The sequence below is a fragment of the Coenobita brevimanus genome, chromosome 48 (genome assembly GCF_032717465.1).
Source record: "Coenobita brevimanus isolate Jiangsu-jjx chromosome 48, ASM3271746v2, whole genome shotgun sequence".
NCBI lineage: Eukaryota > Metazoa > Arthropoda > Malacostraca > Decapoda > Coenobitidae > Coenobita > Coenobita brevimanus.
The window spans coordinates 2,150,593-2,222,681 of record NC_137001.1 but is presented as its reverse complement, the minus strand read 5'-3'; the positions used below and the strand labels follow the sequence as shown (position 1 = coordinate 2,222,681).

Sequence of the window (72,089 nt, the reverse complement as noted above, 5' to 3'; positions counted from 1 at the left end):
CTTTTATCCCTTTTCTTTTCCAAATTTGTTTTACTAAAGTATGTATCCATTTTGCAATACTAAAAGAACAGAGTATGTACTTACAGAGTATGTACACTTTCCCCGTGTTGCTGTAGTCTAAACAAACCCAGCTGACTCAGCACATTTTTAACTCTTGGTTCTTCTTTCTTTTGTTTGAACAAGTCTTGTTTAAACTTATTATTTTTTTCCTTTTAATAATGAAAAATCATTTAGTCTAACCTGGTACAGAGCTTGACTCATACAAAGATACTAATTTAGGTAATGCCACTGGCCGTGTTGGTTCGGTTCGGAGAGCCGATGTCGGACGTCTGCCTTGGATGACTCCCTCTGTGTGTGTGAATGGAGTAGTGAATATAAATAAAATAAAAAAAATCATGAATGTACTGTGATCCCTATTTTAACATATGGCAGTAAAACTTGGATTCTGTTGGAATGACAAGCCAACAGTGTGAGCAGCAGTGGACACGAGTTATATGTGGAGTTGCATGCATGAACTTGTAGACATAATTATAAAGAAATAAAGAAGCGTTGCGGTATCGATGTGTGTGTGTGTGTGTGTGTGTGTGTTAGAAGTATCCTGAGATGATTGGGCTATGTGGAGAGAAGGGAAAATGACAGCATGTATGTGAGTGAGCTGGGGGAGGGGGAGGCCAAGAATGAGATGGAGATCAAGGATGAAACAATGACTATGGCAGTGAAAGGTTTAGAACAGCCTGCCATGCTGAGTAAAATATCTAATACAGTCAGTTTGCTTTCACCTGACACAGATCCCTAACCCCTTATAGCTCAGTTGATGGCCAAATGTGGTTAGATAGCAGGGTGGATTTGACTGGTAACCAAGGAGACTTATTCCTACTTCATTACCAAGGTTTATCATGCAATATTTAGCACGCTGGATATGAATGTGATAGAAAGCGTTAGGAAAAAATACACTGAGGTGGTTTGGCCATGTGGAGAGGATGGAGAGTGAGAGACTGACGAGGAGAGTGCATGTGAGTGAGGTGGAGGGCAGGGGGGAGGGAGGGGGAGGCTGAGGATGAGATGGAAGGATGGAGTGTACAGGTATATAAAATCCTGGTTCTATCTGATATGCCAAAAACTTTCACCACATTCTGTAGCTTCACATAAACTTTTCCTTATATTAAAACACTCTTGTATTAAAACATCCTTGTCTTAAAACATCCTTGTATTAAAACTTCCTTGTATTAAAACATCCTTGTATTAAAACATTCTTGTATTAAAACTAAAATGCCCGCCGTGCCCGCCACAGGAACTCCCACCTCACCACCCCCCACACCACCACCGAGCCACCACCCCACCACCACCCCAGGAGGACACACCAGTGAGGTTAGTGACCCCGGGCAAGAGGGTCATCAGGGCATCACGGCCCTGGGTCCCTATTCCCCGCAAGTGCCCCAACCCCAGGTGATCAGGGGAAGTGAACTTCTGTGCGGGCGGAGCAGTGATCGACAGAATAGGGGTGGGACTGAAATAAAATCAGTCCCAGGTAACACCGTATTGACGGCTTTGTTACACCCTCTAGGGCAGGAAGCCCAAGGGCAAGAGGCCCAAGGCTACAGCCTAACAAAAAGTAAAGAGAGAAAGACGAACCTAGGCTACGGCCTAATAGAGTGTGTAAAGGGGAAGGCGACCCCAGGCTCCGGCCTTAACACATCAGGGAGAGAGAGTTGCCTTAGTGCATCCCTCTCCTGCTGTTCTCCCCTTCAGGAGCAACATCCCGTGGACGGTCCCAAGCCGCAGCGAGCGGGCGACCCCGGTTGCCTGGCAGATGTTCCTGTGGGAGGTGATCGGCTCTCGGCTACGGCCAGAATATGGATCAGGGTAAAGAGCCCCTGCTACTGTAAGTGTAGCACTTCCCTATTAAGGAAGTGACACCCCGTGGACGGTCCCCAGCCGCAGCGTGCGGGTGAACCAGTTCGCCCGGTAGTTGTCTTTCATACGGGTAGACACTCGGCTCCGGCCGGGGCACATACCAGGGTAGAGAATTCCCTGAAGGTAGATTCAATCCGTATTGGAGAGAGTGTGGCCTCTGTGCCCCTCCCTCCGGCTTGTCTCCTACTACGGGAGCAACACCACGCCAGCGGTCCTGAGCCGCGGCGAAAGGGCGGCCCCGATCACCCTATAGGTGTCCCCCGTATGCCAGGCAAGTTCACGGCTACAGCCAAAGTGTGTAATAAGGGAAAGAGACCCCCGGCTCCGGCCTCCAGACACACCCGAGAGACCACGGGCAACGTGAGTCCTCCTCCAGCCTCTTTCCCTTCGGGGAGCCCTTCGTCGCCATCCGGGAATATAGCCCCAGAGGAGACACTAGAGTGGTGGCAAGGCCCGATATCGGGCTTACCGCCCACACCCGGGAGTTCCTTGCTCCTGCCGGAGCCCCGTAGGAGACGCTGCCGCAGTCCAGTCCTGACGGCGCCTCTCCCTCTTGGTACCAGCAGCCCCAGGACGCCCAGGCTCGACTCCACAACCCACGACGAAGGTGATCCGGGCTCCCTCACTCCCCGGAGTCGGAGGAAACAGGCCCAATTGCTCCGGCTGTTCGGCCCCAGTCCTGAGGGCCACCTATCAGGTCGAGGCCCCCAGACCAAACGGCCTCCCTGCACCCCACCGGCGCGGCCCTAAGACGTCTCAGGTCGAGGCCCCCGGACGGGAGAGCCTCCTTGTACCCTAAAGTGTAACTAACAGTGACTATACCCAGGAAACAAAGGAAAACAGTGACAGTGACTACCCAAGAAAACATAGTAAACAGTGGCCCATCAGAACTTAGTGCTACCAGGGCAGAAAGTGAACTTTGTGAATTATCTTAGTCCCTCCCCGTATTAAGGAACCCAGGAGTTCTCTGTGAATCTCGAGGTAAGGGCGCGGGCGAGTCAAAAGCTAAGTGTACGTGTCTCCATGACAAGGTGACAGTGTCGAGTGTCGCTATCTGCACCCTACCTCTTTTATAGTAATATCCCTAAACCAGACTCCCAACCTTGTGTATTCTTAAAGTTAACAACCCCATTTATATATTGCCTCCAAGTGACATAAGAACCCTATTAAAGAATACTCGCAATCTCCCTGTGTGATCATTGTAGTGCATATGATTGTTCTGTGAAGCCAAGTGTTAACTCTGTATCTCTGTGTCCCTGTATCTTAAATATCAATCTATGTGTACTGTTACAAGTAGGACCTAGGTAATAGATGTGTTAAGGTATACTGCCTGGTTTTTATGTCCTGTTCCTTTGTTAGTGCTTTACTTCCGGTCTAGAAAGAGGACCCCGCTTTAGTAGCTAGTGTTTTTACGACGAGAAGTCGCCTTAAAAACACAGCATTACAAAAACATCCTTGTATTAAAACATCCTTGTATTAAAACATCCTTGTATTAAAACTTCCTTGTATTAAAACATCCTTGTATTAAAACATCCTTGTATTAAAACACACACACAAACGGAAAAACAAAATGCTACACTTTTATACTGGCCAAACATGATACCAATCCGTTTGTAATTATTGCTTCATCATAGAAAGCTATCTATCAGTCTATCTATTGCTCTATCACACAAAGCTATCTATCAGTCTATCTATTGCACTATCACACAAAGCTATCTATCAGTCTATCTATTGCTCTATCACACAAAGCTATCTATCAGTCTATCTATTGCTCTATCACACAAAGCTATCTATCAGTCTATCTATTGCTCTATCACACAAAGCTATCTATCAGTCTATCTATTGCTCTATCACACAAAGCTATCTATCAGTCTATCTATTGCTCTATCACACAAAGCTATCTATCAGTCTATCTATTGCTCTATCACACAAAGCTATCTATCAGTCTATCTATTGCTCTATCACACAAAGCTATCTATCAGTCTATCTATCTCTGCCAGACACATTCATCTGGGAAGGGGTGGCCACGAACAAAATCATCATGTCACTCTGTCCTCTGCCATCACGCTGCCCTCCCCCTTACTCACACCATCCATACTCCTATACCTCCACCCCGTCCCTCCACCTCATCCTTGGTCTCCTTCCCCTATATCTCATGAACGTACCCCGTCCCTCTTACTCACACCATCCATACTCCTATACCTCTACCCCGTCCCTCCACCTCATCCTTGGTCTCCTTCCCCTATATCTCATCAACATACTCTCATTATGTCTCATCAACATACTCTTATTATGTCTACCCCATCCCTCCACCACATCCTTGGTCTCCTTCCCCTGTATCTCATGGACATACTCTCATTTACTCTGTTCATTTATCTTGTCCTAAAACTGTCACCTCTCCATCAGGAATGCCCAGGTGTAATAACTTATAGTTCCCCACTAGAGTATGATGCTAGTCACGAAGAAGTGCTACGAAGGGGATGTAGAGCCACAGCAGTCTTTCTCTGCCACTGAGCTACGTGAAATAAGCTACAAGATAACTAAAATGCCCGCCGTGCCCGCCGCCGGACCTCCCACCTCACCACCCCCCACCCCATCACCGGGCCGCCAACGCACCACCACCCCAGGAGGACACAACGGTGGGGTTAGTAACCCCAATCAAGAGGGTCATCAGGACACTACGGTCCTGGGCCCTTGTTCCCCGCAACTGCCCCAACACCAGGTGACCGGGGAAAGGCAACTACCTTGTGGGCGGAACAACCGTCGTCAGAAAAGGGGTGGGACTGAACTAGCTCCGGTCCGAAGTAACACCGTATTGACGGCAATTGTTACACCCTCTAGGGCAGGAGTCCCAAGGGCAGGAGGCCCAAGGGCAGGAGGCCAAAGGCTATGGCCTAATAAAGTGTACCAGGGTAAGGCGACCCAAGGCTCCAGCCTTAATACACCCCAGAGAGAGAGTTGCCCCAGTGCATCCCTCTCCTGCTGTTCTCTCCTACAGGAGCAACACCGTGCCAACGGTCTCTATAAATGGCAGGGAAGGAGCGGCCTTGTACGCCCTTCAGTTGCTTCTGGTCGGAAAGATCAGCTCCCAGCTATGGCCAGAGTACATACCAGGGTAAAGAGTCCCTGCTATCGTATGTGTAGCTTTTACCTACTACGGGAGCAACACCGTGCCAACGGTCTCTATACGTGACGGGGAAGGAACGGCCTAGTACGCCCTTCAGTTGCTCTCTGTAAGACGGGTAGGCATCCGGCTCTGGCTGTGGCACGTACCAGGGTAGAGAAGCCCCTGAAGGTAGCCTCAGTACGTACTGGAGAGAGTGTGGCCTCTGTGCCCCTCACTCCGGCTTGTCCCCTACTACGGGAGCAACACCGCACCGACGGTTTCTATACGTGACGGGGAAGGAGTGGCCTTGTACGCCCTTCAGTTGCTCCTTGTACGCCGGGTAAGCTCACAGCCACAGCCAACGTATGTACCAGGGTAAGGCGACCCAAGGCTCCGGCCTCAGGACGTACCAGAGAGGACATGAGTGACGTGAGTCCTTCTCCAGCCTCTTAACCCTGTGGGAGCCCTTTGTCACCACCCGGGAATATAGCCCCGGAGGTGACACTAGAGTGGTGGCAAGGCCCGATATCGGACCTAACTCCCACGCCCGGGAGATCCTCGTTCCTGCCCGAGTCCTGAAGGAGAAGCTGCTGCAGCCCAGCCCTGTCGGCGCCTCTCCCCCTAGGCGCCCGCAGTCCCAGGACACCCAGGCCAGACCCACCGGCTCCCGACGAAGGTGATCCCGGCTCCCTCACTCCACGGAGCCAGAGACGACAGGCCCGACTACTCAGGCTGTTCGGCCCCAGTCCCGAGGGCCACCTCTCAGGTCGAGGCCCCCAGACAGGAGGGCCTCCCTGCACCACACCGACGAGGCCCCAACTCGAGGGCCACCTCTCGGGTCGAGGCCCCCAGACGGGAGGGCCTCCCTGCACCCCACCGACGAGTGTGACCCGGGCAGTGACTCCCCTGCGGGTAATCCCTTGCCCTCTGCAGGCCGGGTCCCCCTAGGGCTCTACCCTTACGCCCTTGTCACGGAGTGAACATTACCCAGAAGATACAGGTAATTAGTGACTCTCCTTGTGTCGAGAACAAATCAGGGAAAAAGAACAGTGAACAGTGACTAAGTGAAGAACAGTGCAGTTACCAATAGTCCAGAAGAACTCAGTGTCGGCAGGACAGAGAATGAACCTTAGAGTAATTATCCAAGTCCCCCCAATAAAAGAACTTTCTGTGAACGCATAAGGCTAGGGTGCACGGGCTGGTCAAAAGCCTGAGTGTGAGTGTCGCCATGACCAGGTGACTGTGTCAAGTGTTGCTATCCGCACCCTATCTTATAGTAATATTTCCCCTGCAGACTCCCAATCTTGTTTATCCCCTTTGTGATCAGTTCAGTGTATATCCTGCCTAAAAGTGACACATAGACAATACCATATATAATTCAAGATATCCCTGTATGAGCATTGTAGTGCGTACTGAGTGTAACTATATTTTGTGGTGCTGAATGTTAACTCTGTGTCCCTGTTCCCCTGTATCTCAAATATCACTCTGTGTTGTATTGTAATGGTTAGAATTAAGGTAATAGATGTGTTAAGGTGTACTGCCTGGTTTTTATGTCCTGTTCCTTTGTTGGTGCTTTACTTCAGATCTAGAAAGAGGACCCCACTTCAGTCGCTAGTGTTTTTAGGACGAGAAGTCGCCTTAACCCTTTAACCGCGGGCATTGTTTTGCCCCGACTGTCCTCTCCCGCGGGGGTTTTGACCAAAATGTAAACAACCTTTAAACCTTTATAACTCTGCACAGAATAAATCTAGAGTGAAACATAAGGTACCATTAGAAAGTACTAACCTTCGGCTTTGCAATGATGTAGGTTTCATGGTTTCGTTGACTATCACTGGATGGGCAGTGCCATTAGAAGTGAGCGATCTAAAATCACTATTTTTCGCTCACACACCATTACCTTCGCTCATACACCTTTACCAAATGCCAACCTCATTCTGATAATAATACTATAAACATATATGAACACTGCATATACGATAAACACCCACTCTGTGTTCACTGAGGCAGGTAAAAGGCACTGTAATTACCCGCACTTCACTGCCACATCAGCGGAGTTGTAATCACTATTTTTCGCTCACACACCATTACCAAATGCCAACCTCATTCTGATAATAATACTATAAACATATATGAACACTGCACATACGATAAACACCCACTCTGTGTTCACTGAGGCAGGTAAAAGGCACTGTAATTGCCTGCACTTCACTGCCATATCAGCGGTGTTGTAATCACTATTTTTCGCTCACACACCATTACCAAATGCCAATCTCATTCTGATAATAATACTATAAACATATATGAACACTGCACATACGATAAACACCCACTCTGTGTTCACTGAGGCAGGTAAAAGGCACTGTAATTGCCTGCACTTCACTTCCACATCAGCAGTGTTGTCACTCACACAGCTGGACAGATACTGATGCGTGTTTGGTCCGGGGTGGGGTGGGGGGCCCAGGGGGTGGGAGGTGGGGCCCCAGGGGGGGAGGAGGGAGGTGGGGGTCGGCTGGAGTGAAAGAACTTAATAGCTACTCTCCCTTGAAACAATTGGCGCACGGAAAAAACGCGGGGTACTCAAAATATTCACAAACATTCGAGAATGACACCCGCGGTTTGGTCCAGTTATTGCAATGTCATTCTGGAATGACACCCGCAGTTAAAGGGTTAAAAACACCAGCATAACAGTATTCAACACCTGGGCTAAGTTAAGGTGAAACAAAGTCATGAAGCTAGTTACGAAGAAGTGCTATGAGTGATGTACAGCCACAGCACTGTCTTTTTCTGCCAATCAGCTGTGTGAAATAAGCTGTAAAATGACAACAATTTGGGCCATGTTAAGGTGAAAGAACTATAGGCAATGTGTGTGTGTGTGTGTATGTCTGTGTGTATGTATGTATGTATATGTGTATGTATGTATACCGGTATATGTATAGTCAATATTCTCTGCACAAGGCCAACCCATCTCAGTGTACTATGAACATAACAGTATTGGCACAGGAGACAAACTGATTGCATTGCTGCTGAACCATGTATGTATGTATGTATATACGATGAATTATGTGTATGTATGAATGTTCAGTACGTTTGTGTATGTACAATACGTATGTATGTATGTATATGTGTATGTATGTATGTATGTATGTATTTGTGTATGTATATATGTGTGTGTGTATGTATGTATACATGTATGATGTATGTATGTGTGTGTGTATGTATATATGTATGATGTATGTACATACTGTATGTAGATGTCCACTACAAGCACTACACCTTGTCTTCTTTATCTTTGTATTATGGTAGTCACACACACACTTTTTCAGCCATTTGATACGTGAAATTTATGTATGTATGTGTGCATGTATGTGTGTATATATGTATGATGCATGTATTTACCTATTTGTATTTACCTATTTGTAGTATACAGGAATTGAGCAATGCTCGTGTTGTCCTGTCTCCATATCCACATTTATCAAGTCTACCTTTACACACATGAATGTTTTTCTCATGCACCACCTCTTTGTCTAAGTCGTTCCAAATATTTAAGAATATACCTAATTGTGATATACACGGAATGTACTATGCTCGTGGGTTTCCGTCGCTGTTTCTCAATAAGTCGAATTTAACTTTAAACTCGTTTATGTTTTTAGACTGGACGATCTCTTTGTCCAGGCTATTCCATAAGTCTATACTTCTGTAAGGAAAGCTATATTTCTTGATATCCTTCAAGCAGCTTGACTTTTTCAATTTCATTCCATGTCCTCTTGTTGCTCTCTTATCCCATACAAACAGATCTTCTTTGTCAATTTTATCTACTCCCACCATGGTCCTGAACACCGCAATCATGTCTCCCCTCTTTCTCCTTTCCTCTAACGAAGGCAAATCCAGTTTTTCCAGCCTCTCTCTGTATGACAGGTCTGTCAGACTGGGGACCATCTTGGTTGCTGTTCTTTGTATTCTCTCAATCTTGTTTATATCTTTCTTTTTGTGTGGGGACCACACTACCGCTGCATATTCTAACCTGGGGCGTATCATGGCCACTATCAATTTTTTCATCATTTCCTCATCCATATAATGAAATGCTACTCTTATGTTAGTCAAGAGCTTATAAGTCTCTCCAACTATCTTGTTAATGTGCTTTTCTGGTGACAAACTATCTTGGACCAGCACTCCCAAATCTTTCTCTTCTCTCCTTTTTGTGATTAATTCATTACCCAAAAATAATTCAGTGATGGTCTCCTGGTACTTTTACCCGTTTCCAATATTTTACATTTCTTTACATTAAATTTCACTTCCCATGTCCGGCTCCAACTGTGAATCCTATCCAAATCCTCCTGCAGTATTTTACAATCCTCCTCAACCTCTATCTTCCTCAAGATCTTTACATCATCAGCAAACAGACTCGCATAATTGTTCACTCCATCTACCATATCATTTACATGAATCAGGAACATTACTGGCGCCAACACTGAGCCTTGAGGGACTCCACTTGTTACTTCCCTCCATCCAGACATCTTTTCCTTTATATATTACTGTCCTCATCCGTCTGTCTCTCAAAAAGTCTCTCATCCATTCCAGAAGTTTCCCCTTTAGTCCTCCTATATATTCTAGTTTCCACATTAGTCTCCTATGAGGTACCTTGTCAAAGGCCTTCTCTAAGTCTAAGTACACACAATCCACCCAACCATCTCTCTCCTGTACCACATCAATCGCTCTTGAGTAAAAGCTCAACAAGTTAGAAACACATGACCTTCCACTTCTGAATCCAAACTGACATTCAGCCAAAATATTCATCTCTTCCAGATATTTTATCCATCTGTCTTTCAGGATTCTCTCACACAATTTTGCGACCATGCTGGTTAGAGACACTGGTCTATAATTCAGGGGTTCTTCCCTGTTTCCTCCCTTGTAAATTGGTACCACATTTGCCCTCTTCCATTCTTGTTTCACTTTCCCCTCTTCCAGTGAGCATACAATTAAGCTGTGAATTTTATCCGCCAGTTGTTCTCTGCATTCCTTCAGTACCCAATTAGAAATTCCATCAGGTCCTGGGGCTTTCCTTACATCTTGAGTTTCTAATAATTTATACACTTCCTGCACCTCCACTTTTATATCTTTCATCACCGGAACATTTCTAATCACTCCCTCCCCTTCCACAAGCTCCTTTTCTTTAGTGAAAACTGACTGGAAACGTTTGTTCATTATTTCTGCTTGCATTGCCGCATCGTTAAAGACCTCTCCATCTACTTTCAGCTTGGTGATTCCTTCCTTTTGTTTCAGTTTGCCATTAACAAATCTATAAAACAGTTTGGGTTCATCCTTGCATTTGTCAATTATACCTTTTTCAAAATTCCTTTCTTCTTCCCTACGTATTCTTGTGTATTCGTTTCTTGTTCTTTTATATTCTTCCTTTTGTTCTGTCGTTACCTCTCTTTCTCCAATTGTTCCACGCCTTATCTCTCTCTTTTTTGGCTATCATACACCTTCTATTAAACCACTCCTTTTTCCTGTTTTCTTTCCCTCTTACTCTTGGTACAAATTTTTCCACTCCCAAATTATAGAGGTCTAGAAAGATATCCCACTTCCTCTGTATCTCTCTTGTTTCTCTGAATTTTCTCCAATCCGCATTTTCAAAAAAGTTTCTCAATCCTGTAAAATTTGCTTTGCCAAAGTTGTATCTTCCCTGTCTATGAAGCTCCGTCTCTTGGCTCGACGTTTCCTATTAACATCTGGAACTCAATGACCACGTGATCACTTTTTCCCAAAGGACAGAGATATTCCAATGATTCTATTACATCAGGTTCTTTGGTGAACAGTAAATCTAACCTTGCTGGTGTGTCCTCACCTCGAAACCGTGTCTCTTCTTTGACCCACTGCGTCATCACATTATTCATTATTATATTTAATAACATAGTACCCCACGAATCCTCGCCGCCTCCCGAGTACCATTCCTCCCAGTTCACCTCTTTACAATTAAAGTCACCCACCAAAATTATATTATTGCTTTTCTCAATTATTTTTTGCAAGTAGCTAGCCATATCTGACAACATCTCATGGTATTCGTCATCCTTCCATGCTCTCGTCTTTGGGGGAACATACACTACCGCCATATCTCTCTTAACATTCTCTCCAGTTTCTAATTTCATATATATCACTTCAGCCCTGCCTTCTCCCATTTCCACAGTATCTACATTTATGTTGTTCTTCACTGCTATCATCACTCCTCCTCCCTTTTTTTCTTTTCTGTCTTTTCTCCACAGTTTGTATTTACCATCTCCCAAATGAACATCAATATCTTCTCTTAATTTGGTCTCTACAAAGGACATGACATCAGGTTCATGTTCTCTCAAGAAATCATTAATTTCGATCCTTGTCGATATGAAACCATCAACATTAGTATATATCACCTTCAAATTATTTTTGACATTATTAATACCCTCTTCTCCTACTCTCTGTCCGTACCACTTCCTCAACTTCTGATCTTTCACAACCATCCCATAATTTCCTTCACTTCTATTTCCTTAAATACCATTTCCTTACTTTCATATCCAATACTCTCCAAAAAAAAGTATTACTTTCTTCCTCTGTCCTCTTATCATTTTTTCCTTTACTTCTTCCTTTAATGATTTTAAAGCTTCTCTTTCTTCTTCATTCAGATCTTTTCTTATTATAATATTTTCCATCCCCGCCTCTTTGCTTAATTTCCAGGTCACTTTAAGTATCTCATTTATTACACTTTCTGATGTAAACTTGACTCTCATTGGTCTTGTTTCCCCTTTCTTATAAGGCCCTATCCTCCTTACTTCCTCAATTTCTTTTACCCACTTGTTTCCTTCGGGGTCAATCTTGCCTAATATTCCTCTCACCATGTTCGTGTCTCTCTCGAGTCTTGCGAACCTAACCTTTTCTTCCTCTTCCCTGTTTCCAAATACTACCACACATCTGTTCCTTTCTACAGTTTCTCTCACTATTTTCTCTTTTTTCTTCAGTATTTTCACTACATTTTCTTCCATTTCTTTCTTGTTCATTTCCCTTTCTTCCTGGATGATCTCTCTTAAGCTGACCACTTCTTTCTGTTCTTCCTCTACGTGTGCCCACTTTGCCTTGTGTTCTTCTAGTACATTACTCACCTTCTCCGCTTTATTAGTACTCTCTTCAAGTTTCCTCCTCAGTTCAACATTTTCCCGCTTCAAATTCTTAATCTCTTCATTGGCTGTTTCGTTGGACTGGATTAGACTCTGGATGGTGGTTTCCGTATTTCCTGACACATCCTTTATCACTAGATTCTCTACTTTTTTTTCGAGTTCACTAATCCTCATAATTAATGTTTTCACTAGGTCCATGACATTAGTATTAGCATCAAATCCTTGAAATTCCATTCCCTCATTGTTTACATTTTCGGCCATCTTTAACGTACCGATCAAGTACCTAAACAGCTGTTACCAATAAGCCACAAACATTCATGTATACTATTGCCAACAAATCTTTACATTTTTGGTAGTCTACCAACTTTCATTATTTTAAATTTAAAGAAAGACCCTAGGAGACAGGACAGACAAAATTCCTGAAACTACTCAAGGTCAGGAGCGATGCCTGGGGACGTCCTCTCTCTCCGGCTGTTCGTGTGTATGTATGTATGTATGGTAGTCACACACACACTTTTTCAGCCACCTGCTACGTGAAATAAGCTGCCAAAGGATGACATTTTGGACCAAGTTAAGGTGAACCAACTACAGTCATCTTTCACAGGGATTATTTAGGGCAGCTTTCTCTTTGCCTGTCACCTGAGATATTGGTGTGCATGTGGATGTGATAGAAAGTGTTAGAAAATAGTACATTGAGGTGGTTTGGTCAGAGTTGCCAGGTTGGCGGATTTTCTGCCAAATTGGGTGGTATTAATATGAGGCTGGCGGGTAAAATTTAACATTGGTGCTTGGGCGAGTTTTGGGGCGAGTTAATATCTTAACTGGCGGGTTTTCGGCGGCTTCAGCTCGAGAGGGTATTTGCTAAATTAATCTTACTGTAACTCTCGTCTCTTAGCAAAAACAAGGGTGACCGGAGAGAGCAAGATCGAGGGCAGGTGGTGGTGGGTGAAACTGACGAAACCATTAGCACCCGGCCCAGCCCTCCCTCGGGATATGACTCCCCTAATCCACACTCAAACACAGGTCACGGGGCCTGGCAGCCATGTATGCCGTGGTGGTAAAATAAGAGAGGCAGCATTTCAATTTTAGTCAGGGAGTAGTGAAGGGAGGTTTGCTGGATAGTGGAACTGGGAAGACAATGTGTATGCGAAGTACAGTACTCCCGCATTTTTTGTGGATTTTTTGTCTACGGTTTTGCTCTCTCGTGGATTTTCTTAGCATTAATAAGTTCAACTAAAATATCCTTGAATATACAGACAACAAAAAATTTGAAATTCCCGCAGCTTCCAATTGTAGCGCGGTAAACTCACGCCACCCTCTGTAGTCTGTCCCTTTCCCGCGGCCCCTCTGCCAGTGTTACCATATCTAGCATAATTTTATTCTTTTAGCATAATTTTGATCAAATTTTCGAGTCTGGAATATTTTTTAGCATATTAGAAGTTTTAGAATCATTCTAGCATAATATAGAATGGAATGGAATATTTTTGGAATAATTTTATAAAAGCTACAAATCAGAGAGAGAGAGAGAGAGAGAGAGAGAGAGAGAGAGAGAGAGAGATGAATAAGGTAAGATGTTTGAATAGTTGGTTACTTTCAGTTTGGGCTTGGTTGGGTTGGATTAGGTTAGGTTAGGTTAGGTTAGGTTGGATTAGGTTAGGTTAGGTTGGATTAGGTTAGGTTAGGTTTTAGGTTAGGTTCGGTTTGGTTAGGTTAGGATAAGTTTGAGCTTTGTACTTTACCCATGAAACCTAGGTTTTTCCGATGGATTTTGGTATGATTCATTCGATTTTCAGCTTCATTTCAGTCGGAAATGACCATTTTCTGTGTTTCCCCCCCTCCCTATAACCTCCGATTCCCCAAAGATCCCCCATTATTGCAGGGGGATGGGGGGGGGTCATATCTCAAAATCTGGTTATTTCTGACAGAAATGATGCTCAAAATCGAATGAATCACATCAAAATCCATCAGAAAAACGTAAGTTTCGTGGGAAAAAGCAGTATGGGCAGAAAACCGATATTTATCCTCTTTCTGTATGTAGGTTCATTTTAATATTTTCATAGTAAACAATACATAATTGATATGTTGCACGAATATGTATAGAATTTTATCATTTAGCTTCAAGTTAGCATAATTCATTTTTTACTTGGAACAAATTTGCTCAATCTAGCATAATTTTTTCATTGCCCTAGCATAAATTCATTGTTTGGATATGGCAACACTGCTCTCTGCCCCGCTTTCCTCAGTCCACGCCTGACTGCCTCACGTGTCTGTTGTACTTGTAACCGCAGTATGATATGAGCCTCTTGCCTCCCACTTGCTTTCCACATGGCCCCAGGACGTAAGCCAGCCTCACCAAAGGCTAATAATACAATTAGTAAGAACTCCAAAGTGACAAAACGATCAAGAAAAGTTATGACCTTAGCAGAGAAAATTGTGTTACTGGACAAGCTAAGAAACGACCGTGGGAGTGTTTGCTATCACCAGTTAATGCATCTTTTTATTTTGTACTGTTTTGTGAATAAATGTGTAGATAATTGTGTATTACAGTACGGTGTTTACGTTTTTCCTTCATAATGGAGTATGTGCTTTCAATCTTGTAAGAAGGTATTTTGGGATGAGTATGGAGGTTTCGGGACAATTCGCAGTCACAACAAACACAAAACAATTCGCCTTCATTAATGAAGATAGATATGGGTGACGCTAGAATATAATTCAAAGGCAACTACAGCGAGGAAGAAACAAGTTCATTATTGACTAAAGGAGCAACTAATAAATAATATCCAGAACCTACGCTACTGAACATAGACTTTGCTGGATCCCCATGAAATATAGTTATTGAAGTATTGATTAATTAATAAGTATATTGATAAAAGTATTGATTAGTATATTTATAGAATGGCGGGGAATCGTCCAGGGTGCGAATTGTTCTGAAGGGGAATCGTCCATGTTTTGACGGGGAATTGTCTGACGGCGAATTGTCTCGCAATCAGTATGGACATGGACTGTGTGATGGGCAGCATGGTGGACACAAGTGTAAGATTCAATTGTTAATAGAGTATTCGCGGAATTGAATTTTCGCGGGGGTTACAAGAACGTAACTACCGCGAAATATGCGGGATTACTGTATAACAGAAAATACAATAAAAGCTGTGAAAAAGAAAATGGATTGCGATAATGGATGGTCTGTCCCAGGCGATGAAACAAGTGCATTTTGCAAATTTAATATATGACTAATTCTCCCATCTTTCCTGTCACTTCTTGTTGCTTTTCTTTCCTTCACAGGTGGCTTTACATTGAGTGACAAGCCAAATGGTTTCCTGTAAGCCAAGAAACCATTTACAATGCTGAGTGGCTACCATATAACCAACCCACACGTGCTCCCTACGTGTCAACAAGTGGGTTGGTGGAGGGTTAGTGCCCCTCCCTGTAAAATAGGTAACTCAAAGTCAAGTGGCCACCCCTTACGGGATTATGGCGTCTGGCAATAGATAGATAGATAGTGAGGCTAATGTATGAAGTTTGTATAAGATAGAACTATTTTTCACGTCATTTGTTGCTCGCCTGTAAACCTAATATTATTAGTCTGTGATTACTGATAAGGCAGTTTTTGGGTGGGTGAGAAGGCTGACATTTTGGCGGGATTGGGCGGGTTTGGGAGAGGAACTCAGCGGGTTGGCAGTTTCTGACCTGGCAACCCTGGGTTTGGCCATGTGGAGAGGATGGAAAGCGAGGGACTGATGAGGAGAGTGTGTGAGTGAGATGAAGGCCGAGGATGAGATGGAGGGATGGAGTGGAGAGGCATATGAGAGGGTGGGGTGTAAGCTGGGAAGGAAGGCAGTGAAATGGCGAGGGACAGGGCGACATGAAGGAGACTTGTTTGTGGTCACCCCTTACGGGAATAAGGCGTCTGGTAATAGATAGATAGATAGACAGACATGTATTCTAATCTGATAATGATCGCTATCCCATTTCAGCTGGGTTGATAGCCAAGTGTAGTCAGTTTGGAGGGTTGATCTGACTAGTAACCAAGGAGACTCACATTACCCCATAACTAAGGCTCATTGAATTTCACGCAACCATGACCTAATATTCAGGTGGTGGGGCTGATCTGTGAATAAATAAGTGATGACGCAGCCCTGAGGGGATATTCTCCCGCATTTGGTCTGATCAGTTAGTCAGGTCAGGTGCGGGTAAGGGGATGGATATGTTATGATGTGGCAGGGGTAAACCAGTTCTGCTGTCGGGCCCTGCTGCGGATGTCACTGATTGCATTGCACAGTTGACCCTTGTGCGGTGTGGTGCGGTGAGGATCTGTCCGTTCTCCCCTTTGGGGCTAAGATGTGAATGAATGTGTTTAAATGGATGAGTAAATGGAGAGTGTGTCGTCCTGTCTCGGCTACCTCCCTTTCCTTGGGGGAAGCAGCCTAGGTATATAAAAAAAAAAAAAATAACAACTAAATATTCAGGCTGTGAGTGACCCTGTTCCCCAGATGAAAAAAAAAAAAAAAACAGACTAATGATGATGATGATGATGATGATGATGATAATAATAATAATAATAATAATAGTAATAAAAATAATAAGAGTAAGAACAATAATAATAATGATAATAATAATAATAATGAGTAATAATAAAAATAATAGAGTAAGAATAAGAATAATAATGATGATGATAATAATAATAATAATAATAATAATAATAAGAATAATAATGATGATGATAATAATAATAATAATAATAATAATAATAATAATAATGAGTAAGAATAATGATAATACTAATAATAATACTAATAATAATAATAATAATGATAATGAGTAAGAATAATAATAATAATAATAATAATAATAATAATAATACTAAATACTGCAGGACACATTAACAGTATGCCAAGCAGCTTCTACACTACTACTACCATCATGCCAACTATCCTACTTAGCGATAGGATGAGGCAGCATCCACAAACGGTTATGTCAGATTCAAATAGTCAGGAGGAGCATGGCGTCGTGGATGATGATGATGATGATGATGACGACGATGGAGGAGGAGGCAGAAGGGGTGAGGATGATGATGATGATGACGACGATGGAGGAGGAGGCAGAAGGGGTGAGGATGATGATGATGATGACGACGATGGAGGAGGAGGCAGAAGGGGTGAGGATGATGATGATGATGATGATGATGATGATGATAATGATGATGATGGTGGTGTTGGTGCAGGAGGAGGAAGAGGAGGTGATGATGATAATGGTAGTGACGGTAATGATGATGATGATGGTATTTAAACAGAAATTAACCCATCTGTATATGGATGAGGTTATAAAAGAGATACAAGGTAGGGTAGTGGATGTTGGATGGCCCTAATGAGAGAGGGTAATGTTTGGAAACTTCCTGTACTGTTGTTTGCAGATGATACTGTGTTGTTAAATGAAGGTGAAGGGGTGCTGCAAGGCTTGGTGGATGAGTTTGGGAGAGTGTGTAAGAAATGGAATCTAAAGGTGAATGTAAGGAAGAGGAAAGTTATGGTCTTTGAGAGAAGTGAGGTCAGTGGATTTACAGTGGGGATGGATAATGAAATGGAAAGTGTGAGTGCGTGTAAGTACTTGGGTAGTGTGATGAGTAAGAATGGAAGTTTAGAGGGTGAAGTGCTTGAAAGGGTACAACAATGAAGAAAGGTTGCTGGTTCCTTGAAAGCAGTGATAGGAAACAAGGAAGTGAGCATGGAAGTAAAAAAGTTACTACATGACAGTATTGTGATACCAACTCTAACGTATAGAAGTGGAGCTTGGACCTTGTTGTAAGGACAAAGCTCAAGAGTGAGAGCAGTGGAAATAAGTTACTTGAGAGGAGCATGTGGAGTTACATGGAGAGAACGACAAATGAGGAAGTGAAGGAGTGTTGTGATGTGGATGTGATAGAAAGCGTTAGGAGAAATACACTGAGGTGGTTTGGCCATGTGGTGAGGATGGAGAGCGAGAGATTAACGAAGAGAGTGAATGGCAGTGAGATGCAGGGGGAGGAAAGGAAGGGGGAGGCTGAGGATGAGATAAAGGGATGGAGCGGTGAGGTGTACGAGAGAGGGGGATGTGAGCTGAGGTGCAGTGAGGGCAGTGAAATGGTGAGGGACAGAGCAACATGGAGTCAGTTTGTTTGTGGCCACCCTTTACAGGATTAAGGCGTCTGGCAACAGACTGACTGGACTGATAGACAGTGTTGTCCGACATGGATGGCTGAAGAGTGTAACTGTAAATGTGTACATGGGGAAGGGTGATGCCCTGGAAAGAGGAAATTATAAAGGTATAAGGCTTTTGGACCAGATAATGACGGTAATGGAGAGAGTTCTAGAAGGTATGATTAGTGAAAGAGTGAATATTCATGAGATGCAGTTTGGGTTAATGCCAGGCAAAGGGACCACTGATGCCATAATATGCCATAGCCATTGTTCGATAGCTTCAGGAAAAATATACTGGGAAGAAAAGGGATCTGTACTTTGTTTTTGTTGATTTGGAGAAGGCCTTTGACAGAGTCCCTAGAGAGGTGGTGAGGTGGGAATGAGAAAGCATGGGATTGAGGAGTGGCTGGTTAGGGTGGTTATGGCCATGTATGTGCATGCTTGCACCCAGGTAATGGTGAATGGAGACAAGGGATGAGTATTCCGTGAATGTTAGTGTGCACCAGGGGTCAGTCTTGACTCCTTTGTTTTTGCCATGGTGCTTGAAGCCCTCTCACGTGACTTCAGACTGAACTCCCATGGGAGATGTTGTATGCCAATGATTTGGTGTTGACTGCAGAGAACGAAAGGGAGGCAGGGGAATGATTTAGAAAGTGGAGTGATGGTACGGGGCACAAGGGCTTAAGAGTAAAAGCAGATTAAAAAAAAAAAAAGTGATGGTATCCAATGGTACTGATGATGGCGGTACTGTCAAAGAGGAAGAGTCGCCATGTGTGGTTTGACAATGGTGTGGGAAGTAATTCCATCTTGTGCGGTGTGTGTGATCGTGGGTACATTAGAGATGTAGTGGTATCAGAGGCGGACTGTGAGATAATAATGATTTTGTGTGCAGTGTGCCAGGGACAGCAGGTGCAATTTGTTATGTGTGAAAGGACTGCTGATGAATCTCTGAAGTGATAGGAGGAGGTCTGTTATTTCAGAGACATGTTATGTGCTGTAAGTGGGGCTGGAGCAGCTCTGTAGCCACAGGGAGGAGTGGTTGGAAGAAGATCAGGGAGCTGGTGCCACTCCTGACATTGAGAGAGCTCTTCCCCTGTACGAAGGGACCTATGTATCCAGCATGTGTTAGGAGTATAATGCTGTATGGAAGAGAAACCTGGGCAGTAAAGGAAGAGGATATTCACAGGCTCCAATATCCAGATATGGCAACAGTTCAGTGGATGTACAATGTGTCCTTGAATGTGAGGCCTGGGGGGGCTATGTTTATGATGGATGAGTTAAGAGGAAGGATGGGACTAGAGTGTGTGGTTGTGATGAAGAAAGATAGATTGGAATGGGTTGGGCTTGAGAGGATGGGATGCAAAAAGTGAGAAATGTTAACACTGTGGGTAGGGTTGTGAGAGGCAGACCGAAAAACACCTGGGATGTCATAAAGTGTGACCTCACGGATAAGGGACTGAATAGGGAGGCTGCTAGAGATCAAGCAGCATGGTTGGCCACTTTAAACCAACGGTTTAAACCAAATGGTTAAAAACATGGTTTAAACCAAGGAAAAAGTTTGTTTTTATTTTTTTATAAACCACTTGATTCTTCTTGGGTTGTATATATTTTTTTGTTATTTATATCAACTGTGGTTTTTCATTGTGAAGAGTTGTATTCCTAATATCAGGATTAAAAACAGTAAGGTGAACTGAAAACTTTAAGTAAATGTTCGAACCAAAAACATATTTATGGTACATAAGAGTATGTAAATGGACACATTTATTAATCCTTTCAGTACACTAATGATATTTTTGTTAAAGAATTCTTTTCTAGTCTTGTTAACAGAAAAAAATACCAGTATACATTATAATGGCATGCAAAACATTTAATTAATAGAGTAAATTTGTAGTATAGCTACTGAGAACAATCACTGATAATATACAGGGAGTAGCCAGGGCAACTGGCTCTCTCTTCTACAACTAAAATGTTTAAACTTTCCATTGTAAAAGTCAAAGAGGTGTTCCATGTTTTACTGCACTATAACTTAGTGATTAGAGCGCCTGTGAGACAAGTGTACCTGGCTGGTAAAAGCTGGCTTTCTAAATCAGCTACAGTATTGTCATTATTACATGTATTTTTTTTTTTAATGCAAAGAAGAAAGAACCAAAGGCCAGGAGCCCACAAACTGTTCCTTCCAAGAAAAAAACAAACAATACAAAAGAGAGCCAAATTCAAGATCCATTCATTTCAAGATGTCTGAACACACTTCATTTGAAAGACTGGAGATCATAGGAAGTAGGAAATACAGACAGAGGGAGACAGTTCCAGAGTTGACATGTTGCATAAATGAAGACTGGGAGTAATGGTTAACTCTTGCATTAAAGAGTTGGACAGAAAAGGATGAGTTTGTTGCTAACACACCCGTCATAGAGGTGGAGGGATGCAAGCAGATAGTTCAGGGGAGCAGTGACCATTGAAGCAGCGATAGAAAAGAGATAAAGATGCAACAGTGTGGCGAAGAGACAGAGGTTGAAGGGAGCCAGTAAGAGAGGGAGAGTAGATGAGATGAAAAGCCTTTGACTCCACCCTATTGAGAAGAGCTGTATATGGTGAGCCTCCCCACACAAGAGTTGTACTCTACACAGGGGCAAATAAAACCCATGTATAAAGTCAACAACTGTGCAGGGGTAAAGAAGGTATGGAGTCAGCTTAGCACACCTAATCTCTTGGAAGCAGATTTTACAAGAGATGTCATATGATCTTTCCAGGATAAGTCCCGAGTGAATGAAACCTGAAGTATGTTTAAGGATGGAAATAAAAGCTTGCTAAATCCTTCTTTATATCATATCTATGAGTAATTGCATGTCAGACTGATATACACAGGGGTAGAATTGCTGGAATACAAAACAATAACATTAAATATACTGTAATTGGATTTTTTTTCCTATCCAATGATTTTTGCCAACCCTGTTCAGCATGGAAAGCTGCCATCAGATGACCAAGGCCAATGCATACAAGCATGTTTGAGCCTTTATGAATGAAACAAAACGATCTATAGCCAGATGCGATGATCCCGCAAGGGGTAGCCGTTTGTCTTTTAGTTGTTTTAAGGGAAGGGGCACTAACCCTCCACCAACCCACTTATTAACACATAGGGAACACATATGGGTTGGTCATACAGTTACCACCCAGCACTGTAAATGGTTTCCTGGCTTACAGGAAACCATTAGACTTGTCACTCAGTGTAAAGCCAACTGAAAAGGAAAAAAGAATAATAAAAAGTAAAAAGAAAGATGGGAGAAATAGGAAGAGAGGAGGACTGACACAGAAAAAGAATGATAAAGGTGAAGGAAGAAGTAGGCAGCACTACATCACGTGAGTGGATGATGGTCACCACCACTTACCACCAAGAAATATTAAGAAGAATCTAAAAAATAAAAAATAAAAATATCAAGCACAGCAAAAAGAAAAAAAAAAGAAATTAAGAATAAAATAAATATCTAAGAGCACAGCAATAAGAACACAGTAAATATCTAGAACAAAGAAAATTATCAAGAACAAAAGAATTATCAAGAAGAGCAGAAAGAAGCTCAAGCACAACACTATGTAAAATTAGAGCAACCGGTGAGTGGGCAGACAGCACCTTCACCAGCTGTATGAGGAGATGAGTGGGCAGACAGCACCTTCACCAGCTGTGTGAGGAGATGAGTGGGCAGACAGCACCTTCACCAGCTGTGTGAGGAGATAAGTGGGCAGACAGCACCTTCACCAGCTGTATGAGGAGATGAGTGGGCAGACAGCACCTTCACCAGCTGTGTGAGGAGATAAGTGGGCAGACAGCACCTTCACCAGCTGTGTGAGGAGATAAGTGGGCAGACAGCACCTTCACCAGCTGTGTGAGATGAGTGAGCAGACAGCACCTTCACCAGCTGTGTGAGATGAGTGAGCAGACAGCACCTTCACCAGCTGTGTGAGGAGATGAGTGGGCAGACAGCACCTTCACCAGCTGTGTGTGGAGATAAGTGAGCAGACAGCACCTTCACCAGCTGTGTGAGATGAGTGAGCAGACAGCACCTTCACCAGCTGTGTGTGGAGATAAGTGAGCAGACAGCACCTTCACCAGCTGTGTGTGGAGATAAGTGGGCTGACAGCACCTTCACCAGCTGTGTGAGGAGATGAGGAAACTGAAGCAACAACAGGTGGCAAACAGTAAGGTAGAAAGAATAAGTGGCCAGGTAAGAGAGGTGAGGCAAGAGGTGTCCTGTATAGTGGAGGATAAAGTCAGGACGTGTGTAACAGGGTTGAAGGTCTTTGTTCTTCATGATGTTCTCTCAACACTGCAAGTATATGTTTCTTTTGTTCTTCTTGCTGCCCCTAACCCTGCAAGTATTTCTTTTGTTCTTGTTGCTGCCCCTAACACTGCAAGTATTTCTTTTGTTCTTCTTGCTGCCCCTAACCCTGCAAGTATTTCTTTTGTTCTTCTTGCTGTGCTCCTAACCCTGCAAGTATTTCTTTTGTTCTTCTTGCTGTGCTCCTAACCCTGCAAGTATTTCTTTTGTTCTTGTTGCTGCCCCTAACACTGCAAGTATTTCTTTTGTTCTTCTTGCTGCCCCTAACCCTGCAAGTATTTCTTTTGTTCTTCTTGCTGCCCCTAACCCTGCAAGTATTTCTTTTGTTCTTCTTGCTGCTCCTAACCCTGCAAGTATTTCTTTTGTTCTTCTTGCTGCCCCTAACCCTGCAAGTATTTCTTTTGTTCTTCTTGCTGCCCCTAACACTGCAAGTATTTCTTTTGTTCTTGCTGCCCCTAACACTGCAAGTATTTCTTTTGTTCTTGCTGTGCTCCTAACCCTGCAAGTATTTCTTTTGTTCTTGCTGTGCTCCTAACCCAGCAAGTATTTCTTTTGTTCTTGCTGCCCCTAACACTGCAAGCATATCTGCCAGAGATATATCCACTGTTTTGGCTACCTGTCCATGCGTCTCCATCTCTCAAAACATATCCCACTCCTGATGCCAATTTGTAGCACTGCAGAGTTTGTTGATGTGTCAAGAACAATAAGTACACAAGCCAGGACTTTAATCAAAGGCCACTGAACATTGTAGGGTTCTACTTCTTCCAGGCACAGCTGAGGTACACTTGCAAAACATGGTGGCACATTTCCCTCTCACACTACCTTCGTCATCACTCCCTAATATTCAGTGTCCGTTAACTGGCTGACTACTCTGTCTTTCACTGATTAACAGTCATTGTCTGACTGACTACTCTCCACTCTGTACTGGTCTCTGTCGGCTACCGTGAACACACTAAACTATGGTAGGAGGCACAATGATCCATCTCCACAACACAGGATATTCTACAGCCTGGGAGGGAACTCACATTTTCCCACGTAATAATGCACTCATATCAACATTACATAATAACAATAATGACAAAAACAAATTCCTAAGATAAGATATGTCCATGTTTCTTGAATGTTCCTGCTATCACCAGACATAAAACTTTAGCCTAATCCTATGGCATAACAGTTTCAAGAATGCTCCTCACAACTCCACATACAAAGCACTCATCTAATCCTATGGCACAACATATAATTTCTAAAATGTTCCTCATCTCCAGATATAAACCATTAACTTAATCTTACAGCATAACACTTAATTTCTAGAATGTGTTCTTCACATCTCCAAACCTACATTAGCCTAATCCTAAAGCAAAACACTTATTTTCTAGAATGTTCCACACACCTGCACATATAAACCACTAAGCTAATCCCACCCACACAACAGGGGAACAAATGGACCAGCCTCCTGTGCTGCATTATAAGGGCGTCACAATTTTATACATGCCACAACCAGCAGGTTAGGATTATTAAGGTTAGATTACGGAACTTTGTTAGGATAAGATAAATGTTGTAACATTCAGCTGAGTCAACTTATAATAGGTTAAGTTAGGTAGGACAGGTAAAATTAGGTTAGGTATGGTCAAAGGTTAGGTTACAATAGGTTTGGTCTGGCTAAATTAAGTAAGGTTACAAAAACTTAGGTTGGGTAGGGTATGGGCAGGCTAGAATTAACAAGGTTATGTTCAAATCACCAGGCTCGGTTTGGGCAAATCACCAAAGATGAGCGGAAAATTTGTGAAAAAATCATATTCTAAGCTGGTGTCCATCTGTTTTGTGCACAAGATGGTGTCCGTTTAAAAAAAAAAAAAGAAAAAAAAAGAGAGAGAAGGGGAGGGGGGGCAAAATAAGGTGATATTGTGTCTCCTTGATGATTACCCCTCCAAGCTTCCACACAGACATACACACTATACATGGCATTTATCTCATATCTGCCATAAAATTGTACACAGCAAAAATATTAGTCATGCAGTTTAATTCATCATCATCATCATCCATGGCAACAGGGCCATGCAGAACTATGGAAAACCATCACAGGTAAAATCAGCCTTACAACCAGCTATTGTTCTGTTATCACAAACCAGAGGAGCAAAATCTGGATTCAAATCTGAACCAGATCAGGATCTGCCCCACGATCTATCAATGAGTACAAACATAAGAGGCCTTAATTAGTCAAATGTGCTAATTTGCTAATATTCTATTCATTACATAAATTGTAATGCTCATTTTTGTGTTGAATCATCACATAATATAACAATATTATTATGGATGAAATGACAAATAATTTGAAAAGCATGACGGGATTATACACTGGAAGTTCATTTGACCAGCTATTGCTTACATCCAAGCCTGCTGCTCACTCACGGACACAGACTTCCCCACTTTGGTATCTTACTTGTCAATCATACCAAAAACAAGACAACACATGAAGCTGTTGGGATTTACTAAGTCATATCCACAGCCTCATGGTTTCTGGCTCATCCAAATTAAGTTCTCTGACCATTTTATAACTAATGCTCTCACTTCTCTTTCTGATAAGCTACTTACATATCCACAAATATTTTCTAGTCATACTCCACTTCTTTAATCAATAACATAGCCAGACTTGCAGCATCCTGGTTGGTGGTCATCACTTCTTTTTTTTCTTTTTCCACACTCATGCCTGTATTAGTAAAACTTAAGAGAACGGCCATCATTCATCTGGCACTCACAGGGAAATATATATTTTTTCTTTTCTTGTTTGGACAGAACTACCCACGTGACCATCTTCTGAAATTTCATTCTCTTGCTATTGCTCCTGTGATTGTTATTAACCCTTTGAGATTCCAAAGACGCAATTTCGAGTCATCGTAAATCCAACCATTGAGATTCTGATGACTCGAATTCGAGTCATATGAAACAACATTGTTTTTTTTGCATGTTTTCCATATCCTATCTGGGCTTGTTCTAAATACACTATCCTGTTTATCCTTTTTGAACTATTTGGTTATACACTGACAAGTATATCAGACAGATATGCATAATAAATTCGCTTTTAACATGAATAATATCAGTATTACCAGCATGGATATTTGCCTGTGTGACAGTGAGAGCTTTCGCTTTTCTCTGTGAAAACTAACGTAAATTGCCATAAACTATATATCAATGGAAAGGTACTTTACTGTAGATTGACATGGTGCAATCAAATTTCATGTAACTCTAATACTTTTTTTTTTTTTACAAATATTTTTCTACGGAAGGGTGTGTGATTTTTCCTTTTCGGGTAACTTCTACTTGTCGTACTGGCCTTTTAGCTACAGTATTTACCTTTTTCAACTATACTACGATAAAGAGCAACTATTCAGCTTTAAAATGGTACCACATTCATTAGTCTACCATAAAAAGTTAGTGTACAGTGGCCAATTAAGTACAAATATCGCTGCACAATGGTGACCTGTATGTGCGCCAGGGTGAATCTGGCACAGACACAATCGGTGGAGGGCCGAAAATCTCAAAGGGTTAATTGAATATATCTCCATGTGACCATGGCTTAACCACAGGCTGGATAGCATCATCAGGTGGCTTAACCACAGGCTGGATAGCACCATCATGTGGCTTACCACAGGCTGGATAGTACCATCATGTGGCTTAACCACAGGCTGGATAGCACCATCATGTGGCTTACCACAGGCTGGATAGTACCACGGCTGGATTAAGCATGTGGGAGGCCCGGAGCCCGCTTGGAAGGGAGGCCCCCTTCCAACTCCCCCAATGGCATACACCACAGACTGGTAACCTAAATCCTAATATATAAATAGGACACTTTTAGTTAGGAAATACTGAACGGGGACTATTCATCCAATGCTGTAATATGTAATGCATAAACACGAAATGAAATGAACACAAGTTGCTCTGGTGGGAGGCCCCCTCTTGGTGGGTGGCCCAGGGCCCAGGCCCCTTGGGCCCCCCCCTTAATCCGGCAATGGATAGTACCTCATGTGGCTTAACCACAGGCTGGATAGCACCATCATGTGGCTTAACCACAGGCTGGATAGCACCATCATGTGGCTTAACCACAGGCTGGATAGCACCATCATGTGGCTTAACCACAGGCTGGATAGTACCTCATGTGGCTTAACCACAGGCTGGATAGTACCTCATGTGGCTTAACCACAGGCTGGATAGTACCTCATGTGGCTTAACCACAGGCTGGATAGTACCATCATGTGGCTTAACCACAGGCTGGATAGTACCATCATGTGGCTTAACCACAGGCTGGATAGCACCATCACGTGGCTTAACCACAGGCTGGATAGCACCATCATGTGGCTTAACCACAGGCTGGATAGCACCATCATGTGGCTTAACCACAGGCTGGATAGTACCTCATGTGGCTTAACCACAGGCTGGATAGCACCATCATGTGGCTTAACCACAGGCTGGATAGTACCATCATGTGGCTTAACCTTTTCAGGTCACTATTGGTTCTAGCCTGAGAAACTGCATTTTTGACCCCCCCCCCTCCAAAAAAAAAAAAAAAAATCAAGGTTTGTAAATTAGAAAGAAACATAACAGTCATGCATAAGGAGCTAATATGCATCTGTCTACAAAATATTAGGGCTCCACTTACCATACAAGAGCTGGAATAATGATGGGAAGCTGCATAGCAAGTGGTGTGTGGTGTCCTAAATCAGTGCATTTCTGTATACAAAATGAGAGAAAAACACTCCTACTAACCTAAAATCATAAATCTTTGTTTACTTCTTCTCAACTGGATTGTGTAATACCCAGGAAATGAGTCAATGTTGAGAAATACTGATAACATTCACTAGCTGCCTGCCACAGTTTTGAGTTGAAGGCAAATGGGTGAACCACAATTGTGGCCAGGAGACTTGTACTGATACAGCCACAATTGTGGCCAGGAGACTTGTACTGATACAGCCACAATTGTGGTCAGGAGACTTGTAATGACACAGCCACGATCATGGCCAGGAGACTTGTACTGATACAGCCACGATCGTGGCCAGGAACTTGAAAGGGTTAAACATGGGGTGGATAACACTGACTCGTGGCTTAACCACAGGGTGGATACCACTGTCTCATTTTTGCTATGCTTGGCCACTGCTACCCTGGGACGGTTTTCTAAACTTCCCTCCATCTCCTGGCCTGTGAACACCTCAGGGATGTCCCTGGGCAGGTATGGATGCAGAAACATTGCTTCAGCCCTGTGATGGACTAGCAGCTTTTGGCATCCCTCCCATATCTTTACAGCAGTGACCCTTCCCACCTTTGTTGGGTCAACCCTAACCTTGGGCCACCAATCCCAGTCTTCAGATTGGCAGCCCATCCTTTTACCAGGATTTATTTTACCCTGTTGAGGGCAGACATATTGGTACCATCCCAGGACACAGATGGTCGACCCATCCCACACCATCCTGGGATTATCATCCCTGTCCTGAGGCCTGACATCCTCTCCTTGGATGAGGCACAAGTAATCAGGGACAAATGAACTTTTTTGGGGGGGCTATTGGCTAAACCAGATACTGGGGCTCCTACCCAGGGAAGGGGCCCCCATCATGAGCTCTTGTGTGATGCCAGTCACTGTAGTTACATCATTTATCATTTGATTTTTTTTTTTTTTTTTCAATGTTGGGGGCCTTGGCTGTAAGGTATTCAGCCTAGTGATTAATCTACCCCTGCAAGTCACCTCTTGACTGGGCATAATTAGTTGACACCAAGCCATTATGAAGGACTGTCCTGTCTTAACATGGGCACTATCTTTTAAATCACAAACTGAATCCCCGTTTGTGATGCCATGCCATTGTGAATGACTGTCCCATCATAATATGGGCACAGCACATCTTGTGTCATAGTAGATCACACTCTGAATACCTATTGGTGGCATCATCCATCCATCCATCATCCAATCTTTTGTTGCCCCATGAGGACTGTAGAAAATGGGGCTAGGCAAGTTGGTCCTGACATTTAAAATGAGTGACCAGCCTCACTCATCCCCACATGGCATTATGTGAGCAATAAATCCCAACCACCCACTGGATATAAACCTGCACCGGCTCAATCCAATTGGAGCACCTAAATTACCCACTAAACCACCATGTACAATAATTTGGTTATTTGGTTACCACCTAGCATAGTAAATGGCTTCCTGGAGTACAGGAGCCATTTGGCTTGTCACTCAGTGTAGAGTCACCCATAAGCAGAATGAAGAGGAAAGAATGAAGAAAAGAAAGTCAGAAGAGGAAGGGAGGAAAGGGCAGACACCCACAGCAGCAGTACATCGAGTGAGTGTATGGTGAGTGCTCCCACCCACCACCAATTGGTGGCATCCAGCCATCACAAATGATCATCACATCCAACCTCAAAAACAACTTGGTTTACTTTCAATGCCACTTCCTTCTGTCCATGGGAGACTCTACACTAAGTGACAGGACAAATGGTTTCCTATACACCAGGAAACCATTTACTATGCTGGGTGGTAACCATATAACCAAATTATGGTGCCTGGTGGTATAGTGGGTAATTAAGGCGCTCCAATCAGATTGGGCCTGTGCAGGTTTTTATCCATGGGATGGTTGAGTTTATCGCTCACATAATGCCATTCAGGGATGAGTGAGGCTGGTCACTCTCATCTTAACCTGCCGCGTCCCATTGACGTATATATACGTCCAAACATTTTGTCACTGTGACTCCCGCTGATGTTTATAAACGTGCCGCAATTGTAAGGTCTGTCATTTGCACATTTTACAAATTTCCCACATGATTTTTGATACGTATACACAGGACACCTTCCTTTACCGTATGCCAGGCAGGGGCAATGCCTTACCCCACATGACCTCCCTCCCCCCGGCACGCCATTGTCTCGGCAACTCACCTGTTACCAGTGACCTGGCTAGTAAAGACACGTCGCACCACGGTACAAAATTCAAGGCCAGAGTGATTCCCCAATCGATGACAATGTGGAGGACAAAGTTTATGTAGCATTAGAGGAAGAAGTGATGATCAGGTAATGTCGCCAAAAAAGGTGCGGTATGTCAATGTGTTTGGTGAGTGAAACAATGCTTATATCGCCTATATTAGTGTGAAAAGCAATAAACTCTTGTACTACATATAAATTCCTACCAAATAAATATATAAATACCATTTATGAGTGGTTTGAAATAGTTACCCCTCCCATAGAATATGTTTTCTCTGGAGCCAGGCCCCATAGAAAACACAGTGAGGAAAGGGTATTGTTACCTGTATCAGCATTTTAACCCCCCATGGGTGGGCAACTTATCAATTATACCACCGTGTGGAGCAGCATATTTTTGGAAAAATAAAGTATCAAGGAATAAGCATAAACATGCATAATTCGATGAAAATGGATAAAAAACGAAGACAAGAGGTGTTACATGCGCAGTAATACATCTCTGCTGGCTGTGGGAGGAGGAGGGGAGTGAGGGTGAAGAGCGGGCAGGCAGCTAATCACCAGGCGCGCCTGGGGGGAGGCTAGCAAACTATTCACTCATTTGCTTTTTCTTCACCACTGAACACTATATTTATCATTTATGCTTTCTTTACACTATTCATTGTCTTCAAAATCTTATGTATGTGTTTTCTATTTTACTTGAACACTTACAACAATATAACTTACATACATATATACTATTTTACTGAACAAATATAACACTACAACTTATACATAGAGAGAGAGAGAGAGAGAGAGAGAGAGAGAGAGAGACAGACAGACAGACAGACAGACAGACAGAGATATTCTATTTTACTTGTTTCAAGGTTTGGGAGAATTGAGGGCAGGACAATAGGTGACAAGGATGCCTCATCACCCAATTTCACCAATAAATTAGGACGGAAAATGGCTGGACGTTACGTAACGTCGCCCGCCTGTTAGGGGTTAAATCTCAGGTGAGCGATTTCTCTTTGAATTTTCAATGTTTCTCATAATAAGCGGAGGTTTTAGTAAAAAAAAAAATAAAAAAAATTGAAAATCTGCTGGGATTGGGGGAAGTCACTGATTAAAAATCTGCCAGGATGGGGCGGGTTAAATGTCAGGACCAACGTGCCAAGCCCTGCACTCCTACGCTCCTCATGGGGTAACACAAGATTAGATGATGAATGAATGAAAATACTTTCAACAGATTCCCAGGTCTTTTTCTTTCACAGCTATTAAAACTTTATCATATCTTGCCCTTCTGCCAAGTTCCATCATACCCTCTGTTTATATGCCTTCATATTATCATGCATTTAGCTGGATGTAAGGTGTTCCTATTATACTGCACATCTCCTAGTGCATGGTAATTTGGGTGAAAGAATACACTGTGTCAGTGAAAAATGTACACCACAAACATATCATGTACTAATGCTATTAATGGTGACATATCTTACTTGATTTCTGCCCAATATTTTTCACGGGATACTTGACATTAGTGATCTAAGCACCCAGCTCATGCTCTAACTTGCAATTGAAGTACCCCCCTCCCCATGACAAAAATAAAGCTTGAGGAGGCAAAAGTACCATAAAAATTGTGTTCCATTAGACCTGCCCCAGTAAAGTGAAAACAAAGATTACTCTCACTACAAGGTGGAGCACTTGCCATGTGCTTAGACATAATTATCTCATAATAAAATGTCATACAAAAAGGTAAGCTGCTAACCATAGACCAACAATACATACATGTACAATATTTTTGTGTACAGATGTTGTGCAGGATATAGTGCACCTTGCTGCCCAGTTTACTGTGTACTAAATGAATGCGCTGTACTCCTGTACAACTATCACGGTGAACAGCCCTCTCCTAATACAGTGCACTCTCAATATAATCAACTAATTTGTACCAGACCCTTGACATTACAGCCGAACACCATGCTGTTCAATAATTTCCCAGACGTTGTGGCTTTTACTGAACAAAGACTGTTAAATATACAGCACTGTTTGGCCGTAACTCATACACAATAACATACAGGTAGGTCTAAATGGTTATTTTCTTAATAAATGCTCTATTTACTAACTGATGTTTTTATTCTTACCTTTCTGGGAGTAACTGCACTGCAATGAAAGACTGCAAATAGACCTCAGATAAATCTACGTACATTTGTCATTCAGTATTTACATGGAAAGTGTTGGTAAAGAAAACTGACACTGTACATTACCTGTTACATTAAATACTACGTATCAGAGAATAGCAAAACAAACAGTACAGAACAGCTGCATGTACATTAAACATAAACTGCATTCCACCACTGGCACAGTCATTGAAAACCACTACAAATCTGCACTATACTGTACAATGCCCATACACTACTGTACATTTGTTGTTCGGTATTTACAGGGAAAGTGTGGGTAAACTCACTGTATGTCAGCTGTTACATTACAGTAAATATTGTACTGTATTACCTAACAGAGAATAGCAACGCAAACAGTACAGAACAGCTGCATGTATATTAAACATGTGTTTAATGCACACACAGTGTGTGTGTGTGTGTGGGGGGGGGAACACAATGCTGGTAGGTGTTTCCTGCGCATCCATTCTATTACTGTACCAAACAAAGTTCTTTAAAAGAACGTTCGGCCAACTCAAAGTGGTCGTTAAAACTGAAATTCATTGAAAGAGGGTTCAGTATATTAAGGGTTTACTGTATCTAGAGTTTCATATTATTTTATCACTCATGGTTAATGGTGTCTTGGCTCAGTAGATCGTATGACATGCTACATGAGGGGTGGTCTGCCACAAGTACCAATAGTAGCTAAAGGCGCTCTACAGACCAATGCACTAAAGTTTTTTTTTTTTTTTTCTACAATCCACTTATAAAAATTTTCCATTACAGACGAGCAGTTAGCTGTAATTTATAAGAGTCACGTGCGCTCTCAGCTTGAATGTTGCTCACCCTTGTGGAATGGATGTGGAGAGGTTGCATTAAAACAATTACACAAAATTCAGAACAAGGCTGTTCAAGGCTGTTAGAATTATTAACAACCCTGCCATTACAAATAAACTACCTCCCCTACAAGTACAAAGGAATGTTGCCTCCCTTGCATTATTTTACAAAGATTTTTATGGCAAATGCTCAGACGAAGTTGCATTCATGTTGCCACCTCTCCATGCCTTCCCTCGTGCTACACGGGGATCTGGTAGCGCTCATGACTGGAATGTAATTCAGTCATATTGCAGAACTTCTGCCTATCAGAATTGTTTCATTCCCCGAACTGTATCTCTTTGGAACTCACTTTCCCAGAGATGTTTCCCTCCAAACTTCAACCTACAGCTGTTCAAGTCTGACTGTTACAGATATTTTATGAACAGAGGACACCAGTAAGCTGGTGTATGGATTATTTTTTTTTTTAATCATTTGTTTTTCCTTCCTCTGTCGTTATTTAAAAAAAAAAAAAAAAAAAATCCAGCCTAAGAGATAAAACATGTCTTCTCCCTCACTTGTTAGTGAATGGTACCTTGCCTGGTTAAAACCTAATTTCTTCAACAAGTTTTGCCACATTTATCATAACTATATAATTGTTCTTACACTAGAATGAACGATCAGGTGCCAAGTGAATACGAATTTTTTCTACACAGTTTTCCAGTCATCACATTTCAAATTCTTTCACTCCTGAACTGACACTGTAGAGATCATGATAATACTGTTCACCCTATTCATCACACTTGAATTTCTTCACTCCTTAATGAATTAACTCGCGCCGTCCCGAGGACGTACTTCCACGTCCTCACGTTTTGTCACAGCTAATCCCGAGGACGTACTTCAACGTCCTGCAATTGCAAGGTTCATAATTTTCACAATTTTCAATTTTCGTGAGTCATTTTTGGTACGTATACACGGGACACCTGCCTCAACAAGATGCCAGGCAGAGACAATGCCTTACCCAGCATGACCTCCTCCCCCCCCCTGCATGCCCTTTTCTCAGCAATTCACCTGTTATCAGTGACCTGGCCAGTATAGCCATGTCATGCCACGGTACGAAATTCAGGGCCAGAGTGATTCCCCAATCAATGACAATGTGGAGGACAAACTTTACATAGCATTAGAGGAAGAAACAGTTAAAAATGATGATCAGGTAATGTGGCAAAAAAAGGTCAGGTATTAGTGAGTGAAACAATGCTTATAATGCCTATATTACTGCTTGAAAACCAATATACTTTTGTACTACATATAAATTCGTAACAGTAAATAAATAAATACTGTTTATGAGTGGTGTGAAATAGTTATCCTCCCATAGAACTCGTTTTCTTTGGTGCCAGCCTGATAGAAAACCCAGTAAAGTAAGGAGGCTCTCCTACCTGTAATGAGTATTTTAAACCTCAGGTGAGCGATTTCTCTATGAATTTTCGATGTTTCTCACCAAATGCGAAAGTTTTAGCAAAAAAAAAAAAAAGGTCATAAATTGCCCGGGATTGGGGAGTACCAGTGGTCGAAAAGTGGCCGGGACGGGGCGGGTTAAACAGTGTCAGATGACATCAACTGAGACAACTGTTTACCACATTAAGCACACTAGAAACTCTTCCCTTTACAATGATTTAATAGGTGTGTGGTGAGATTGCTTTTCAGACCAAACTGTTTACCACACTCACCACACTTGAAATTCTTCACTCCTGAATGAATTAATAAGTGTTTGGTGAGATCACCCTTCTGTGCAAATCGTCTACCAATTCATCACACTTGAAATTCTTCACTCCTGCATGAATTAATAGGTATTTGGTGAGATCACCTTTCTGTGCAAATCGTCTACCACATTCATCACATTTGAAATTCTTTACTCCTGAATGAATTAATAGGTGTTGAGTGAGAATACCCTTCCTTGCAAATCGTTTACCACATTCATCACACTTGAAATTCTTCACTCCTGAATGAATTAATAGGTGTTGGGTGAGACCACCCTTCTGTGTAAATAGTTTACCACATTCATCACACTTGAAATTCTTCACTCCTGAATGAACTAATAGGTGCTGAATGAGATGAACCTTACTTGCAAATCGTTTACCACATTCATCACACTTGAAATTCTTCACTCCTGAATGAATTAATAGGTGTCTGGTGAGATTACTCTTATATGTAAATTGTTTACCACATTCATCACACTTGAAATTCTTCACTCCTGAATGAATTAATAGGTGTTGAGAGAAAACACACTTCTGTGCAAATAGTTTACCACATTCATCACACTTGAAATTCTTCACTCCTGAATGAAATAATAGGTGTTGAGTGAGGACACCCTTCTTTGCAAATCGTTTACCACATTCATCACACTTGAAATTCTTCACTCCTGGATGAATTAATAGGTGTTTGGTGAGACCACTCTTCTGTGTAAATAGTTTACCACATTCATCACACTTGAAATTCTTCACTCCTGAATGAATTACTAGGTGTTTGGTGAGATTGCCCTTCTGTGCAAATCGTCCACCACATTCATCACACTTGAAATTCTTCACTCCTGAATGAATTAATAGGTGTCTAGTGAGATCACCCTTCTGTGCAAATCGTCTACCACATTCATCACACTTGAAATTCTTCACTCCTGAATGAATTAATAGGTGTTGAGTGAGATCACGGTTCTGTGCAAATAGTTTACCACATTCATCACACTTGAAATTCTTCACTCCTGAATGAATTAATAGGTGTTTAGTGAGATTACCCTTCTGTGCAAATCGTCCACCACATTCATCACACTTGAAATTCTTCACTCCTGAATTACTAGGTGTTTGGTGAGATTGCCCTTCTGTGCAAATAGTTTACCACATTCATCACACTTGAAATTCTTCACTCCTGAATGGATTAATAGGTGTCTAGTGAGATCACCCTTCTGTGCAAATAGTTTACCACATTCATCACACTTGAAATTCTTCACTCCTGAATGAATTAATAGGTGTCTAGTGAGATCACCCTTCTGTGCAAATAGTTTACCACATTCATCACACTTGAAATTCTTCACTCCTGAATGAATTAATAGGTGTCTAGTGAGATCACTCTTCTGTGCAAATAGTTTACCACATTCATTACACTTGAAATTCTTCACTCCTGAATGAATTAATAGGTGTCTGGTGAGAGTACTCTTATCTGTAAATTGTTTACCACATTCATCACACTTGAAATTCTTCACTCTTGAATGAACAACTGCATGCTGGATAAGACTGTTCTTAAAAGCAAATGCTTTACCACTCTCTAAACATCTAAACTGCTTAACTTCAGCTGAGGACACTGTGTCCAGGACAGTCTCATTGTCACTGAGGAACATTTTGTCACCCACCTCACACTCTGACTGTACATCTGGTTCTTCCTTTACCACCTCCATTATTTTGTCACCCACCTCACACTCTAACTGTACATCTAGTTCTTCCTTTACCACCTCCATTATTTTGTCACTCACCTCACATTCTAACTGTACATCTGGTTCTTCCTTTACCACCTCCAGTATTTTGTCACCCACCTCACACTCTGACTGTACATCTGATTCTTCCTTTACCACCTCCATTATATCATTCCTTCCGCCTCTCTCAACTTCCACTATACTTCAGATACTCTACCCTGGTGTTAATCTTACTGTCTACCACCAACAGGATGACTTACCTTCACTGTACCAATGCTCAGTCATCAGCTGCTTCCATTACAATGAAAAATAACTGTCAAAAATTCATCACTATTACTGGATAATAATTGTAATTACATAATATGGATAAAATTTCAACACAGACTATTCTTCCTTCAACCCTTTGGCTGCAACCTATCATTACACAGCCTAAATTCTTAAAAAATGAATGTGCTAATTATAACTTTGTTGTTACTTTTCCAACAGGAAATGACCATGAAGTTTCCATTTTTTGTGTGTGATAATGGTCAAAAATGCATCTTTCTCTACGAGAAAATTGTGATTCTCTGAGAAAAAAAAATGCAATAATAATTTTCGCTATTGTGTAATTTTGCAATAATGACGAGATTTATGTCAAGCAAGGTTTTTCACTTGTATATCTACACTACAAACATGTACACTGTTCTTTGGCACATAAGAGAGATGAAAATTTACCGTTCATGTACAAGAAAATTGTAATATTCTCAGAACAAAATGCGAAAATAGTTTTTGCTATTCTCTAATTTTGCTATAATGACGAGATTATTTACTTTAAGGAAGGTTTTTCACTTGTATATGTACACTAGACACAATGTTTATTGGCACATAAACAAAATAAAAACTTACTGTATTTATACAAAAACAACAGATGTGTGGAAGGAAATTTGTTTTTTTCGGCTGTAGATTGAAGTCGCCTGACGTGTCATGAAGAATAATTAGTAGGGCGACCACAGTCACCTACCACGGCCAAAGGATTAAACATTGCTAACACGTGAATGCTTCTGAACCGTAACTTTAAATATCCAGATCACTGCTGAGTCAAGCTGTCAATTCAGACTGATATTACCACCATCTTCCTTATTTCAATAGCTGCTACCTACTGTCTCTGCAGCAACAGATACTGCAAAGGATACCACACCAGGTAAATCATCCAAAATCAGTTCCTATGTGAGAAAAAACAAATCTTCCACAGGACACTACATAGATAATAACCCATAAGTTGTTGACCGAGGTACCTCTTGCTGGACGAGCTAACACAACATAAGATGTGCCCTCAGTCCTGTTTTATTCTTATCATCCATTACTCAGGCAGCACCCTGATGACGACAGTGTTTACGACTGCTTTACTGCTCTGACTCCAGCTGTGAACCTGGAACAACAGTCGCCTTTAGACCAGCATCTCCATCAACTTAATAACACTGTCCAGTGAACCCTGCTTTTGCATGGTGCTCATTTATGCTATGTGGGGAAAGAAAAAAAAGTTCTGATTCATTTTTATGGTTATTCAATTGGCTGAGCAATAAAAGACATATGAAAATGTATATAAAAAAAGCTAAAGAAAAAAATGCTGTGTCAGTCTTATTATGGGCTGGTTTGCAAATCTCTATATACAACATGAACTCTTACAGGCAAAAAATACATTTAACATTTAATATCACTTTACTGTGCCATTCATGATCAATACATCTTTAACTGTTAAAATGTGACATTCCTTCCATAAGTAATGATAAAGTAACTGCTATATTACTTTTGGAATGTATTCTGAATTTCCTGCCACGTCATTACTATGCATCAGAGACATGGATAACACCAATGGTGGCACAGTTTGACAGTAAGCCATAGTATACTGGAAGCATTCCTGTACTGGAAATACACTTTTTACAGAGCCAAGAGTGGGATCTTTGGGAAAATTTCTGATTCACTTTTCCCCAATACCAAAATAAAATAAAAGGGGGAGTCTTAAGCTTCTTTTTGTGCAGATTCCATTTGCACAATGCACAGTATAACTTGGGAATACTGTACATTAGTCATGCAAAACAATGATTTACAGTACAACACTTTATAAAGGCAGAGCCAGAAACATCAACATGAAGATCTGAGTCTTGGCACAATCATTACCTTTTAGTTGGGGTCTGCAGAGTCCACATCAGCTCCTCTGATGAACTGATTACAAACTGCCTTGTGCATGTCCAGTTGCTCTCTCATCACACACCTGAATCACAGATCACTTCATTACATACAGAACAGTAGACTATCTAGTGGACAAGTAATTAATGTTACATCAACACAATTATGTAATACTTTTAGAAGTCATTGGCCTGGCATCAAGAGATTAATGTGTACTTCCTAAGGAAATACAGAAACCAGTAAAGCTTAAATGTAAAGTATGCCTAAAACAAAGATACATACAGCAACTTTAGTTACATAATTTAAACAATGACTGAAGGTAGTAGGTGGTGGGAACCATCATCCACTCACGTTTCTGCCCGGAATCGTGCTAAGTCTGTTCTTCGCTCTACTAAAAATAATTTCATCCATACTAAATGCTCTCAACTCTCCAACACGAATTCTTCCTGCTCCTTTTGGCACCTTGCCAAAAATCTTTCTAACAACTTTAACTCATCATCCTTCCCTCCTCTTTTCTACTCTGATGGTTCTGTAGCTATTTCTTCTACTGATAAAGCAGATATCTTCGCACAGACTTTCTCCTCCAATTCCACCTTAGACAATTCCGGTGCTGTTCCTCCATCACTTCCCCCCTCTGACTTCCTCATGGCTGACATTAAAATTTCTTCAGTTGATGTATTTTCTGCCATCACTGGCCTCAGTACTAACAAGACATATGGGCCTGATGGGGTCCCTCCTGTTGTTCTCAAGAACTGTGCTTCTGTGCTTACACCCTGCCTAGGCAAACTCTTTTGCCTTTGTCTGTCAACTTGTACCTTTCCTTCTTGCTGGAAGTTTGCTCTCATTCAGCCGGTCCCAAAGAAGGGTGACCACTCCCAACCCTCCAACTATCGTCCAATTGCTTTAACATCCTGTACTTCAAAAGTTTTCGAGTCAATTCTCAATAGAAAAATTTTAAGGCATCTTTCCTATCACACCCTTCTTTCCGATCGTCAGTACGGGTTCCGTCAGGGACCCTCCACTGGCGATCTTCTCACCTACCTTTCAGACTCCTGGTCATCCTCCTTTCGGGACTTTGGCGAAAGCTTTGCCATTGCACTTGACATCTCAAAGGCTTTCGATCGAGTCTGGCATAAATCTTTAATTTCCAAACTGCCCTCCAACGGTTTCTATCCTTCTATCTGTGCCTTCATCGCTAGCTTCCTTTCTGGTCGTTCTATAGCCGCTGTTGTAGACGGCCATCGTTCTTCTCCTAAATCTATCAACAGTGGTGTTCCTCAGGGCTCTGTCCTATCTCCAACTCTCTTCCTTTTATTCATCAATGATCTTCTAAGCTGTACATCTAACCCTATCCACTCATACGCTGATGACTCCACCCTTCACCTTTCCATTCCGTTCCCGCAACGCCCATCTCAACAGTTACTTCAACAAACAAGGGATGAGGCTATGGCACACCCAATGTCTGACTTGGCTCGTATCTCCGACTGGGGTAAAAATAATATGGTTGTTTTTAATGCATCTAAGACTCAGTTCTTACACCTATCAACCTGACAAAATCTTCCACAGGTATACCCACTAATGTTTAATAATATTCAGCTTAATCCTGCATCATCCTTGAACATTCTTGGGGTTTCATTTACTCGGGACTTATCTTGGAAAGATCATATTACATCTCTTGTAAAATCTGCTTCCAAGAGATTGGGTGTGTTAAGCCGACTCCGCTCTTTCCTTACCCCTGCACAATTGTTGACTCTATACAGGGGTTTTATCCACCCCTGTGTGGAGTACAACTCTCATGTGTGGGGAGGCTCCCCACATACAGCTCTTGTCAATAGGGTGGAGTCAAAGGCTTTTCGTCTCATTAACTCTCCTCCTCTTACTGACTCCCTTCAACCTTTGTCTCTTCGCCGCACTGTTGCATCTTTATCTCTTTTCTATCGCTACTTTAATGGTCACTGCTCCTCTGAACTGTCAGCTTGCATTCCTCCACCTCCACGACTGGTGCGTAGCACCCGTCTGGCAGCAAACTCTCATCCCTTTTCTGTCCAACTCTCTAATGCAAGAGTTAACCGTTACTCCCAGGCCTTCATTTATGCAACAGGTCAGCTCTGGAACTGTCTCCCTCTGTCTGTATTTCCTGCTGCCTATGATCTCCAGTCTTTCAAACGCAGTGTGTCCAGGCATCTCAAAATGATCGGATCTTGAATTTGGCTCTCTATTGTATTTTATTTTTCTCTTGGAAGGAACTGTTATTGCGGGCTCATGGCCTTTGGTTCCTTCTTCCTCGCATAAAAAAAAATTATATAAAAAATAAACTTGATGTATGGTAGTACTGAACATTTCCCTTCCCCCTTCTCATTTTATTTCTGTGTCTGCCTTTCTCTCATCTTCCCTCTCCCTTACCTTTCTGTTACTTTTTATTACTCTTCTTTCCATATCAGGTGGGTCTACTGTATGCTCATTGACAAGCCTAATAGTTTCCTATAACCCAGTAACCCATAACAACTCTGGTTGGTAACAATATAGGCTAACCAAATTACAGGATGAAATGAAGCCTGCTATGGTGCCCCTATTAGCTGGGTGGAAAGATGCAAATGTGGCATTCATCCAGGAACCAAACCACACTATTCCATGCACCTTGCTTGGGTTAGGCACTGTCAGCCACAAAGGAACATCAGGTCATTACATGGGACAACCCTGTAATGCTGCTTGCCTGTAGCTGATGGGTCTGCTTGGCCGGACAGTCTGGGGCTTATCAGAAACAAAATACAACAACTGACTATCACACATCTGGCAAGTCCTATGGGGTGAATATGGGTGCCAAGTTAGTCTACTCCACTTAGTGCCACCTCTGCACCATTAAACAATAGGTAGCTACTGATTGTTCTCATATTAGTTTCCTAATGTAGACTGGATGCTTCCAATACCAGCCTAGAGCTGTTACACTGACTTAGTCTACGTCCTGTCACCGCCATAACCCTCTAGAATCATAGGACTGACATTCTACGTTCTGTCACCACCAAATCCCTTTAGAATTATAGGACGTTAAAAATGGTAACTGCACTGGATTCAGTCATACGAGGTTATAACCATATCACGACACCTAAACGGATTGTAGTAGCATGATGCACCTCTAGATGGCAGTATTAACATGCATTATGAGTAAGTGTGCCACATGGTGAGGAGCTAGGCAGACGTGGGGATTTGTGACATTCATTTGTTTGCTCTTGTGCATGTGTCGTCAGGTAATTTTTAGGATAGATATGAAAAAGGAAGTGTGAATTCCCGATGTCACTAACCAAGGAAAAAATGCCACTCTTCACCAGATTATATAATTTTCGACATCAAAGTCGGTCAACTAAACCCCGTTCATTTTATGTGCCCTCTTTGTCACTGAAAAGAAGGCAGAAATTATAACAACATTATTTTTATTCACTGCTACAAGGAAGAGAGGCTGTAATATAGTCAAATAGAATAAAAAATTGGTTGGCTGAGTCTACCATCTCTGTATTGGGACGGTTATTATTCTTTCCTTCCTTAAATATCCATAAGCTTTATTTTACATTCATTTCATGTATTTGTTCATCAAAACAAAAATAGTGTTACAAGAAACATGTAACGATTCTTCGTTAAAAAACAGTAGCACGACACGGCTGAAGATCATATGTTACGATCATAAACAATAGCAAAGTCACGTGTATCTACTGCCCAGCTGGACCTGCTGTATAAAGATCATGGAAAACCATTGCATAGAAAAATGGACAGTGCCTAGACTGAAGTTTTTCCTGAAGTCAATAGGAATACCCTGTTCAGGGTACACAAAACCCCAGTTGGTTAGACTTTTTGTACAGTACTTTGGAGCCCTCGGCATCGTCGGATATCGGCCGGCAGTCTCGTCTCTGCACAATTTCGGCTTTAAACATTGTACAATTTTCATATGAAAAACTTTGCAGATTTTCTTCAGCATTTTGGGGATGAAGCATTGTTCTTTTAGAAAACTAAATTATATGGTTTTCAAACCAAAGATGCAGCTAGAGACTTGTAAAATAAGTAATGAATGCTGCCACTCCCAGTGTGTTTTCACGGCTTCTATAGTAACGTTTTGCTGCATTTATCACACTAAAGCATCTAGGAAATTATCTAGGAAATTAGTATAACTACTAAAGAATAATATCATGAAGAGCTTACCTACGGTATATCAATAACTATCACGGGTGAGATTTTTAAAGATATGTGATTTCTGTGGTGTCTGCATGAGTAGCCTGACCTCCATATTGACCTAGCTGGTGATCAATGGTAACTCTTGAGTTAGTGACGGTGTGAATTTGCATCAAATTTTCTGCAAATCTCAAGAAAAATGCAAATGAGACCCTGACAATGATTCAGCAAGTGTTTGGTGAGCAATCTTTCGGTTGGACACCGGTGATTCAGTGGCAGGTAGGTTCAAAGCCGGTCAAACATCAGTTGACAATGACAACCACACAGGGAGGTCCTCAACCAGCACAACTCCTCAGAATGTCGCAAAATTTTAGCAGCTCATTCATAAGGATCGACATCGGAACATTCACGATATTGGTGAGGAGGTGGGAATTGGTTTTGTGACATGTCAGAGGATTCTCACTGAAGAATTGGCAAGAGCCAAATCACAGCCAAATTTGTCCCCAAGCTCCTGACAACTGACCACATGCTGCAATGCGTTGATGTCTGCAATGAGATTCTTGAACTCACCTCAGAAGATGAACCCTTCTTGTCCAGGCCCTCTGTGACATTTTTCTGTTCCCAAAAATGAAAATTAGGCTGAGAGAGCATTGTTTTGATACCACTGAGGACATCCAGAAGGAATAGCAGGCGGTGCTTGACAATCGTCGAAAAGGACTTCCAGGGAGCGTTCCAGCAATGGAGGAAGTGCTGGGATCAGTGCATCAATGCGCAAGGGAACTACTTTGAGGGTGATGGTGGCCAATACGAGCTATGGTGAGTTATCAAATTTATATAGCATTAGTCCAGAAAATATTGGATAACACCTTGTATATAACCCCTCCAGTTCAGTATATTTTTCCAGAAGCTGAATAAACTCGTCCTTACACAGTAATCCCTCCAATATCCGACGTAAAAGAGCCATAGGCAGATCTGGATAGTGGTCCTGTCCGGATATTGGGCCCCAGCTTCTGGACTTGTACTTATGGACCCTAACTCAGAAAAAGACCTATACAACTCCCTCTGGACAAGCATAGCACCTATTTAAGACCCAAATCACACCAATAAGGGACATAAAAGACTGAAATAAATGCAAAAGAAGCATAAAACAAGGTTATTGAGGTAGGTTCATACAATATTCAACATTCTGGGTACGTACAAGTCCCTGGCTCCTGGACTGGTAGTTATGGACCCTAACCTAGCCTACGGTAACTCAGAAAAACACCTCCCTACTGCACATGCATAGCACCTAAGACACAGCATATTCACACCAATAAGGGACATAAAAGAGTGAAATGAGGTGTTTGAGGTAAGTATTGTATGGAAAATACAGTAGAGTACAGTATGAAACATTCTGCCTACTTACAGCAAGTCCATGGCCATCTCGATGAATAACCGCCTCCTCTCAGACTCTGACAGTAAGAAGGATTTCCTGAAGCACTTGCAGTACACTGTTCATGAAGTCTCGCACTGAACTGTCATTCGCACTCAGAAGTCCATTCTCTTCACAGTGTGCACTCTTGTCTAACTTATGGTCCATTGTAATTTAATAAGTGTTGCACTCTGCACTTTAAGTCTTTCCACTCTTATAACCATTTTCTAAAGCAAAAACACACAAGTTTATTTACGTTAAATTCAGTCCAAAAATTGTTTGTCTTTTCACTTACAACTGTAAATCCTTAACACAATGCACTGTTTTTTCACTGCACAACCCTGTAAATTCCTGTGTGGCCTAGTGGAGAAGTTCTTGGCGTCTATTCACTGTCAGAGTCCGAGAGTATCGCTGGCAGGTGACCTAGGGGTGCGTCGCTGGGTCATGGTGATGGCGTACCCACTGCAGACAACTCTGAAGACAGACGCAAACTCACGTCGAGTGGTGACTCCACCGTGGCTGATATGCTGGGCTGTGGCTCGGCGCATGAGGGCCTGTCTTGGGGAGGCAATGGAGTGGAGCCAGGGCTGGGCACAGCAGGGGCCACGGGCCTGAAAAAACTGTCAATCGTTGATTGACGCAAGGAATGACGATTCTGACGATTAATGATGCGCTGCCTGAAAGCACGCACTTCCTCCATAAGTCCCAAGGGCCCCATCTCCCTGTCGCAGTCCAGGTGTTCCAGGTAGTCCAGAACGAACTCTAGGTGTTCCCAGAGTGCGCTCAGCTTGAGGATGGCTGGAACTGTGTCATGCTGAGAGGAGTCCGCATCATCGTCGTCGTCCTCGTCGGAATCTTCAAGCTGGGTACTGACACCTGCAACTGAAGATGCGATCTCGATATCAGACAGGGTCTGATACCCAGGATCGCCCTCATCATCATCCAACCACTCACGTACGTCGTCCACATCAACATCGTCGCCATGCGTACGTAGACGTGCATGGAAGTCATCCACGTCAAAACCTAGGAAATCGTACTCCATATCCGTTCCGAGAAGCAGGTGAGACCAACCATTTTCTAGAGTCTTGACAGGGATTTCCTTCCATGCACTGGCCCAGTTGTAGGTTGCAGACTTGATGTTGTAGCGGCAAAGGTTTTCCAAACTCCGCTGGCCTCGCGTGTCCCGTCCCTCCCTGCGCTCGTCCTCATCCTCGAGAACAACCATCACCTCGTCCGGGATCTTCCTTCGGTACAGCCTCTTCGTTGCCACGATCACTCCTTGGTCCATTGGTTGGATGAGAGCGGTCGTATTAGGTGGCAGAAACATGCACCTAATGCGGCCATTCTCAGCCATCAAGTCCTTGTCGCACGGGTGGGCAGGTGCATTGTCGAGGAGAAGGAGCGCCTTTACCTGGTTGCGTGGGATTCCCAGTTTCTCCGTCTGGTAATGTATGACCTCCTTGACAAAATGGCGGTGGAACCAGTCTTTGAAGATCTGGGCTGTGAACCATGCCTTCAAAGAATGGTACCAGATGACAGGAAGGACATCCATCACCCCACGAAGACACCGGGGCTGCTTTGTGCAGCCAACAATAACGGGCTTAAGCCGGTGCATGCCATTAGCATTGGCACAACACAAAGCAGATATCCGTTGCTTGGAGAGCTTGCGACCAGGTACACGCTTCTCCGTCTCCTCGGCTAGAGTGTTCGTTGGCAAAGAGCGATAGAATAAACCAGTTTTGTCAGCGTTGTAGACTCGACCGAGAGTGAGGCCCTCCCTGTCGATCAATCCCTTCACCTTGTGCCAAAACTAGTCAACTCCATCCTCGTTAGCGTCCAAAGCTTCGCCATGAGCCTTATGGTTGGTAAGGCCATGCCGTACCTTAAATGCGAAGAGCCAACCCTCGGATGCCTTGAAGTCTAGGGCGTCGTGAAGCCTGGCGAACTTCTCAGCAGCAGCCTTCAGCTCCGTACCACGTACCATCACACCAGCAGCACATTGCTGTCGATACCAAATCAACGTGGAACGGTCAACTTCAGCAAACTTGGGAGTAAACATCACCTTCCTCACAACGCTGCATCTGCTTCTCGACGAGAAGTCAGCCGTGTACTGCATGAGTTTGTCTCGGGATCTCTTAATATCGAAGTAGATCGGGCCAGGTTAAACTCGCGGAGGATGCGTGAAGAAGACCACCCCGCATCTACTTTCTCCAATATCTCCTGCTTCCTCTCCAGAGTTAACACCACTCTCTTCCTCTTCTCAGGCGGCGGGGCCATCATCACACACACGAAGGAGAGGTACGAGAGCAGCAGGAGTGCCTGCAGCAGGTAAGGCACCACCACAAAAGCGAGCACGTGGGCAGCCATGACGACGAGCGTTCACTCGCAATGAGAGACAGGCGGAAAGTGGGGAGGATGCTGGGGCGCTCTAGTGGACGTCGGAGGAATGACGCGACAAAACAAAGCTGTTCCGTGCCCCGCCCACCAAGTTCAAATTACGGGCGGGATTTTTTTGTTTTTTTCGATTTTTTTGCAGTTTTCGGACCATTTTGGAAATATTGGATCCCAGGACGATTATGTCCGGTTAGTGGGGATGTTCGGATATTGGTCGTTCGGATATTAGAAGGATTACTGTATATCCAAAATAACTGAAGATAAGACAATATGAGCCTTGTTCAGTACTTATTATTACAAGCCAAACCTTACAGTACCTATTCAAACACACCTCTTACCTCACTTTAATTGTCTAACCTAACAATATAAACAAGCCCAACCAAAAATAACCTACTGGTAACCTAACTTACGCAAGCCAACCCTAACCTAACCTAACACAGTCAAAACTAACTTTATTTAACCATAAACTAGCCCAAACTAACCTATGGTAACTTATCCAAACTGAAATATCATAAATTAGGTTTGGAAGTGGTGGCAACCATCATCTACTTACTTGATGTAGTGCTGCCTACTTCTTCCTTAGCCTACATCATTCTTTTTCTGTGCCTGCCCTCCTCTTTTCCTGTTACTCCTATCTTTCCTGTCAATTCTTATTGCTATTCTTTCCTTTACAGGTGTCTTTACATTGAGTGACATGCCAAATGGTTTCCTGTAAGCCAAAAAACCATTTACAATGCTGGGTGGTAACCATATAACCAAATCATATGTGCTCCCTACATGTCAGCAAGTGGGTTGGTGGAGGGTGCCCCTCCCCATAAAACAACTAACTCAATGACAAATGGCCACCCCTTACGGGATTGTGGCATCTGGCAATAGAGAGATAGATAGATAATAATTTGGCATTAAAGCATTTATTTAAGGTGGAAATACAAGAACTACAAGTCTTTCACCACTGCCTTACATTCAATGGAATCAGCTGTTTTTTGTTTATGATTTACACTGGGCCTGGCATGATGCAGTACCTTGATCCATGATGTGTGTGGTATCTAACCCACAGAATGCTTACCTTACCGTGTATTTATCATAATACAAGCTCATCTAAGTCTCTATTTTTAGTAATAATTAGTAATGCCATTGAGTGATTTGCTTCTGTTGGTGGCCTTCATGCCAGCCACCTCAACCTGTAGCCCTATCCCACTCCAGGACTTTGTGTGTGTGTGTGTTTTGCTTTTTTTTTGGGGTGGGAGGGGGGATTGTGCTTTATACATGGCAGGAAATACAGTGGGTTGGGTTGTTATGAAAATTTAGAGTAGCTCTGGATAAATCAGCAAAGATAAGCGTAATTTAGTGCCAAAAACAGCATGCCAAGATGGTGTCCATCTGTCTTCAGCACACCACAAGATGGTGTAGTAGCAGTAGTAGTTGTTCCCTAGGCAGTCTGGCCAAACAGCCATGAGTCCCTAAGGAAGGCCATGGCCGAGACCGGGCTTTCCCATAGAGTTCTCAAGGAGCGATGTTGTGCTGTTGGCGTAGGTCAGTGTGTGCAATGCAGTCTTCCATAATGTGCCTAATAGTATGGGGTGCTGTGTTGCATCCTGGACAGACATCAGCGACGGGGTCATCCAGCCTCTTCTGATAACTTAGAGGGCTGGATGATGCCCACATCTCAGCCTGGCCAGGTGGACCCTGTCTTCACGAGGGAGATAGGATTCACAATGGTGGATATCGAGAGGCTGTGCATGCAGCTGTGTACTGTCTTTTGAGTGACTGAATGAAGCGGCGAGTGATTTGAGTACAGATATGCTTCTGCAAGCTGGTCTGAGGCAGGTACGGGGAAGAGATGACAGTACAGTAATACCTCGATATACGATACCCTCAGATGCGATACCCAGGCTTAATGATGGGGGTAGAAACTGCACTAGAAATTGCACCATACCCCGCCTAACAATGGCTAAACCTCGGTTAAATGATGGGTTTTGATTTTTCTTACCGATTTTGATATTTTAGACTAAAATTGTGTGTTTAGGTTGATTTATAAACTGTTTTTAGACTCTGATTAATGTGTTTTAGCCATAGGTGGGGTGAACATTGTCATTTTGGGGTACAGTTTACTAAGCTTGATTTTCTCCAGACTTATATCTGATGATATTCAGATCTTATTTGTTGGTTTTAGTGAGTTCTTTAAAGGTGTTAAGCTTAGGTTAGCTTTCTTGACAGCTGTTAGGCCATTTAGATTAGCTTTAAACCTTCTTTTGGGGCTCATCTGGGTGGGTTTTGGACTTGGTTTGGGGGGAAACCCAGGGCTGGTAAACAGTCCACAATAAAATATATGTTAAAAGTACCCTGATATACAATACCCCGCCTAATGATGGAGTTTTACCTAACCAATTAGACTTAAACCGGGGAATGCCTGTATCTGTGTACCAGTATGATATCGTGTGTTGGGTGTTTTGATATTCCTTGGTGTGTGTGAATGTGCTGCCATGTAGTGTAGTGGATGATGTGGGTTTGTGGTGGCTGCGGCGAGAATTTGGGTGTCTCTCATGTCTAGATGACCCTTGACTTTGAGGACTTCGGTTTTTGGTGTAGGTGGTCTGTGGCTGTGCAGCCTGTGATTATTTTCAGGGCTTGTTCTGTATGGTCTGTAGAGTTTTGTAGTGTGTTTTAGTGAGGTTGGAAGCCCAAGCAGGGGTTGCATAATTCATCACTGAATGTATGTATTGTTGGTATACTGTGGTGGTGGTTTCTTTGTTGTGTCCAAACGTTGTGTGGGCAAGTGACTGAGTCTTGTGTTAATTTATCTTTAATGTTTGTGATGTGTTGTTTAAATGACATTGATGTATTGTATGTTACACCAAGGATTTTGTGTGTGTGTGTGTGTGTGTGTGTTAGGGGAGTGTTGTTTATGATGAGGTGTGGAATGTGACTGTGTTCTGCTGTCCAGTTTGTGAAAAGGGTCATTAGATTTGGCTGGGACTATTTTAAGTCTGTTTGTGAACCATTCGTCTAGTGTGTTGAGGTAAGGTTGGAGGATGTGTGCAGCTGTGTTTGCATTTTGGTGTGTACACTTAGGTGTTATGTCGTACACATAGGAAGCTAGGTGTATCTGTGGTGTGTGGGATGTGGGTATGTCATGCATGTATAGGTTAACGAGAGTAGGGGACCAAGCAGATCCTTGAGGGACGCCATTTGTGAAGTTTCTATGTTCGAAGACTGACCGGCAAATGTTACATGTGTACATCTGCCTGCTGAATAGTTTGCCAGCCATCTTCTTGTGTTATCTGCACGATAACAAAAGTCAGTTTTGAATAATGGTACACATACCGTAAACTGGGGTGAATTCGGACGATTTTTTCATTTTTTTGTGCCATGTAATCTAGTTTTTAATTCAGTCCAAGATCTTAAGTACTGTATGTTGAGCTGGTTCACTAGGGTATCGAATCATAGCAGTAAAAAATTTAAAATGTTTCATATATTCTATTCTATTTTATTCTAATGCCAGACACCTCAATCCCGTTTGGGGTGGCCACAAACAAATCGCCTCCAAGTCGCCCTGTCCCCCGCCATTTCACTGCCCTGCTCCCAACTCACACCCCCCTCTCTCATATACCTCTCCACCCCATCCCTCCATCTCATCCTCGGCCTCCCCCTCCCTCTTCCCCCCTCCACCTCACTCACATACACTCTCTTCGTCAGTCTTTCACCCTCCATCCTCTCCACATGGCCAAACCACCTCAGTGTGTTCCTCATAACGCTTCCTATCACATCCACATCAACACCACAACACTCCTTTATATCCGCATTCGTCAGCCTGTCTCTCCATGTGACTCCACAGGCTCCTCTTAAATAACTCATTTCCACTGCTCTCACTCTTGACTTGTGTCCTTCCAACAACGTCCAAGCTTCACTTCCGTACGTTAGAGTTGGTATCACAATACTGTCATGTAGTAACTTTTTCACTTCCATGCTCACTTCCCTGTTTCTTATCACTGCTTTCAAAGAACCAGCAACCTTTCTTCCCTGCTGTACCCTTTCAAGCACTTCACCCTCCAAACCTCCATCCTTACTCATCACACTACCCAAGTACTTAAACGTACTCACATTTTCCAATTCCTCACCATCCAACCTCGCTATACATTCACTGACTTCACCTCTCTCAAAGACCATCACTTTACTCTTCCCTACATTCAGCTTTAGATTCCGTTTCTTACACACTCTCCTAAACTCATCCACCAAGCCTTGCAGCTCCCCTTCGTCTTCACTCAACAACACAGTATCATCTGCAAACAACAGTACAGGGAGTTTCCAAACACTATCCTCTCTCACCAGGGCCACTCCAACATCCACTACCCTACCTTGTACCTCTTTTATTACCCCATCCATGTACAGATTGAACAACCATGGAGACATGACACATCCCTGTTTCAAACCAACTTTCAAAGAGAAAAATTCACTTAGTTCACCATCCACACGCACTGCAGCCTTCGCACCATCGTACATACTCTTCACAGCATTCAACAACTTCCCACAATCCTTGTCTATCGACCCTGTCATATGCTTTCTCCAAATCCATGAAAGCTGCATACAACTTCTTTCCCTTCTCTAGAAACTTTTCCACTAAAGATCTAAGAATGAATATCTGATCTACAGAACCTCTTCCCTTCCTAAAGCCTCCCTGTTCTTCTCCAACTAATTTCTCTGTTCCTTCTCTAACTCTGTCAATAAGTATCCTACCATACACTTTTCCTATTATACTAAGAAGACAAATGCCCCTATGATTACCACACACTTCTTTTTCCCCTTTTCCTTTGTACAAGGGAATAATTATACCTGACTTCCAATCCTCCGGGACTCTACCTTCCTCCCAGGCCAATCTGCACATCTTCCACATCCATTCTACTACTATCTCTCCCCCATGCTTCAGCATTTCACCACACACTCCATCAATTCCTGGGGCTTTCCCCGATTTAACTTTCTTCATTGTTTCCTCAACTTCTAACCTACTGATTTCTTCCTGTCTTCTCACCTCCCTCCTTCTCCCAGCCATCCCCCAACCACTTATACTCGCATTACTTCCATCCTCTACGTTCAACAATTCCTTAAAGTGTTCTCTCCATCTGCTCACTTTTTCTCCCTTCTCCACTAGTAATCTACCATTTTTATCTTTCACTCCCCTGCTAACTTCACTTCCACCCTGCCTTACTCTTTACACCTCTTTCCAGAACTTTTTCTTACAGTCTCTCCACTTTACACTCAAATTCCTTCCAAATTCCTCATTCACTCTCTTCTTACTCTCTCTTACTAATCTTTTCACCTCTCTCTTTCTACATATAACTCTCTCTTCCGCCTCTCAACTTCTTCCATGCCCCTATTTCTCATCCATTCATTGTATGCTTTCTTCTTTTGTGCCACAGCCTGTTTCACCTCTTCAGTCCACCACGCTGTTCCTTGCACCCCCCTCCATCTTCTCTTCCTTCCACACATCACATCACATGCTGCACATATTTCTTCTGTAAATATCCTACACACACCTTCCACGTCTCCCATCTGCTCCAATTCATAATTGCCCAATCGTTCCTCCACTTCTCTCTTATACTCTGCCTTTTTCTCATCCTCTTGTAACCTTTCCACTCTCCTTGCAACTACTCCTTCCTCTCGTCTTTCCCTTCTTCTATTCCTCCATCTTACTTGAATTTTAATTCTGGCCACCACCAAGTAGTGGTCAGAAAGTCCACTCCCCCAGGCTCTATAAACTCTTGCATCCATTACACATCTTCGCATCCTTTCATCCACACACACATAATCAATCACTGCCTTCCTTTCATTCAGTTCACCACCCATCCTTCTCATCACTCGCCATGTATACCTGTGGATCATTTTATGCCTGAAGAGGGTATTGGCTATCACCAACCCCCTCCCAGCACAAATGTCCACTGACGCACTCCCATTCTCATCTATCTCAGCAGGCACACCCCACTCACCAACTATTCCATCCACCTTCACATTCCCAACTTTACCATTCATATCACCGATCAAAAACACTCTATCATTCCTTCCAAACATTTCCATGCACACTTCCACATTTGTCCAGAACTCTTCTCTCACTCTTCTAGCACGATTTTGTGTTGGCGCATACACACACACAATCGCCCACATTTGTATTCCAACTTTCAATTTTACCCACACAATCCTTGACCCAACTGATCCATACTGTCTTATGCTCCTCTTCCATCTTTTACTCACAACTAAACATACTCCTTCCTTTGCCCTCTCATTCTCACCTACTCCTGCACATATACCCCATCCATACTCCCATTCTCTCACACTTTCTCCTCTCCATTTTGTTTCAGTTATTCCACATACATCCACTTTCGCACCCTCAAGCACCTGGACAATCTCTCTCTCTTTCACCTCATCATTCGCTCCTCTTATAGCAAATATAGTAATGGGTGTCCGAATTTGTACTCAAGCTTTGGTGAATTCCGACACATTGTATAAATTCGTACATAAACAGAAAATGAATGCATATGACTACCCTGGGTTCCGAGTTTAGTCTCAGACGTATGTGGGGCCATTTCGGACGCTCTGGGGCTTTTAAAAAAATGTTCTTCCAGTACAAAAATAATGCCACTCCCTGACAAAATAAGCTAATGACTATAATGAGATATGAACACAACAGCAATTTTATTTTTTTCCTTGGTTTAAATAAAACATATTAGAACACATGTTGTTACATAGCCTATGATTTCATCATCCTTTGTGTAATTTTAACGCACAGTATGCTGCATGTTTGATCACGAGCGTGTTCTGCCTCAGTCCCCCCCTTCTACCGTTATAGTAGAGTAAGTCGTCGTTTGTGTTGTTCAGAGCAGGATTGTCAACTCTTTGTCCCCATGGCTTCATTTGCGCGTCCTTCTTACAAGTTGTATCAAGCTCTGCCGGCCCCTATATAATGAGCTCAGTCTCTACATTAATGGCCACTTAGATCTGCTCCTCATTTTGTTCACATCTCTGTCCTCCCCTGTACAGTTATTATCGTGAGTGCTCAGGAAGTCTCCAACCATCTAGCAGCTGTGTAATTTGAGTATAACTGTTATTGCATTTTTTCTTGTACTGTGTAGCATAAGGTTGATTCATAGGCCTAGTAAGGTTCTTTTGTGATTAATGTAAAGTTTCATGTCAGCCAATTGTTAATAATAGTTTGTATCTGTAATAATTAATCTTGCATTAACTGAGCATTGCCCGGTGTATTTTCATTTTATCAGGGCTGACTTAGATAAATTTCTATCTATCTATCTATAGCCCGACGCCCTAATCCCGCAAAGGGTGGCCGCAGACAAAACGCCTCCAAGTCACTCTGTCACCCACCATTTGACTCCCCTCCCCCCAACTCACCCCCCCCCTCCCTCATATACCTCTCAACTCCATCCCTCCACCTCATCCTCGGTCTACCTCTCCCTCTCCCCCCCTCCACCTCACCTACATACACCCTCTTAGTCAGTCTTTCATTCTCCATTCTCTCCACATGTCCAAATTTACTCTTGCTAATTTTGTGTTAATAGAGGCTATTGCAGTTAACCATATATTTAACCAGTTTTTTGCCATTACATTATCCTTATGAGTCCTGAATGTTTTGTTGTTAGTCTGAGCATTAAACTTTAACTTGTAATTTTACCTAACTCTTTTGTTTTGAACCTGGAACTTTATGGGACAGTAGTGATTTTTAGTATTCTCACTTAAAGTGTACATTATCTTTCTCTGTTCTGTAACAATGTACATAAGATAAATCTAGCAACAAACCTTAGTACTGTATATGGAACAATCATTTCTTGACTAATAATTTCGTTTTTGGAAGACTGATGGATTATAAGTTACAGGTGATATTTAACATGATTATTTGGCTTTACCAGTTTTTTGCTTGCCTTTTTCACTACGATAAGGACCTTGATCTCCACCAGTTCTTTTCTTAAATGTTCGAGTCATTGGGTGACCTTGTTTAAACAGGTAGCACCATAAAAGCTCAAGATCTATACCTGTAAATGATACATATGAACCCAATTACACACAGTATCCACATCTGGCAAATTATAAGCAATTGTACATTGTAAAAAGTGTTACTTTTTCGTTCATACTCCCCCTGTCCGAATTCACCCCATGTCCGAACTGACTCCAATTTGCATTAAAATTTTAAAAATTTCATTAAATGCCCAGTTAAGAGATTGAGAAGATAACGCCAATTACTTACTTTACACTATCACACTACGCATGAAAGTACATCCGGGCACCGAAGATTTTCCTGCATCTATTCATTAACATTTCTGCCAAAGAAAGTTTACCAATGTTACAAATTTTATTCTTTTTACACATGTATGCTTTTTAGTATATATTTGGTATGTCACGTGATATATTAAGTATCTTTATACACGAAAGTACAGTAAAGAATTACAAACAATTGGGAGCAAACAGATTTCCAATATGTTTATTCATTAATTATTAATTAATTTAAACAACTTTTTATTGCAATAATATCCGAATTCGCCCCAAGTCCGAATTCACCCCAGTTTACGGTACGCTTTATCTGATGCAGTAAAAGCATCTTACAATACCAGTTCTTCTTCTTCCTGATTGTTACATATAGTTTTCACATTATTTCTGGGGTGGTACATAAGCATTTCCCTCTTGTTTTTTAGCTGTGCTCTGCTGCGTCAACTCTTTATTTGCCTGCTGTAATGGCAGAAGAGACTGTCCTAACCTAAGTGTTTAACTAAACCTAACCTAACCTAGCTTAACTGTACCTAATAATTTCATTTGATCTAACCTAACCTAACCTAGCCTCCACTTGGAATGCTGGGAAACGAAAACCACCTTTGAGTACGTAAAACAAAACAATCGTAGGTACAGCTTTAGGAACATGATGATAAAAACAGTGGGAACTTTTTCAGCAGTTAAAGGTAATTTACCACCTGAAAACAAATACCACCTGAAAACAGTCATAATAATACAGAAAACAAACTGGAGGAATATGAATTGAATTGGTAAGGTCCTTCTACTCGTTCAAGTAAAGTGTATGTTTAACTGGATAATTACTACACCACACAAAAACTGACAACAGCTTAAAAATTCTCTGAAAGGGAATGAAACATGAAAACAGACCTGATCCAAACAAGCATACAGGGTAATTCCTTACCAAACGGACGCAGCGATTCCCCCTGCATTATAACACATTCACATTCTCAAAGTTCATTCATTCATTCATTGCCAGACGCCACGCATCCCAAACGGGGCGGCCAAGGGCCCAGAGTTAACCGTTTTACAGGGAGGGGCACCAATCCTCCACCAACCCCACTTGACACGTAGGGAGAACGTTATGCCAACAGCATCTGGTGTTCCCAGGCGGTCACCCATCCAAGTACTAACCAGACCCAACGTTGCTTCTCAAAGTAAGTAATGGTAAATATTTAGAAGTAACCAACGTTTTCTTTTATTATTAGTTTTATGGTTTCCAATGCAAAATACCATGTTTTAATTAGTTTTGACCTTCATTTTGGGGGGAAAATCCCCCTTTTGTAATTTTGAGTAAGATTTCCAAAAGTGGGTTTATCCCCCCAAATCAAGATCAAAATTAATTGAAAACACACTATTCTGCACTAACCCAAACTAACCTAACCTAACCTAGGGCCTGACAGACCTAGTGCACATTCCTGCACCAGCCAATATGGCGCGACATTCATCCGCTACTGAGAGATAGCCTAACCTAAGCCACTATATGACCACCCCTACAAAATTAGCTGCCCCAACTCAAACTAGCCTTAAAAGGTAAGTCTTGGTTAGAATAGTTCAGGGACGTAATATAATGAAAATCGGTAACGTTGGTTACTTCTAAAGTTATACCAAAGAATTAATCAGTTCCGTATACATTTTTAATTTAGCATATCAGACATGGCTAACACAGTAACTTACTGGTGGTGTCTATCCTTGAATGACGCAGTGAACACCCTCCACACGATCGTCCTGACGGGGAAATGATCCAGCTCACCTAGATACCTGTGACACCTCAGTGACTCACCAATGATTACACACAGTTGAAGCCACAACGCTGACAATCCTATCACTGATGCTGACTACGCCATCTTTCCACTCCATTTATCTCATGTGCTTTAATGATTTGCCATCAGAACCTGGAAAATTTCCATATATTCCTAAGTGCCCCGTTGATATTTTTGAACGTGTACTTTAAAGACTTTGAATATCAACTGCTCTTCAGAACATTCTCTTTTTCTAGAGACCTACAGTTCAGCAAGACGGCGGGCATATTGCTTCATGGTTTGACTGTGTCCCTTTAGTTAGGACGTATCAATGATGTGTCTGTGTACACATCACTCGGCTCTATGATATGGAGGGCTACCCCCACAGCGAGCGTGTGACATACGGCCGCCATATTAAAACACCTGCAATCATCATCACCATGGTAATCTTTGCTTGCTGTCTCTTTCCCTGCTGCTTCTATACATCATCATCATCCGGACCTCCTTTCCCATCCCAGGCCAGGGTGGAGAGTTGCAACGTCCAGACAGCTAAATCTCTCCACCATATTAGTTTATCTTGTTCCTTGCTGTTATGCTGGGTGTTTTTAGTCCGACCTCTCGTCCTAAGAACACCAGCGACTGAGCGGGGTCCTCTTTCCGGACCGGAAGTAAAGCACCCACAAAGGAACAGGACATAAAAACCAGGCAGTACACCTTAACACATCTATTGTCTTAATTCTTACACCGTAACAATATACACAAAGGGATATTGGATATGTATAGAGACAGGAAACACAGAATTAGCCTTTAATACAAATGGGTAGGGTTACACGCACAATAGGTCACTCTTCACTTGTGCATGGGTATTTGATACTAATACTACATTACCCGGATACTGTTTCTAGGCAGAGATGGTGTTTTATATACTGAGTTCATTTCACTAGGAGAGGACGTAACCAAGAGTGGGGGGAATGAATATTACCATAAGTGGGTAGGATGCGGGTCGCGACACTCGCAGGAGTCACTTAGTCACAGTAGCACTAGTTCATAAGTTTCTGATGAACCCCGCGCGTCTCTGACTTTAACCCACGATTTCTATAAGTCCTCCCGTATATAGTTATTGGTCTTTTCTGTTCTGCCAGGTACCGGGTCACTGTGCACTGTGTGTAACTCTAGTCCTTATGTATCACTTGGGCCTTTACTGTGTTATTTGTCACTGTACACTATTGTGTTGATTGTTCACTGTACTAGTATTATTAGTGTCACTATGTACCCGTATTTTCCCTGGGTATCACCTGGGTGTGAGAGAGGAGCCATACGGGGAGCCCTCCTGCAGGGGGCAACACACTGTCAATAGGGGCGTCACTGCCCGGGTTGTAGTCGTCGTTGGGGTGCAGGGAGGCCCTCCGATCTGGGGGCCTTGACCTGGGAGGCGGCCCTCACACTGGGGCCATGTCGGTGGGGTGCAGGGAGGCCCTACGGTCTGGGGGCCTTGACCTGGGAGGTGGCCCTCGGGACTAGGGCTGAACAGCTGCAGGAGGCGGGCCTGGCGCCTCTGGCTCTGAGGAGAGAGGGAGCCTGGGTTGTCTGGGCCTGGGGGCTGCTGGCCAGACCTGGGAGTCTGGGGACTGCGGCCGCCTACGGGAAGAAGCGCCGTCAGGGGTGAACTGCAGCGTTGCCTCTGTCGTGTGTCCGTCAGGGACGGGGACCTCCCAGGGGTAGGTGGTAGGGCTTGGACTGGGCCACACCACCACCCTGACAGCATCTCCGGGGAACTGCTCCTGTTGGGAGACAAAGGGCGTCCCACACAGCCGAGAAGGAAGGGGTCGGCCGCACAAGGGACCTCCTGCTCCAGGAGGGCCTTCAGAGTCACAAATGAGGGGCGTACGGTGGCCGCTCCCTCCCCGTCACGTACGGTGGCCGTGAACGTGGTTTCGTGACTCCTAGGGCTTGCAGCTGAAGGGCGTACTGTGGCCGCTCCTTCCCCCACGCATACTAAGACAGTGCTGGTGGTGCTGCTCCCGAAGGAGGAAAAGGTAGGAGAGGGGTGCATGGGGGCAGCGCCCTCTCCGGTGTGTGCTCAGACTGTGGCCAAGGGTCTACTTACCCTTGCACACACTGCAGCCATAGCCGTGTGCCCGCCCACCTGCCGGGAAGTAACTGAAGGGCGTACGGTGGCCGCTCCTTCCCCCGCACATACTAAAACAGTGCTGGCGGTGCTGCTCCCGAAGGAGAAAAAGGCAGGAGAGGGGTGCACGGGGGCAGCTCCCTCTCCAGTGTGTGCTGAGGCCGTGGCCGAGGGTCTACTTACCCTTGCACACACTACAGCCATAGCTGTGTGCCCGCCCACCTGCCGGGAAGTAACGGAAGGGCATACGGTGGTCGCTCCTTCCCCGTCACGTACGGTGGCCGTGAATGCGGTGGTACTCCCGTAGGAGGAAAAGGCAGGAGATGGGTGCACAGGGGCAGCGCCCTCTCCGGTACATACTGAGGCCGTAGCCGAGGGTCTATCTACCCTGGTACGTACAAAGGCCGTAGCCGTGGGCCTGCCTGCCCTTCGGGAAGTAACTGAGGCGTTACTCCCGTAGTAGGAGGTAATAGTGGATGAGGGGCGTATGGTGGCCACTCACTCCCTGTCACGTATGGTGGCCATGATCGTGGTTCCACTATTCCTCTCTCTCCCAGTCGGGGCGCATTCAATAACTAGCGCCCCGAGGCTGTCCCAAGAGGTGGCTGTGACTGAGGGGCGTACGGTGGCCACTTCCTCCCCCTTCACGTACGGTGGCTGTGATGGCGGTGTCACAGGGGGAAACAGCTGAAGGGCATACAGTGACTGCTCCTTCCCTGGTACGTACGGTGGCCGTACCACGGTGTTGCCTGGGACTGACTCTGGATCAGCCCCACCCCGAACCTGGTGAAGGCTGCCCCGCGTGCAGGGTCGTTGCCTCTTCCCGCTCACCTGGTGTTGTGACAGTTGCGGGGAAGAGGGACTCTGGACAGAGGTGTCCTGGTGACCCTCTTGTCCTGGGTCACTAACCCCGCCATGGTGTCCTCCTGGGGTGGTGGTGTGGTGGTGGCTTGGTGGTGGGGTGGGGGGTGGCGGGGTGAGTGGTCCTGCGGCGGCGAGTATTTTACCACCCTCCATGTTGAAAAAGTCACGGCCCCGTGACTGGAGGTGGTATGTTGTGGTGGTGGATGTTTGGTGGGCTGGGGTGAGGTGTCGGAGGAAGTTAGTCCAGTGGAGGGTGATGGGGTTCGGCTCTCGGTGTGGATTGAGAGTAAGCTGGAGGGAGGATGGGTGGTCACTCTGGCGGAGGATCCGGAGAAGCTTGTGTGTTGCCCTGAGCCTGACCCGTGGGCAGTCGTGGGGCTGCCAGTGGATCCGTTCAATGTTCATATCGGGTGGTTGTGCTTGGTGCGGAGGCAGGAGTTGGATGCTAGCGAGTGAGGGGAGTGTGGGGTTTTTATGAGGGCCGGGTGGGTGGGAGGAGCGTTGTGCTTTGGGGAATTGGGATTTGGGGAGATTCCACTTTGCCTGGTGGAGGTGTAGGGTGATGGGGGTGGTGTTTGGGGTGGGGTGGGTTTAGGTGGTGACTGGGGGGTCTTGTGGGTGGTGGGTGATGGTGTTGGTGTGTACCTGGAGGGTGGGCGTGAAAGGCGTCCCGATCTGGTGGTGGTGGTGGTGAGGGTAGGCGTCGGTGGTGAAGGTGGGTGAGCACGTGGTGGTGAGGGGGCATGGCCGGGGGCAGGTAGGGTAGCGGGAGGGGGTGTGGTGTGTCGTGTGTAGTGAGAATGGTCGTGGGGTAAGGGGGGTGTAGGTGGGCGGGCTGCAGGTTCACGTGGTGGAGTGGTTGCACGTGGTGGGCTGGAAGGTGATGCAGTGGGTGGGGTGGTGTGTTGGCTGTTGTGAGGTGGGGTGATTGCACATGGTGGGCTGGAGAGTGGTGCAGTGGGTGTGGTGGTGCTTTGGCGGTTGTGCGGGTGGTCTGTGATGGGTGAGGGTGGCGTGGTGGTGTCGGGCGTGGATCGGCTAAGTTGGTGTGGCGGAGGTTGCGTTGTGGGCGGTGAGGGCAGTGATGCAGGATCTGGTGGTAGAGAGAGGGGGTTAGGTATGGGTTGGTCAGGGGCGGGGTTGTGGGGTTGGAGGTTGGTGTCGTCATGGGGAGGTGGGGGGTGTGGGGGGGGTGAGGTGGGAGACGGCGTGCTCGTGGGGGATGTGGAGGGTGGGGGTGAGAAGGAGTAGGAGTAGGTGTTGGGGGGGTAATTCTGAGAAGACGCCGATGGGACAGGTGTGCGTGGAGAGGTGCGGGGCACGTGGGTGTGGGGGTGGTCATTGTTGGAGGGGTGGAAGGGGCGCACGTGGCAGTTTCGGTAGGTGCGCGGTTGTCCGTGGTGATCTATGATAACCTGGTAAGAGTTAGGGATCCTGATAATTTTGAAGGGGCCATCGAACCGGGGGGAAGTCTTGGTGGGGATGGGCAGGTGTGCAACCACCACTGAGTCGCCCGGCTTGTAGGGGTTGGAGGGGTTGGTGTCTGGTGCAAGGTCTTGTTGGGATTGGAGGTGGTGGAGGCGTCGTTTGAGGTGGTGGAGGGGGTCGGTAGAAGAGGGAGGGGTTGGAGGGTGTAGGTGGTGGCAGAGGGGTAGGAGGAGTGGGAATTCCTCGAATACTCGCTCGTGGGGGGTTACGCCGTCATCTCGTGGGCAGGTATTAAGCCCCCATTGAACAATTTTGACGTGGGCGGGCCAATCGTCATTGACTGTCTGCAGGATTCTGGTCCTGACTTGATTTAAGAGGGACCGATGACTCCTCTCGCATATGCTGTTACCCTGTGGCCAGTACGGGGATGAGTGGGAGATGGGGTAGCCGAATATTTTGGCAAGTTCTTTCCAAACGTTTCCTGTGAATTCAGGGGCATTATCTGAGTGTAGGGCTTGTGGGATGCCGAAATAAGGGAAGACGTGGCGGATCAGTGCGTCGGCGACTGCTGCGGCGTTGTGGTCTTTGGCAGGGCAAGCGATGATGAATTTTGAGTAAAAGTCAATGAACGTGATGATATATTTGTATCCTGCTTTCAGTGTGAGGGGGCCGACGACGTCGAGGGAAAGCAGCTGCCAGGGTTTTTGTGCAGTTAGTTTGCCTGAGGGGCCGGGGGTGCGAGTGATGTCTTTCCCTAAAGCACAGGCGCGGCATGTTTGGATGATGTTATTAGCAATGGTGGATGGGTTAGCTGTCCAATACACGTCAGAGAAAGCCTGTAAAAGCTTTTTGGTGCCGAGGTGGATGCCGTTGTTGGCGTGGAGTTGTATCATAGCGTCATGGGCCGTGGTGGGATCGAGGACGATGTGGCCGTCTGCATCGTACAGGTGGTCGCCGTGGAGGTGTAGCTTGGGAATGTGCGTGGCGGGATCCAGGTAGGGCGTTGTTTGTCTTTCCACATTTGAATTAGGTCTGGTTTTGGGCAGACAGCGTTGATGGGTAGGCGGGAGATGTGTTGGCGTTAGTGTGGAGCTTGCCTGGGCAGTATGAGATTTCAAAATCGAACCCTTCGAGAGCTTCCCACCATCGAATGTGTTAGGCGTTGTTGGTATTGGACTGGCATAGCCATTGTAGTGATTGGTGGTCTGTGATGATGACTACGTGGGTGCCGGAGATGTATGAACGGAAGTTCTCTAGAGCCCAGATTATACCAAGGCACTCACGTTTGGTGGCCACGTAATTTCGCTCGGCTTGATTTAGAGTGCGGCTGGCGCAGGTGATGAAGTGTTCGCACCCGTGTTGTACTTGCACGAGGACAACCCCTATGGCTATGAGGGAAACGTCAGTATACAGATGGAAAGAGAAGTTGTAATCTGGAAAAGCGATGACGGGGGCTGAAATCAGTTTGGATTTGAGGTCGTTGAATGCGGTCTTCCTCGTTTCGGTCCAGACAAACGGCTCGCCCTTTTTTGTCAGCTCATGCAGCAGTTTGGCTATGTCTGCAAACCCTTTCATGAACCGTCGGTAGTACGACGTAAGGCTTAGGAAGGCCCAGGTTTCGTGGACGTCTCGTGGTAGAAGGATTTTGGTAATGGCACGCAGTTTGTCAGGGTCAGGTGAGAATGCCCTCGGCTCCGATCACGTGTCCTAGGAAGGAGATGGATCGTCTGGCTAGGACGCATTTTGTTGGCTTGAGTTTGAGACCTGCCTGGCGGATATGTAGGAACACCTGTTTGAGGCGGTGGAGGTGGTCGGCCCAGGTGTGGCTAAAGACGATGATGTCATCTAGGTAGGCCAGGCAGATTTCCTAGGTCAAGCTGCTTAATACGGATTCCATCAGATGGGAGAACGTAGCTGGGGCACTACAGAGTCCGAATGGGAGGACACTGAATTCGTAGTGTTTCCCATTTGAGGTCGAGAAGGTGGTCTTTTGTTTGTCATCTGGGTGAACGGGGACCTGCCAGTACCCCGACTGCAGGTTGAGGGTGGAGAACCAGGTGGAGCCGTGCAGGGAGTCGAAGGAGTCGTCGATTCGAGGTAGGGGTGTGGCGTCCTTGATGGTGACATTGTTTACTCTGCGGTAATCAACGCAGAATCACATGGTTCCGTCTTTTTTTCTCACGAGTACGATGGGGAAGGACCACGGGCTGGTGGAGTTGGAGATAACACCGGCATAAAGCATGTCCTGGACCTGCCGGTCTTCCTCTGCTTGCTGCTTAGGGTTTTTGTGGTGAGATGGTTGGCGAATGGGTGGTCCGGTCATGTGTATCTCGTGACTGAGGTAAGTGGTGTGGTCGAGGTCTGTTGGGCCAGATAAGAATAGGTCTTGGAAGTCCAGGAGTAATTGTCGGAGGCTGTTGGTTTGGGAAGCGGATAGGTGCGCAGGTAGGTCTGGCAGGGTTGGGTGGTGAGAAGGTGGTGCGCGGCATGGCTTGGCTTCTTCTGTGTCGCCAATGATGAGTCCTCTAGGTAGTGTTAGTGCTGTTGTGGTGAGGTTAGCGATACAGATCGCTCGGGCCTGGGGGAGAAGGAAGGTGGGGGATACTAGACAGGAGGAGAGCGGTCCAGTAGGTAGGGAGGGGGAGAAAAGGACGGAAGTACCGGAGGGTCTGTTTAGTTCCACCCAAGCTTCGTGATGGGGCGGGATGGTGATGGTGGAGGTGATCAAGGCGGGGAAAGATGGGGAGGTGGTTGGTATAGGTGGGGGGGTGGATGATGGGGAGTGGGGGACTGGTGTGTTGGGTGAGGTTGGGGTGGTGTTGCATGTGCAGAGGTGTTGGGGGACGTAAGTGTTAGGGGAAGGTGTGTGTGTGTGTGGGGTTTGTGGGTGGTGGTGTTGGTGTTGGTGTTGTTTTGTTGTACTTTTTTTTTGTGTTTTCTTTTCTTTTGCTGAGGGGGGGGGGTGGACTGAAGTGGAGGCGGCGTTGATAGCAGTCAATCTTGGTGCGGAGTTTTTGAAGGAGGTCCAGCCCTAAGTATCCGTCATACTGACGGCATGTGGAGTCAAATATGATGAAAGGGTGAGTGGTGGAGACTTGTTGATGGGTGTCGGTCCGAAGGGCCCGGGTTTCCCCACGGATAGGCAGGGGGCCATCCCCTGCGTCTACGAGGTTGGCTGGGGTGGGGAAAAGGGGGCCAAAAGCGGAAGTGTGACGGGAGTAGAAGTGAGGGTACAGGCATGACCTGGCAGCTCCCATGTCCACCAGTAGTCTAGCCTTGACCCCATTCAGGCGAATTTGGTCATAGACTGGGGGTCTGTACTGATGTGAGGTGGCCCCTGCCACTGTGGGGAGGTGCGGGAGCGGGCCTAAATAATCCATCTGCTGAGTGGTGATGTGGTCGTCGTGCTCCTTGTCGTCTGGTCCTGGGTAGACTGGGGGCGGGGCGTCATCTTCCTGGGCGTCATCCTCCAGAGAGGATACCTTCCTGCGCTCCTGAGTGAGGGCTCTGTGTCTGCTTGCTTTGAGTTGTTCCCTAATGTCGTGCAGCGGGCAGGTGCGACTGCAGGCTGTGAATTCCCAGGGATTAATAGAGATGACGTTGCCCTGGTCCCTGGGATTGGGGCTTTTTCTCTGTGGGTGAGCCCTGGGAATTGTTGAAGACGGGTCCGTGGTGGGTGGGTGGGGCGGTGGTTTGATTTTTGGTGGTGGAGTTTTGGTGGTGGGGAATTTGCTCACCACGTGTATAGATTGTGGTGCGGGATGGGTGGCGAGGAGGCGTCGGATGAGTTGTAGGTCTTGATCCATATTCCCCGAGGGATCGTAGATGGTAAAGTGCTCCCTGACTGTGCTAGGGAGAATTCTCAGCAGGGCGTTGAAGGTGAGCAAATCCCGAGTATTTGTGGTTGCATCGGGATAAGCGGCGGTGACGAGGAGCCGTACCTGGACGAAAGCGTTGTCCAAGTTACCGTCGTAGGCAAGAGCGTCGAGCTGAGAGAGAGTGACAACTCTGCCCATGGAAGGCATAACAGCCTGCTTCACAATTTGGGCGAATTGAACCCATGTTAGTTCTGGGACGACTTTTGTTGCAACAGTGGCGATTATTTTGCCCAGGTTAGGTAGAGTGACGGCTATCTTTTCTCTGTCAGAGTCGAACCCGATGTCTAGCAGGGGTCTGACCATATCCAAATATACATCGATGTCATATTGCTCCAGGTTGAATTTCGGCAATGGGATGTGAGGTTTGGCTGCCATTGTGCAAGTTTCCTTTTATCGTTCCTTCGTGCTTTATTCGGATCTAGAACCACTGCTGGCCACCAGCGTTATGCTGGGTGTTTTTAGTCCGACCTCTCGTCCTTAGAACACCAGCGACTAAGCGGGTCCTCTTTCCGGACTGGAAGTAAAGCACCCACAAAGAAACAGGACATAAAAGCCAGGCAGTACACCTTAACACATCTATTGTCTTAATTCTTACACCGTGACAATATACACAAAGAGATATTGGATACGTATAGAGACAGGAAACACAGAATTAGCCTTTAATACAAATGGGTAGGGTTACATGCACAATAGGTCACTCTTCACTTGTACATGGATATTTGATACTAATACTACATTACCCGGATACTGTTTCTAGGCAGAGATGGTGTTTTATATACTGAGTTCATTTCACTAGGAGAGGACGTGACCAAGAGTGGGGGGAATGAATATTACCATAAGTGGGTAGGATGCGGGTCGCGACACTCGCAGGAGTCACTTAGTCACAGTAGCACTAGTTCACAAGTTTCTGATGAACCCTGTGCGTCTCTGACTTTAACCCACGATTTCTATAAGTCCTCCTGTATATAGTTATTGGTCTTTTCTGTTCTGCCAGGTACCGGGTCACTGTGCACTGTGTGTAACTCTAGTCCTTATGTATCACTTGGGCCTTTACTGTGTTATTTGTCACTGTACACTATTGTGTTGATTGTTCACTGTACCAGTATTATTAGTGTCACTATGTACCCGTATTGTCCCTGGGTATCACCTGCTGTGCGTCCTGGGTGTGAGAGAGGGGCCCTACGGGGAGCCCTCCTGCAGGGGGCAACGCACTGTCCGTAGGGGCATCACTGCCCGGGTTGTAGTCGTCGTTGCAGTGCAGGGAGGCCCTCCGATCTGGGGGCTTTGACCTGGGAGGCGGCCCTCACACTGGGGCCGTGTTGATGGGGTGCAGGGAGGCCCTACGGTCTGGGGGCCTCGACCTGGGAGGTGGCCCTCGGGACTAGGGCCGAACAGCTGCAGGAGGCGGGCCTGGCGCCTCTGGCTCTGAGGAGAGAGGGAGCCTGGGTTGTCTGGGCCTGGGGGCTGCTGGCCAGACCTGGGAGTCCGGGGACTGCGGCCGCCTACGGGAAGAAGCGCCATCAGGGGTGAACTGCGGCATCACCTCCATCTGGTGTCTGTCAGGGACAGGGACCTCCCAGGGGTAGGTGGTAGGGCTTGGACTGGGCCACGCCACCACTCCGATAGCACCTCCGGGGAACTGCTCCTGTTGGGAGACAAAGGGCGTCCCACGCAGCCGAGAGGGAAGGGGTCGGCCGTGCAAGGGACCTCCTGCTCGGGAGGGCCTTCAGAGTCACGAATGAGGGGTGTACGGTGGCCACACCCTCCCCGTCACGTACGGTGGCCGTAAACGCGGTTTCGTGACTCCTAGGGCTCGCAGCTGAAGGGCATACGGTGGCCGCTCCTTCCCCCGCATGTGCTAAGACAGTGCTGGTGGTGCTGCTCTCGAAGGAGGAAAAGGCAGGAGAGGGGTGCACGGGGGCAGCGCCCTCTCCGGTGTGTACTGAGGCCGTGGCCGAGGGTCTACTTACCCTTGCACACACTGCAGCCATAGCCATGTGCCCGCCTACCTGCCGGGAAGTAACTGAAGGGCGTACGGTGGCCGCTCCTTCCCCGTCACGTACGGTGGCCGTGAACGCGGTGTTACTCCCGTAGGAGGAAAAGGCAGGAGAGGGGTGCAAAGGGGCAGCGCCCTCTCCGGTACTTACTGAGGCCGTAGCCGAGGGTCTATCTACCCTGGTACGTACAAAGGCTGTAGCCGTGGGCCTGCCTGCCCTTCGGGAAGTAACTGAGGCATTACTCCTGTAGTAGGAGGTAATAGTGGATGAGGGGCGTATGGTGTCCATTCCCTCCCCGTCATGTACGGTGGCCGTGATCGCGGTTCCACTATTCCTCTCTCTTCCAGTAGGGGCGCGTTCAATAACTAACGCCCCGAGGCCGTCCCCAGAGGTGGCTGTGACTGAGGGGCGTATGGTGGCCACTCCCTCCCCCTTCACGTACAGTGGCCGTGATGGTGGTGTCACAGGGGGAAACAACTGAAGGGTGTACAGTGACCGCTCCTTCCCCGGTACGTATGGTGGCAGTACCGCGGTGTTGCCTGGGACTGACTCTGGATCAGCCCCACCCCGAACCTGGTGAAGGCTGCCCCGCCTGCAGAGTCGTTGCCTCTTCCCGCTCACCTGGTGTTGTGATAGCTGCGGGGAAGAGGGACTTTGGACAGAGGTGTCCTGGTGACCCTCTTGTCCTGGGTCACTAACCCCGCCATGGTGTCCTCCTGGCGTGGTGGTGTGGTGGTGGGTTGGTGGTGGGGTGGTGGGTGGCGGGGTGAGTGGTCCGGCGGCGGCGGGTATTTTACTTGCCTAGATCGCCTCATTGCACATTCAAACCCACACACGCAGGTAAATTTAACAGTCTTTCTATTTCCATTCATTGTCTCAGCTTTCACACACACACACACACACACACACACACACACACACACACACACACACATCAGAAAAAATGAACCACATATATAATATGCCTAACGGAAACAAAATTAACGCCAAAGATATTAAATGACATCCTAAACTTAGAGGAATACAATATATGGAGAAGAGATAGGAACTTTAGAAAAGGAGGAGGAATTATAATATTAACTAAGAAAAATCTAAAGGTCAAAAAAATAGAACTAGATATGCCCTTACAAGTAAAGCTGATTGCAGTAGAAATCAATACATCTGAAGGGAAAGTAATTCAAGCAAATTTATACATGCCACCCAGATCAAACACATGGGAAAGAGACGAATATGAGGATCTGGCAGAGGGTACAATTCAGAGTTTAAGAGCATTGCTGCACAGAATGGAGGAGAAATCGGAAAGACTTATACTAACTGGAGATTTTAATACAAATATAAATTGCAATACTCTAGACATATGCCAAGAAGGCTGCTGGGACCAAAAGCTCCTGGATCTTGTGCAGGAGTTTTTCCTAAGGCAACATGTATGGGAAAGCACCAGAAAAAGAGGACGTTCCCTCAATACTAGATCTTATATTTACTAGACAAGAAAACGATATTGACAATTTAATGTATCTGTAATGCTAGGTTTTTAGGTTCGGCTTCCCGTTCCTTAAATGCCTAAAGCTGCCATCACTCTGGGACAGAAGTGGTTAACATGCTAGCCAGTTTTGCGACCCGCTAGCCAAACTGACTCACTGTGAGCGAGATTTCGCCTGCGAGGCGAAATGGATAACAATTCTCGCTCACAGTTTGTGGGTCGGATTAGTACTCAAATGAGTATATATTAATTTTGTAATTGGTGAGAAAATATTCTGTTATTCACAGAAGGAAACTTTAACTAAAATTGTTAAGTAAATACAATTTAATTCTTGAGTTTTTGATCACTTTTATTTATTTCTGGTAACATGAAATAAATATTAGGACACTCGGGTGACCAGCCACGGAGGCTGTCTGTTTTGTCTCCAAACAACAAATAAAAATCAGGTTTCGATATGGATCCTGCGTGAAATGCGTGGCATACAAAATAGTGCCCCCGAAAACGAGATGAGTGACGACCAGCATAGTGTCCCCGGAAACGCACCGACACCCCCACCCGGACCCCACGGAGTAGCCTCAGCCGAACTACGGAACACCATGCAACAACGACATAAGGCAGCCCGGGCCGTGCACCCTTATAAAACCCAACCGTCACACCGTCACCCTGGCAGGAGGAGGACACTACCTTTGGGGAGTGGGATTGCCGGATCAGCCAGGGGTGGAGCTGCCAAATCAGCTCCAGACAGCGCCCCTCAGGAGACGGCCTACTGCAGCTCCCGCCTTCACCAGATGGCTGATAGCCGCTCCGAAGGTGTTCTCCCCGAGTTGGCCTATTGCCGCTCTTCCCTCCAGCAGAAGGAGACGGCCTACTGCCGCTCCCACCTTCGTCAGACGGCCGATTGCCGCTCCAAAGGTGTTGCCCTTGAGTTGGCCTATTGCCACTCCTCCCTCCAGCAGAAGGAGACGGCCTACTGCCGCTCCCACCTTCGTCAGACGGCCGATTGCCGCTCTGAAGGTGTTGCCCTTGAGTCGGCCTATTGCTGCTCCTCCCTCTGCCAGAAGGAGACGGCCTACTGTCGCTCCCGCCTTCGTCAGACGGCTGATTGCCGCTCCGAAGGTGTTGCCTCAGAGACAGCTTACTGCCGCTCCTCCCTCCGCCAGAAGGAGACGGCCTACTGCCGCTCCCGCCTTCGTCAGACGGCCGATTGCCATTCCGAAGGCGTCCAGAGGCGTGCTGACTCCCCCATTCAGGCCATGGCCAATTGCCAGGCCTTGGCGCCTCATGGTTGCGCCCCTGGGCAGCCACGGCCGATTGCCGGGCCCCAAGGCCAAAGAGAGGTGTTACTATGGTCCTTTCACCGCAAGAAGTCCGTTCAGGGTGGGGCCCACCTGGTGAGTCACCTCTAGAGATGCTGCCAAATCAACCGTAGTACATGCCTCTCTCTCTCTTATTTCCCATCTATGTGCTATTTGAAATTGTTTTTTATATTCTGTTTATAATAAAGGAAGCTATATAGTACAATGAGTATCACTTTTTAGAATTATAACAACGATTTGAATGAATTCTATGACACGTGGCAGTGCTTTTTTTACATGTTGCCACGCCGAGGTCGGCGAGGGACCCAGGGTCAGAGAGAGGATTAGGCCCACAGGGGAAACCTCTTAAAAATAAAACGTGCCTAGACTTTTACCTCATAGGTGGTTGGTGTGGAAAAAAAGTTGAAAATAAATAATAAATATATACAATATACATATATAAATATATATATATATATATATATATATATATATATATATATATATATAGAAAGAGAGAGAGAGAGAGAGAAACAGGTGGGATGGGGGTAGTTAGGGAGACAGTGATAATCCGATAATTGGTGGTCAAATTGGCAACGTCGCACTCGGGGAAATCCCAACTTCTGCCACACCCTGAAGGGACTTCTTGCTGCGAAAGGACCATAGTGTCATCGCCCCTGTGTGAGCCAGACGCCCGGACCCCCAGCACTGGAGAAACCCAGTGAGGCCTCACGGCTTCCCCTGGCCTCCGCTCTCTACTCTTGGCCCTGGAGAAGACCCACCTGATGGACCCTAGTGCAGGTCAGTGCCACAGCCTCTCCCTGACGGCGCCCCTCGACTCTGGGGACCGCAGTCCTCAGTCACTCCAGGCCCTCCCCAGGACGCCCGGGCGAGAACTCTCCACGCCCACGAGGCGGCATAAGACTTCCACCTCCGGCCGAGACCTGAGCCAGAGATTTCTGGACCTGTTCGGTCCCAGTCCTGAGGGCCACACCCCTGAACCTAGCCCGGAGACTGTGAGCTCCTGTGCCACCTGAAGCCCTGGACACGAGAGGACGCCCCTGCGAATCGTCCCGTGCCCTCTTGGCACGCCCTCCCCTGGCGGTGCCCCTAGCCTGGCAGAGTAGTCGCCCGCGTGTCTCCCCGCCGCCCCCACTATCTACTATCTATCTACTGCCAGACGCCAAAATCCCGTAAGGGGTGGCCATTTGACTTTGAGTTATTTGTTTTACAGGGAGGGGCACTAACCCTCCACCAACCCACTTGTTGACACGTAGGGAGCACGTATGGTTTGGTTATATGGTTACCACCCAGCGTTGTAAATGGTTTCTTGGCTTACAGGAAACCATTTGGCTTGTCACTCAATGTAAAGCCACCTGTAAAGGAAAGAAAAGCAATAAGAAGTGACAGGAAAGACGGGAGAAATAGGAAGAGAGGAGGACAGGCACATAAAAAGAATGATAAATGCTAAGGAAGAAGTAGGCAGCACTACATCAAGTGAGTGGATGATGGTGAGAAATAGGAAGAGAGGAGGACAGGCACAGAAAAAGAATGATAAAGGCCAAGGAAGAAGTAGGCAACACTACATCAAGTGAGTGGATGATGGTCGCCACCACCTACCACAACCGCCCCCACTACATGAGTAAATTATGTTAAGTGTGGTGTTGCTCCAGAACTAGTGAATTGACTTATGTTTAGTGTGACGTTGCCCTAGAAACCGTGTTACATTGATACACTGACTTAGTGTATGTTAAATATCGGGGCGAGTCACCGCCGGATTAAGGGGGGGGCCCAAGGGGCCCGGGCCCTGGGCCACCCACCAAGAGGGGGCCTCCCACCAGAGCAACTTGTGTTCATTTCATTTCGTGTTTATGCATTACATATTACAGCATTGGATGAATAGTCCCCGTTCAGTATTTCCTAACTAAAAGTGTCCTATTTATATATTAAGATTTAGGGTACCAGTCTGTGGTGTATGCCATTGGGGGAGTTGGAAAGGGGGCCTCCCTTCCAAGCTGGCCCCGGGCCTCCCACATGCTTAATCCAGCCGTGGGGCGAGTGAAATCACGGGTGGATGAGTAAGAACGAGCAAAAAGAGTAAGTTCTGATGAATCACACTCACAAGTGACGCCCTCGTAGAAAACCAGTAAGACTCTTCCCCCGAGGAATCCTCTGTAGTAAAATACACCCATGTCCTTTGTTACCAGAAATTAGTAGAGAAAGTGTAAATAATATTCTCCCGTTTGTATTACCGTAAACACAGTGAATTCCCAGCGCCCTCCACTCCCTCGCTTTCTAAAGAATCTCCTCCCAGCAGCTAGCGTAAACGTAAACGAGAAATAACTCATATGTCAAAACCCCTTTGCTATCAGATGATACTAAGTTTGAATTAATAATACTTACCCTCTCCCAATATTACTATAACTCTGTTCTGTCCCATCGCAAGTCCTTCCTCTCCCCCCCCGTGTGAGCCTCTCTCCCCACGCTCCCACGCGGGCCTGTGTTCCGTGTACACCTGTGCACTAGAATTACTGTATTGGCATCAGTATTAGTTAAGCCAGTATCCTGCGAGATACTAATATCCTAGTTAACGTTTTATTTCTTTGTCATATATTGTGCTGTAATATCTGCTGTTTTTGTCCTGTGTCTGACTGTGGTAATATACGTGTAAAGGTTATTGCCTGAAGTTTTTGTGTCCTGCCTCTCTCATTTCACTAAGCTCTGGTCTCAAAAGAGGACCCCGCTACACACATTAGGTGCTTTAGGACCGAGGAGTCGGGCCTTTTTCACCTAGCATTACACTGGTGGCCAGCAGTGGTTCTTGACCCGGGCGTAGAAGAGA

At 44.9% G+C, this 72,089-nt stretch overlaps 1 long non-coding RNA gene across 1 annotated transcript; it reads right to left on the bottom strand.

Annotated features, from left to right (window-relative positions):
- Window positions 1-37,363: 37,363 nt before the first annotated feature.
- Window positions 37,364-56,180, bottom strand: LOC145399218 (uncharacterized). Its single transcript, XR_013897247.1, has 3 exons — window positions 56,113-56,180; window positions 38,181-38,274; window positions 37,364-37,431 (listed from the first exon to the last, which is right to left on the bottom strand). It is a non-coding gene; the product is annotated as an uncharacterized LOC145399218 (long non-coding RNA).
- Between the last annotated feature and the right edge of the window lie 15,909 nt (window positions 56,181-72,089).